This window comes from Aricia agestis, chromosome 21, assembly GCF_905147365.1.
Source record: "Aricia agestis chromosome 21, ilAriAges1.1, whole genome shotgun sequence".
Lineage (NCBI taxonomy): Eukaryota > Metazoa > Arthropoda > Insecta > Lepidoptera > Lycaenidae > Aricia > Aricia agestis.
In genome coordinates this window covers 7,594,131-7,666,219 of record NC_056426.1, presented here as the reverse complement: position 1 = coordinate 7,666,219, position 72,089 = coordinate 7,594,131, and the positions used below count along the sequence as shown (strand labels likewise).

General features: G+C 37.2%; 1 protein-coding gene across 1 annotated transcript; it reads left to right on the top strand.

Annotated features, from left to right (window-relative positions):
• Positions 1–18,411: 18,411 nt before the first annotated feature.
• On the top strand, positions 18,412–52,730 carry LOC121737627 (dopamine receptor 1). Its single transcript, XM_042129289.1, has 7 exons — positions 18,412–18,504; positions 26,343–26,421; positions 33,702–33,882; positions 36,506–36,634; positions 40,539–40,778; positions 42,498–42,745; positions 52,336–52,730. Exons 1-7 carry the CDS (start codon positions 18,475–18,477, stop codon positions 52,641–52,643), a joined length of 1,215 nt encoding a protein of 404 aa, XP_041985223.1. The 5' UTR covers positions 18,412–18,474; the 3' UTR covers positions 52,644–52,730.
• The last annotated feature ends 19,359 nt before the right edge of the window (positions 52,731–72,089 follow it).

Below are 72,089 nucleotides of genomic sequence, written 5' to 3'. Positions count from 1 at the left end.
TTGGGCTGAAATATGGTCTCCTAGTTGTTATTACATAATAAAATGTAAAAAGACGCAGCTACGTGTAATAATAAGGGAGTTACAATTTTTTATGAAAGTAAAGAACACGGATCATTTAACAAAAAACAATAGAATATGTCAAGTAGTTCCAGACAATTTAATTTAATTCAGTTGGAAGTTTTAAATTGTTACTGGGGACACTGGAAAAAGAGAGGGTTGATACATTATATCACCATAATAATTTCTTTCTTCTTTCTATTTGAATTAAGTTTTTAATTAACCAAAATAAAGTACCAATGGACAGGTTTTAATTAACCAAAATGAAGTACAAATGGTGCCGTAATACAAAATATGCCAAAATGTTAGTAATAATTAGTACTATAATAGTGTGTGAGGATATAACGGCCAACCATGCGATTCCAGAGATATTATGCTCATTTTTCATGTCGGCTCCATACTAAAATTTCTTAAAAAAATTATTACTTCCTTATTATTACACGTAGATGAGTCTTTTTACATTTTATTATGTAATAACAACTAGGAAAACATATTTGAGCCCAAAAACAGACATCTAGAAATTCAAGTTCCTATGTCTATGAAACTCGATTTTCGATCCACAGTGCGGCGCTCTGAAGGTAGCGCGCGGCCGCGAGCGGCCGCCCGCGGCGACGCGAGCCGCCTCTGCCGGCCTCGCCGCGCCTCTTCGCGCCGCTGCCGGCCGCTGCCGATCCGGTGTGAATTGGCCCTTATTGTCACTTATGGCTGGTTTACACGTATTAAGTAGTAACTAAATTCTAATTGTCATCTAGTTTAGTACTTGCTAAATTTTAACTTGCTACTTTTTGTGTTAACATGCAATTAACAACTTAAAATTAATTTAAAATTTAGTTAACCTCTGCTTATCAACTTAATACGTGTAAACCAGCCATTAGTATTCTGACAACCTTGTACTATTTGTGGCTTGTCTCACAATTTGGCTATAGCGTCCCCAATAGTTGAGTCAATATACCGGTACTACAATAACCTGGTCTTGACCCGGATATACAACGCCAACGTCCCTTCACATGGTATATAGGGAGACAAGGTTTGGAATGTGATTGATACGTTTATTAAATCTATATAAGCACATTACTGTCTCACTCGGAGGTTTAAATTTATGATTTTTCTTCTATTTAATGAAGAGTTTGACAGAAAATTTATGGGATTTCTGTCAAAGTCCATTCGTCTCCGAGCGCGGCAGTCGGAAAGATTAACACCAATATGTATAAAATTAAAAGTACTTAAAATGAAATTAATGAATATTTTGACTAGATTTTGACTCTTTGTGTCTAATCACACCATGCCGAAGTTCCGCGGTGGAAGTTCGGCATGATTACGTCAGCAATGTCAAATGCATACAATATAACGCGACGTAATTTCGGCATGGTGTGTCATCTGTAATTTAAAATACATTGCAGGGGAAATCATGTCGAACTTCCGCCGCGGAACTTCGGCATGGTGTGTTTAGACACAGACTCTGATAGATTTTTACTCTTCTTCACATTTTGTGTCAAAGTCTGCATTAGATTAAAGTGATCACTCATGTTTGTTTGTTTATAATCAATCAATGAATGGTGAATGCGACCGTTATACAGTTAATGTTAAAGAAGTGCGTCTCTCTTCTTGTATGTTTTTCTGTAATACCTCCATGGTTTAGTGGCATATAGCGTATTTCTTGGCACAGTTCGATTCCCGCATTGAAATTTGTTAACAAGTTCCCAAGATCATCTTGTCAAACATTCATCTGCCTCCATTGTTATGTCAATGCAGGCAGATGAACGTTTGACAAGATGATCGGATGGGCATGTAGAGTTGGGCCAGCACCTGATCTCTCGCCAGTCGCCTCGGTCAACTGTCCCACTAGATCACAGAAGTAAAGAGACGACGGCCTCACTGGATCACAACTCACAAGAGTAAAGAAGCAAGTGCTTTTGTTACTGCACACACTCATGCATTATATTACTCCTGCGTAGCTGTCCTCGTTTCAATGAAATTATTACTGAAACCAGTATGGATAATCTTCTTATATTATATAAAATTCTCGTGTCACAATTTTAGTCACCTTACTCCTCCGAAACGACTTTACTGATTTTAACCAAATTTTATATGCATATTCAGTGGCTCTGAGAATCGGCTACTGGGTACTTTTTATATTGATAAGTGCATTTGTTTAATAAATAATAGTAAATTATTACAACTCGAGACTGACGGCGACCATTGTTTGTACGACGGGATAGCGATGGACGTTGCCATAGTGACATACTTATTTAGTCACCTCAATAAAATAATACGGGTGAAATACTTTATATGGCAAAGAAACGTTTGCCGGGACAGCTAGTAATATTATAATATTATACTCGAAAATAATACCCTTCTGACGCATGAGGTAAGAACCTCCACAGCAGTTTCAAAACAAACAATAATATTTTCTCTTCATAAACATTCCTACGAATAATATTGTGTGTAACTAAAAACAATATGGCGTACCATAAAATATTTTGAATAGAATCTGAATAAAGGAAATATTTTCTTTCAAGCATAAAACAGTTGGCTTTGAATTCACTCACATTTTTCTTCCGTTTTCGCGAAGGGTTCCAACAAAGGGTGAATATTGTTGAATAGCATTGATACTTGCAATTGAACCAAAGCAAATATCAAAATATTACAGTGTGTTGCGCTACTTGGCAAGTGTATGAAATGAAACCTTAAAATGGTTGGAATATGGTTGATTTTGTGTTGGAGTGGTAAATGGGTTGATGAAAAATGTATTTCAAATTATGTAAGTATTTTGACATGAAAAATTCTTGTGTTAAATTAAATTTTTGAATGGCTTTCGTCATTTTATAAAAGCTGACAGTTCACCTTTTTATGACTCTTATGCTAAGTACTCACATACGATTTTGCTCGATAGTTTTACTCCAAATCGAGTAATAATTACTGTGTGGATCGCAAAACTGACAGAGCCACTCGAAGGCTCGCATCGAGCCAGCTTGATGAAATTAAATGTATCCATATAGAGCAATGCTGAATGTGTGGACGAAAGTCCGAGCCGCGGGTTTTGCTTGACGTTATTGCTTAATCGAGCAAAACCGTATGTGAGTACTTAGCATTAAAGAGCTAAGAACGACCAGCAACTATGGAGTTTCAACCGCGCTTACTTTAGGCGGTATCCAGTTCTGAAGGTCTACATAACCTTCGATAAAGTATAAAGTTCAATGTTTTATCTTGTTCTTATATAACTGTAGGAATCTCGCCTTCCGCTGCCAGACACCATTAAAATATTAAAAAGTATTAGGGCCTATTTTGCCACTTCCTGATAAGTGCCGAATAGGCTATTCACCACTTAACTTGACAGATCGAGTATGGAGAATCTGTCAAAAAAGTTGTGAATAGCCTATTCGGCACTTTATCAGAAAGTGATAAAACAGGCCCTTAGACTTGGTGTTAAACTTGTTGGTTAAAACTGGCATCAGATTTTTAGGCTGGCCGCATATACACGTTTTCCGTATTCGTTGTCCTGATATGAAATTACGATTTGGAATTCCATGACACTAGCACAAACGTTCGTAATTTTAGCGCGCGAACGCGTCGGCTTGCACTCGTGACGCACGCAGAATTCGTTCCGTTCGGAAAAAAGCGAACGTGTGCGCCAGTTAATATTATATTTTCTACTGATTTCATTCATATTTCCGTACAAGGAAAACGAAATCCAACACGGAAAGCGTATGCGGCCAGCCATAAAGTTTATTTTTATTTCTGTAAATCTGTAGTTGATATGAAATACATTCATCGTACCAAGGATTCCCACAGCGCTCCAGATTCCCATTTTAATATTACTTCGTCTAATTCCTTCACAAATATTTATCGTTTTCTTCCTCTGTGTATTCTTGTAAGGAATTACGTTGGGGCGTAGAGTGAAAAAATCAGTACGGTAGGAAAAGTATTTTTTTTAAGAAAACTTCTTTGGCGTTTTGCGTGTTTTAGGATGGATGAAAAATAGTAAAGTCAGGAAACGTGATTTCATCGACAATTCGTAAGACGGAGGGAGAGTGGACTGTCGAAGAGGAATAGGAGAAGAAGTAATATTCTCTTCTCCACTTTAACAAACTTGAATGCAGAGGGTGTTGGTAAAAGTAAAGACAAAATAGCAGAAAGCAGCAGCATTCTTTTCTCTCCTACGCCGCGCTTGCGGTGTATACTACCTACGTCTTACGAGTTTTCGATATGATTACGTGTCACAATGCCGCTTAAGTTTTAACTATAATACTGTCAAAATCAATATCTTTTTAAATTCACCGCTGTCGGGCACTTTTGCAATGCTATTGTTTTAATCCGACATTAATACAGATTCGATCTAGATATCTCATCATATGACAAAAAAGAGGGCGCGAAGCTCTTCGGAGCGATCTTCAAAACATAATCCTTCAAGAAGAAAGCGTATTCCCTCTCAAATGGCCGGCAACACAACTGCAACTCTTCTGATGTTGCAAATGTCTATGGGCGCCCTTATAAAATTCGAGACTTTAGAATCAGTGCCTTACTAACATTCAATACACGAGAGTCGGCGCCGTAGTAATATCTATTTGTTCAATTCCCGCGCCTTTGACAAGGTCCCTAATTAAGATGGCAGTTTCGAGAAACCATAATTGGTTGACTGATTATGTTTTATCAACTGACTGTCACTTTAAATTAGTTTTACTATTCATTAAAGTTGAGAACTAGACATGTTTCAAGTTATTTCAACAAAACTTGCATGTTATTTGTTACACATATTCTATAGTAACTTTATACTGTATGTGCTAGTAGCGATCCTCTGCTCCTTTGAGTGATGTTTTCTGTTATACGAAGTTTTGACGAAAAAGAGTTTTGCTGTGCCAATAGCTAGAAGCTGTATGAATAATAAATTAAAATAACATTCGGGTACCAAAGGACGAATAAAAATGTAGCATTGTCATTGTCATACAGAAGAGTAGCGTGCCTTGGCCCGTATAAAAAATATTTGAGGGCCGGTTTAGGAAGGATAAAAATTCCTTCACGAAAAATTCGTAAAATTAAAAGAAATATCAAATTATTTACACACACACACAAATACACTTTTTCATTTGGCCATTTGTAAAAAAAAATGAAAGTTTTAAATAATGTTTGCTTACGCATTTTCGGGGCCCTGGTGGCTCAGGGGTCCCGTATAATTGATACGGCAGATATTGCGGTAGTTACGCCCCTGTTGGCATACCACATTTCTAGTCTATGTCGACGTTTAAGTCGCCTCTTGTATATTTAACGGTAAATTGCTTGAGCGCCCCAATACATCGGGATCCCATGCAAATCCACTCACCACGAGTACACCGATATACAGATTTTGAGGGGACATTATTTATATTTACCTTAGTTATAGTATTTTGTCGAAAGTATCTAATACCATGTTATTCGTCCTAAATACTATTTGAAGCATTTTAATGGAATTAACAAATAATTTTGTACAAAAAAGAAAAAAGACACCGTAACACGAAAAACCACGTAATGGGTCATTACCCGATTATTCGTGGGGGGCGTCGATATCTAGTTTATTATATTATATACATAATGACATACACATGACAGACATACTTTCCTATCTATCTATATCTATACTAGTAATATTATAAAGCGGAAGAGTTTGTTAGTTTGTTTGTTTGTTTGAACCCGCTAATCTCAGGAACTACTGGTCCGATTTAAAAAATTCTTCCAGTGTTAGATAGCCCATTTATCGAGAAAGGCTAAAGGCTATATTTTATCATGCTTAAACAAATGGGAACGAAGAAATAGAGCAAAATGTGAAAAACATGGGGGAAATTATTTTAAAGGGCTTATTTGAACGCGCTAATCTTAGTAACTACTGGTCCGATTTGAAAAACTTTTTCAGTGTTAGATAGCCCATTTATCGAGAAAGGCTATAGGCTATATTTTATCACGCTGAGACTAATAGGAGCGAAGAAATAGAGGAAAACAAGGAAAAAAACGGGGGAAATTATTTGAAAGGGCTTATCTCACGAACTACTGGAGCAATTTTTCTGTTATTTGGTACAGATAAGAAGTAGACCACGTGAAGAATCATAGGCGCGATTCGCGAAATATTAATTAATTAATATTTGCAGCGTGTGTAACGTGGAGCACGACCGTTCGCTAGCTCGACACATTACACGATAATTTGAATATTTATATGTAGACGTGTTATCATCGGTCAGTCAAGGTTCTATTTAAAAACAAAACTGCCTTAAAGATTATTACCACGCGTAGAAACGACGCGAGCCCTCACAAAGCTCGGCTTTTAGCTAGTATTTTAGTCGCAGTTGCGTGCGTCGTTGAGTCGGCGTTCGTGTAAATAAACGCTAATTGTAAGCGGTTAACTAACGGCTACGGTATCACAAACCTTATCATTCAAAAATATATAGGCCGGGCGTTGGCTGAAGAATATTTCAGTCATTTGTGCGTACTCTTTTTTATGTAATTTTGTGTGTTCCATACATTTTTACATAATTAGTTCTTTCATAATGTTTAGTAAAGATACGTCATAACATAATATGTGATTGATTGCATATTCAAAATTAATGAAACATTCTTTTATTCCACTATTTTTTAACAATTTCAGCAAAATACGGGACCTGTTTTGATTAAAATCTACACCTGATGACGACTTAGTCGAAACCAGTCGTGTATTTTGCTAAACTTGTTATTAAACTAGTGAAAATAAAAGTAAAATTAAAGTAAAAATAGAGAGCAATTAAAATATTGAATTTCATCCTTACTTTCATAGTATAATTACTGGAGTCTCTATTGAGATTTGATACAAAATTTTGGTGGATTGGAAATTGAGATAAGCCCAAAATAAGTCTCAAAAGTTTATTAATATACGGAACTTCTTTATATTATGTATAGTGTATACTGTATAGGTATGCAACTCAATCCAAAAAGGCTATAATAAAATAATATTAGAATTTTCTCTCATTTGGACGTAAAGAAAAACATAATTCATTAAAATCCTTTAACATCACAAGCTAACAACGTAATCTAATTAACAACGTTTAAACGTTTAAAATAAAAACGAGAATTAGCCCGTTATTACGGTCGGCTCCTGGACTATTTCACAGCTGAAAGCGTCGGATGCCAGTCACGTATGGGCGTGTTTAGCGAATGAATTATTTATGCGGCGTAATTATAGCATTATAGTCGGCGAGCCGGCGTCGTTTATCGAAATAATATCTCAAATGTTTGCTCATTAGTGCCATTATCGCTTGTATCGATAGTGTTTTATACGGTTATTGTTAATGACTCAATACAGTAAGCCTTCTACGATAATATAACTAAATGACCCCCGCAACACCGTTACGACAAAATTCGACGACCTCTGTGGCACAATTGGTTAAGTGTGTGGCAGCTCAAGCCGGGGGTCCTGGGTTCGAATCCCGCCGACGAATAAAAAGTTTTCAATGTTCCCGGTTCATGTGTATTAAATATGTGTATGATATAATAAAAATCTTAAATGTATGTGTAGTAATTAGTATGAAAGTATGAAATATATTTCCGTTGTCTGGTACCTGTAACACAAGTCCTTCAGGTACTTAGCACGAGACCAGACTGACGTCGCGTGAAGCGTCCATAGATATTAAAATTCGTTTATCGGGCGAGAACTGACTACAACCGTACTTTTCGGGATAAAAAGTATCCTATTAGTACATATTACTAGTATAAGTAATATGTCCTTTCCCGGGACACAAGGTATATCCACACCTTTTAGCGTTTGCGTTTCAGTGGTTTGGGCGTGAAGAAGTAACAGACAGACGGACAGACGTGTAACGTGGGAGAGCCATGCTTCGGCACTAATGGACCGGCTCGACCGGAGAAATACCACGTTCTCACAGAAAACCGGCGTGAAACAGCGCTTGCGCTGTGTTTTGCCGAGTGAGTGAGTTTACCGGAGGCCCTAACCTAACCTACCCTATTCCCTTCCCTACCCTCGCGTATTCCCTTCCCTTCCCATCCCTATTTATTACCCTATTCCCTCTTAAAGGGCCAGCAACGCACCTGCAGCTCTTCTGATGCTGCGAGTGTCCATGGGCGACGGAAGTTGCTTTCCATCAGGTGATCCGTTTGCTCGTTTGCCCCCTTATTTCATAAACAAAAAAACAGACAGACACTTTATGATATTAGTATGGATTGTTAAATTGTATTTTTTCTGGAACGTAAGCTAATGTATGAAATGTATGAGAAGACAATAAATGCTGAAAATCAAAATGTTGAATTTAATTTACATTTTGTGCCAAACTCATCACTAATTCATTAATTATTTATTGTTGTCTCTGACTGCAGATACTTAATATAAGGTTACTGACGGCCGTTCCCAATATTTGATCTATCTCTGGTTTTGCCCTACTAGAGATAGGAATAACTCACATTAGACATTAGAGACATATATTTTATATCAATTATGAGCTATTCCTATCTCTAGTAGGGCAAAACCAGAGATAGATCAAATATTGGGAACGGCCGTAAGTGTACTTCCTACCTAAAATTTCGCTTTTTCATTTCAACGGAAGCGGTCTGAGACTTTTTGTTTTGATGAAAAGGGTTTTAATCTCCTCCGGTCTGAGCTTTCAAATTAAAATTTAAATGAAATCGTGGACGCTTCACACCACGATAATCCGGTGAATATGTAGAGGATTGGGAATGGTTCATGAAATGGTTGGTTTGTGCTCTTTGGTGCTTGAAACGGTTGGAATTGGCGGATTTTGTGCATTAGACTTTGAATCATAAATGGTTGGTTTGTGCTTTTTGTTGCTTAAAATGGTAGAAATTGGGCGGATTTTGTGAAGGATTCAGTGCAGATTAGAATAGTAGAGAATCGTGAAGATTTTTTCATTGCTGATAAAATATTAGCTTGGTGCTGGAAATGGTTGAAATTGGACGGATTTTGTGGCGAGTCCAGCGTGGGTCAGAATATTAGAGAATGGACTGAATGGTGAAGAAATTCTACTTTAAATTTTGAAATGGTTGATTTTGCGTATTATGCAAAATGGTAGAAATTGGCAGGTTTTGAGGCGAATTCTGCGTGGATTAGCGGAATTTCCGCGAAAATTAGTTTTGTTTTGCGCATTTTGGTGCTTGCGTGAAATAATAAAAATTGGCAGAATTCGCATTTTGCGTCAAGTACTAAAGTTAGTTTTGATTTTTCTATAATTTTAGGCGTTCATTTTAAATTTATAAAAGTATAATATGTACTATCAGAGAAGTCGATTCATAGACAGATGGCGGACCAACGTAAATTGGTCGCGTTGTGTCAAGCCCTTCCGACAGATCACAGCTATCATTGAATTGACATAATCCGATCAAACGTCGGAACTAGTATCAACTGTCTGAATCAGTCTCTTCGATGGTACCTACGAGGGCAGAACACTGCAGCTTGCAGGGTTCGGGTATATTATTACTAGCGACCCGCCCCGGCGTCACACGGGTATAATCTATAGCCTATGATCCTTCACGTGGTCTACTTCTTATCTGTGCCAAATAACATACAAATTGCTCCAGTAGTTCGCGAGATAAGCCCTCTCAAATAATTTTCCCCGTTTTCACCACATTCTCCTATTAGTCTTAGCATGATAAAATATAGTCTATAGCTTTCGTCAATAAATGGACTATCTAACACTGAAAGAATTTTTCAAATCGGACCAGTAACTACTGGTTACTGGTCCGATTTGAAAAATTCTACTCAGGAACTCCTGAGATTAGCGCGTTCAACTTTGCCCTTTCAAATAATTTTCCCCGTTTTTTCCACATTTTCCTCTATTTCTTCGCTTCTATTAGTCTTAGCGTGATAAAATATAACCTATAGCCTTCCTCGATAAATGAGCTATCTAACACTGAAAGAATCATCAAAATCCGTTGCGTAGTTTTAAAGATTAAAGAGAACAAAGGGACATGAGGGAAAAAAAAAGCGAGTTTGTTTTATAATATGTATAGATTATGTCTTTATCATCAAGTAGGTGAAGATCATGATCGTAGCTGAATCGAAATCTAATCAATTTTCCCTTAGGTCTTTTGGTAACTGATGATGGAACTACGAACACGCGATGTCAGCATGCCTTTCAGAACTTGGTACAAAGAGGCTTCCCACGTGGAAATTTGTGGTGTATTTAAATATACGCCAGTCATCCGCCCAATTATCTGAAGGGAGTGGTTTTGCACTCATTTAGGGGTTCATGGTAAAGGTTTTAGGAAAAGTTTGTTCTTTTTACCTTTTTATCGTATAAAGGAGACCACGAATTGAAAACGCTTGTAAAAATTGCGAGGGTAGACCTTTCGAAATAGCCTCAACAGTACTTTTAATGACAGTTACAATTCGCCTAAGCCGCTGAACCGATTTTCCTGAAATTTAGTATGGAAATACTTTGAGTCTCAGGAATGGACATATGACACTTTTTATCCCGGGAAAATGTACGGTTACGATCGACAACGACTGCAAAATGTGGTACGTGTGAATAGTCCAGTTCATTTACAGTACGAAATAATATACGCCCGACCACGTGGTCGGGCGTATATTATTTGGTTGTGGTGTGGTTGTGGTACGTGTGGGTTGGTCCTTATATGCTTGGCCGAGAGCACTGTCTCTACTCGTTACGTGTAATCAGGCCTTAAAAAAGTGTCCTTGTGTGTTGCGCACATACTTGGGCATTATTAAACGATTCCATATGCTTGCCATAGTACCGAAATCAGTGTGGGAGCTGTTATAAGTATTTTTCTATTGAACAGTCTGTAGCTTTAACTTAGAAGGCTTCATAATATTAACAAGTAATTCCATCTCAATATTCCAGCAAAGCAGTATTACTAATAATTCCTTTGAGAAGCTGAATAGGTATTGAGGGGACATAGTTTGGACTTAGAGGTTTAAGGGTTATGCTGTATTAGTAAGGTCAGGAAAAGCATTTTGTGAATAATAATTATTAAGGACAATCAATCTTTTTTTTCCTTGTAATTTAAACAAACCTTGTAACTTACTTCATTATCTGGCTAATATAGATGGCTATACTAAATTTAAAATTCTTTTACCCTTTCCATTTATGCAAAAAATGACTTTTTTTCAACAGTTAATAATTGCCGTTTAAAAAAAAAGGTAACTAACAGTACTTACCTGTTTCTTCCAGGCATGTCTTCAATTATTATGACATAATAATTATTATTTATAAAACCGCATAAAATCACTTGGATCGTACATTTTTCAAGTATACAATTTTGCCTATGTGTATGGCAAACACATTGGCAAAATTGCCTTTTGCAATGCCTACACTGTGTAAAATCAGTTAGACACACTTTTTTCCATACATTTTATCGGGATAAAAAGTATCCTATGCCCTTTCCCGGGACTCAAAGAATCTCTATACCCTTCAGCAAAATCTGATCAGCAATATACGTGGGAGAGCCATGCTTCGGCACGAATGGGCCGGCTCGACCGGATAAATACCACGTTCCCACAGAAAACCGGCGTGAAACAGCGCTTGCGCTGTGTTTCGCCGAGTGAGTGAGTTTACCGGAGGCCCAATCCCCTATTCCCTACCCTACCCTATTCCCTTCCCTTCCCATCCCTACCCTTCCCTATTCCCTCTTAAAAGGTCGGCAACGCACTTGCAGCTCTTCTGATGCTGCGAGTGTCCATGGGCAACGGAAGTTGCTTTCCATCAGGTGACCCGTTTGCTCGTTTGCCCCCTTATTTCATAAAAAAAAAGACGGAGAGACACTTTCGTTCAAATTAGTATGGATTATTAAATTTAACTTTTTCTGCTATCCGTACCAAGTTAAGCTTCAATGGGCCGACGCCCATCGAAGCGGTGTTGGAGACAAGCAATCAATATCTTCTGAAGTGTTCAGACACATTACATTCAAAGTGTTAGTTTATCACGTAAATATTAATTAGTTATAATATAGGTTTTATTAGGTACTAAATTTAAGTACAGTACTCCCAAATTAATAATGCGCATGGTAATCTTCGCTAATAGGCATGATGACTATTTTTTTTTCTTATCGGTAATTGAAAGACACTTAAAAAATAGAAACATCGTTGAAAGAATGACTCTGATAGCTTAAAAATTCACCAAGATATGACAATTCAAATATCTCATAAAAAAGAGAAACGCTCCATACAAAGTGCTACGAAAGTATGACGTCAGTCTTTCGTAGTTTGTACACATCGGGAGACAACTTTGTTCGACAGGTATATTAAATATTGCGTTTATGAAAGTGGTTTCATAACAAAAGTTGCTTATAATTGGATAAGTTATCGAATTGTATACAAATATTAAGAAATTTAATTGAAAAAAAATTCGACTTGAATATGCACCTTGCATAACAAAAAAAATACAAATGCTATCAAGCTGAAATTTTGGGAACACTTATTTTTTACCGTGATTTCTTTATTTTATTTACAAAATTCGCTAATCTTTGACCTTGTCATCATCCCTATTGTCGTAATCACGAAAACACCCGAATCTATGAAACTTGCATTTTGCACCTTGTTCAAAGGAAATAGAAATATCATAATATAGCCGGTTGCTGTCCACTGTCGCTAACTCACCGGAAAGCCATCGCGGCGTTACCATGGTAACGTCCAAGCAACGTTAGACGCCTCTACGTCGCTGCAAAGCGCTGTTTTTCTTATAGGTAAGTTTAAAATAGCGCTTGCAGCGACGTCTTCCGAGGCTCGGGAAATACGACTGTTGCCGAAAAATTACGAAATTTTCTATGCGCATTATCACTTTGGGAGCACTGTAAATTCTAGGTCTATAAATTTTTATTAAATATTTGTAAAACTAAGTAGCCTTTTGCTTTTATTATTGACTGTTTATGATATGAGAATTTTATATATAAGATTTACTAAATGACCCGGTGAACTTCGTATCACTTCTCTCCCACCAGAAACTCGAAAACAAAAAATTGAAAATTCTGCGCCAATGTACGTGTTTTTAAAGTGCATGTTTCTCAACATTCTTCATAATAACGTGTAAGTTTCGTTCATTAACTCTGGTACATTGTTCCCAGTGTTAATTTTGTAGCAAAATCTTAAGAATGCACCTGACCCTAACTTGACTACATACTTAAACCTAGATCTCAAAATCTGTAAGGTCTAGAAAACTGATTTTTTTACACAAGTAACCTTAGTTCATGAAGATTAAATGCTCAAGACGAAAGCACGATTACTGAAAAAATGCTCAATAGTTTCTTTTTTTACAAAAAACCTTGTTTTATCCACATTTTTGCTTGGAACTTCGAAGTTAGCTGTCTTTTCTTTAATATTTTTAATATCTAAAAAGGCATTGATAAAACCTGAATTTGCTCAAAACACTTTTTTCATAATCATTATAGTTCGTCTTATATTTAAGTAAAACTAACTTGGCGATGATTCCGCGCCGTCCTTTTCACCTGGCATATAAAAGACGGGCGTGAGTGTGAAGAGAGAAGGACGATGTTTGATTTTTTGGGTTAGGAGGGCTCTTAATAATTCTAATGTAAGCTAGAGTAATTAAACGAAAATCACAATATTAGTAGATCGATTGCAATGTTTGTTCGTATTACAGAATTAATTTTAAGTCACTTCAGATCTCAAGGCGTATCGACGCCGCTATTGTCTACCGACAACTCTAAGTTAAATCAATCTTGACATTTAATTAACATTTTCTGTAGACACAGATGAAAGTCTACAGAAATTCTTATAAAAGTAAAAATTTGTGAGTTTTGTAGGCTAGTAGAGTGCAATCTACGCGATCTTTTATCTTATATGAACAGCGCTGTTAAATCGTATGCAGTACACACTTGCTTACGTAGTCGATTGTAGTATACGACATACATTTTTTTATTATAGTGGTTCAACCATATTTGTAGTCGTAACAATACAAGCGTTTACTAATATGTAGATTGCCTATGTTGCTTTTTAGACTGGCAATCATGGTAATTCATCATGGTTTAACATGAAGAGAGGATTCAAGTTAGGAAATAACAAGTAAAAACAAGGTATTTAAATAAAAAATACCAAACTGTATTTTGATATTATACCCAGTGTTACTCTCAAAGTACGAATCTAACGACACCTTACACGCTAAAATCTTAGGGTCAATTCAGACCGCAACGCGACGAGGCGAGGTGCGGCGCGGCATTTTGTATGGATTTGACAGATTTCGATTACGTGAGGCGACATGCCAATCTGTCAATTCAGTACAAATTTAGAAATGCATCTACGCGTCGCGTTGCGGTCTGAATCAACCCTTAGGCCAGAGTAGACAGAATGATAGTGTATGCCGACTTAGAACTGATGTTGAAATTTTTAAATTTGACGTATTATGACGAAAATCGTCGCTAGGGTTGTTAAATTGTTACCTACGAATTTAAAAATATGACATATTCGATGGACGTGTTCCTCTTTGGTCGTATTGTTGTTTGTGTTTTGGCACATGCGATTAAAATTGTCAGAATCCAATTTTGAAATCTTTATTTTAAATATTTAAAAATAAATTATATCAGCCAGCGCGAGGCACATTCCATTTATAATCCTAGTGAAACCCGACGAATTTGACAGATATTGAAACCTGTCCGTTTCTTTTCAGTCGAACTACTGGTAGTTATGTCTATTGTGCTTAGGCTGTTCAGGCTGCAGAGCATTTTCTTTATGAAATAAGGAGGCAAACGAGCAACCGGGTAGGTGACCGATGGAAAGCAACTTCCGTCGCCCATGGACACTCGCAGCATCAGAAAAGCTGCAGGTGCGTTGCCGGCCTTTAAGAGGGAATAGGGTAATAGGGGATGGTAGGGATGGGAAGGGAAGGGAAAAGGGGAGGGGATTGGGCCTCCGGTAAACTCACTCACTCGGCGAAACACAGCGCAAGCGCTGTTTCACGCTGGTTTTCTGTGAGAACGTGGTATTTCTCCGGTCGAGCCGGCCCATTCGTGCCTAAGCATACCAAACATACCTACATACTCGCGAAAACATAACCGTCCTTTTTCAAGCGTAAAAAGCATTTTAATCCCTAGTTTTTCAGCGTCGTAAGCCTATTAAAACAAGAACAACATCCGTCTACCTTGAATAATATTTCGTCAATATTTAATTTCCATATTTATCCCGGGCGTGAGTGGGTGTCGGGAGAAAATATTATTGTCTTGACAATGGGGAAAATAGGAGTTATTATGGTAATATGAGATAGGGGTGATTTTTCATGTTATAAAGATATTTGGGGTGAATTACGTATACTGACTAGGGTTTCTTCGCCTGGGTTAATAATGAATGGAACCGAACATTTTTGCGAAAAAAGTAGCCTATGTCAATCCTCGTGGCCTAATTAATATCTGTGTCTACTTACATAAAAATCGGTCTATTAGTTCGTGGGATTGGCGCGTTCAAACCATAAAGTTAATATACCTAGCGGAATAGAGAAACAAAGGCCTGAGCAAGAGAGATGGCACTATCAGTAACACAACACTGCGCGATAAAAAGAGACGTCTGATACAATATGACAGCAGCACTCTTTTTTCACTCCAGTCGGCACGTGCCGCACGTTGACAATCTAATCTCAAAGAAATCATGTTCAATCATGCTTGTGTAAGTGTATACGTACACATATTTTTACACACAGATGAAACCAATTTCGGTTTCGTTTGACAGCTCGAGATTGTTGCTCTATTCCGCTAGGTATATTAACTTTAGGCTTATAATTAACTGATCACCAGAAATAGTAACATTTCAGAGACAAAAATAGTAAACGATCACCAAAATACAGACCACCATTTTAATGTAAAATGATAACCAAAGATTTTACATCTTAAACCCAAAAATAGTAAATGATCACCAACATTATACTAGCATTTTAATGTAAAATGATCACCAAAGATTTATTATCTCGCTATCCTATTTATGCAAAATTACTCCAAATAAATCATTGTTACTTAAACCAAAAGTAGTGTTACGTGCTAGGGTTCGAAGGATTAAACGATCACCAACATTATACGTTAGCATTTTAATGTAAAATTTTAACCAATTATAATATTTTTATTCAGCAAATATCCTATTATATTGGCAACCGGTAGGCACGTTGATATTTTCGCAAAGGCCTTAATTATATTACGTTAACTTCAATAATTAGGAAATAATAATAATAAAAAAAGAAGGAAGAGCTTCAAGTGCGTTGCTGTCCTTTTAAGAGGGAATAGGGTAATAGGGGAGGGTAGGGAAGTGAAGGGAATAGGGGAGGGTAGGGAAGGGAATAGGGTAGGGGTTAGGGGATTGGGCCTCCGGTAAACTCACTCACTCGGCGAAACACAGCGCAAGCGCTGTTTCACGCCGGTTTTCTGTGAGAACGTGGTATTTATCCGGTCGAGCCGGCCCATTCGTGCCGAAGCATGGCTCTCCCACGAAATTACTATATTTGGTGGTCATTTACTATATTTGGTGGTCATTTAATATATTTGGTGGTCATTTGCTTTATTTGGTGATCGTTTACTAGATTTGGTGTTCGATTACAATTTGAAGTGTTGTCGTGACTAAAATAGCTGGTAGTTTTTTGACTTAATTTTTTGGTGTTAATTATCTTTTTTTGGTAAACAAGTTTAGGGTATCAGTGCATTTTTTGGTGGTCATAATATTTGTTCCCTTAACTTTATGGTTCAAATAAACTGCCTAAGTAATCCAATTATTATACTACTCTAATCATTCTTCTCTAAATAAATTACGAACAAAAAAACGTAATTTTATTACGAATAAATTACGTTTTTTTTGTTTCTTTTCAAAGTTCTTCTATTGCTTTACCAATATATCTGTTCCGAAGAAGACATTTGCACTGAGCTCGCACTGCAAACATAGACTTTGGCCACCTGATTTGAGACACCTCGCACCGTATATCATCCGATATTGTCACGCGAGAAATGAATTCTGGCTAGTCCTGGCACACGGGTATTGCAATTCAGGAGTATACAATTCGATTTAGTAGCAATGATTTAACAGCTAAAGGATGGGCTATGTTGTAGCTTCGAATAAATTGATTCATAGGCAGTTGACGGACCTACGTCATTTACCTAGCGGAATAGAGAAACAAAGGCCTGAGCAAGCGAGATGTCACTATCAGTAACACTGCGTGGTAAAAAGACACATGTGATATACGACAGCAGAACCAATTTTTTTCATCTGTTTGACGTCCAGTCGGCACTTATCACAAGCATTTTTTTAGGAGATAAAATTGTCAACGCAATTTTATCTCCTAGAAAAATGCTTGTGTAAGTGTATACGTAAACAAATTTTAACACACAGACGTAAGTTAATTTCGGTTTCGTTTGACAGCTTGAGATTGTTGCTCTATTCCGCCAGGTATATTAACCTTATGGTCAATTCAATATTAGTCGTGGAATGACATAACGTGGCCAAATTACGTGAGTCCGCCATCTGGCTATGAATCAACTTCTCTGATAAGCTATGTGTGCACTTTCATCTTCAATTTTCGTCATCAACTTTCATATTGGCGCATTCAATAATTGAATGCGTCAAGGAACGCCACGCCAATATTGTCATTTTTGAAGTTTTGGATACGGTCAGAGGGCATGCATCGCGGGCATGCCTCACGTTCGCTGTTGACTGCGCTATAACGCATGCCCTTGACGAACAGAAAAAGGTACAGTGTGGACAAAGCTATAGTACATTTATAACGACTTAACAAAAACTAAGATGGTCCTTCGCAGACTTAAATTAAAACAAAAGTTTGTAGTTTGTCAGTTGTAATTCAGTCAAAAGGGATTTGGACTGAATTATAATGGTGTAACTTTGTACATTGTAGCAAACATTTAGCTATTACGTACCTGTGAAAAGATAGATAAGCAGCTTATACCAAGGAATTGTAAAGGGTTAATGTTAGCATGATAAATAAAAGATGCCTAAACATATTGAAGCCGGCCGTGTTTCACCGAGTGAGTGAGTTTACCGGAGGCCCAATCCCAACTACCTTATTCCCTTCCCTACCCTCCCCTATTACCCTATTCCCTCTTAAAAGGCCGGCAACACACCTGTTGCTCTTCTGATGCTGCGAGTGTCCATGGCGACGGAAGTTGCTTTTCATCAGGTGACCCGTTTGCTCGTTTCCCCCTTATTTCATAAAAAAATAGACAACTTGACGCTCCCGCTTCGTAGTCGCTTGGTCGCGTAGGTTTGAACAAAACAACGCGACAACAGCTCTAGAGCAGTCTGTCTCGAGCTCGACTGCAACTTTATTATTCTAAATGTTATTTATCATGATGATTATGTCGGTGCTGATAGTTTTGACGATGGTAATGATGATTATGATGATGATGATGACGTTGATGATGATTGTTTCAGCTATGTGATGCCGGAGCAAGATGGGCGCGCTGCACATCGCGTGGCGGCGGCCGCTACACTGAGCTAAGATGGAATACGACTATGTACCACCCACTAATGTAAGTACTATGAATCAACCACTAATGTAAGTACAATGTATCAACCTACATCTATCTCCTATTCTTCTTACTGATTAATTCTGATTAATTTCGTTGCGGGTCCCAAGGCAGATTTAGCATGTCCCTGGGGCACCCACCCTGAGATCGTAATAATGGGTTTTCACTTTTCGTGGTTGGTTACCACTGTTGATCCGTTGAGCGTCGTTGAGCGACACCGGAGTTACAGCAGTGAGAATGTATGGTGGGTCCAGTGCCCATTAAAAAATCAACCATCAATGTAAGCACTATGAATCAACCATTACTGTACTTGTACTATATGTCAACCACTAATTAAATGTTAGTACTAATATACTAAATATCAATCATAATTATTGTAAGAAATGTGTATCGACCACTAATGTGAAAATGTTTTAGACATATTTTAAAAACAATCCCCTAATCAAAACACTAATAAAATATGTCAGGAATAACATTCAACCGATAAAATCACTGGAAGTCACTTCCTGTCATGAGGTAAACCCACATTTTTTAGCACAACTGATGACGAACTATGACTAAGAACATTCTCGACCATGTCAGCTTTTAAATAAAACTATCGGCCAAGTGCGAGTTGAATTCGCGCACGAAGGGTTCCGCACCGTTATAGAACAAAAAACGGGCCAAATTGTTGCCGTTTAATTTTAATTTTATTTTAATTTTACAGCGTACATCTTTTAATCATTACTTAATTGGTAAGTAATAATATTTATGGGGCATGACTACTGATGCTACTAAAGATTTTAATTTTATTATTAATTATTAAATTACACGTATTATTAAAAAAAATTATGAAGTTTTGAAGTGTATGTCTATAGCCATTATCGATATAGAGCAAAAAAGGGCAAAAATATCACGTTTGTTGCATGGGAGCCCCCCATAAATATAAATTTTATTCTGTTTTAGTATTTGTTGTTGTAGCGGCAACAGATATAGGTACACAATCTGTGAAAATTTCAAAAGTCTAGCTATAGCTGCTTTTGAGACAAAGCCTGGAGACAGATAGACGGACAGACAGACGGACAGACAACGAAGTCTCAGTAATAGGGTCCCGTTTTTACCCTTTGGGTGCGGAACCCTAAAAACGGTCCACCCGTTTGGATGATAGATGGATACACACACAAACACACACATAGGCACGTCAAACATTCACACCCATTTATTTCGTCGGGGTTTAAAAATATAATTGTGGACAAATTACAGATATGAAAAATAATAAAAAATACATAATTTTGAAGTGAAATTTTCTGTTAAGAGAACCGTTGAGGCGTGTTCCATTAATATGCAAAATATTCCTCGTATTCGTTAAACCTTTGAACCACAATTTCCGCGCTTTTAAAACCATTTAAAAGGAAATTTTGAGTTTTAGCCTCATAAATGACTTTTTCTAGGAGTATTAGACTCATAAGGACTCTTTTCTAGAAGTTTTATGCTTTTTAGAAGTTCAGAAAATATTCGCTTCATCAGAGCTAGGCTTTGGTTTTATCTAAAAAAGTTAAGCGTTACTTTAACATTTTTTTCACTACTACTACCTACACTTTAATCACAAAAGAAAATAGTTAATGGAATCATCATACTTTGCGGAAATCCATAGTTTAAATTTAGTTTGTTATTATAACGTCTTAACGGACGTTGTTCGTAGAGTCCACATCCTAAGGATGCTCCGGTGTTGGGGCGAAACGCGCGTCGAGGTTTTCAACCTGCATGTTGGTGAGGGGCCTTGCACGGATTTGCCAACATTATCAACATTATTGCTTGTGTGGTGGTGGTGTTTGCAAGTTCTTGCATGCGAGTGTACGCATAGGCAATGTGGGAGGAGGGAGGTGCTGTACGCATGCCTATGCGTACACTCACTCATTTACTTAAAGGTGGAAGTTGTTTTCGCGGAATATTGCTAAAAATAATAACAAACAAAATTTACACAAAAGAAAAGCAAAAGGATGCATCCACATAAAAATATATTACATAATATGTGACAATAAAATAGTATGTATTCATAAGAATGTGACATAAGGAAGGAGGGGTAGAAAAAAAAATGTATGCCGTAATGTGTGGATGGCCCCTAAGCAAAACCCTCACCTCTTTTATTTACCATCCGAATTTAAACGGTCGTTTAGTTAACAAACATCCAAACATCGGTAATAAGGTCCAAAAATATCTCCAAAAGTTTGAGAAACTTTCAGAAACTTTCTCCGGAGTCTTCGTAAAAAGTGTCTGGAACTTTCCAAGCTTTGTTATATCTAATAATCTATTTAAGTCTTAATTCGGAGCTTTTGTAAGTTTTTATTTGTGTAAAAGCTCAATTTGTAACGGAGATTAGATTATATCTGCGACTTTTTTTAACCGAATTTCAAAATGGAGCAGGTTTCTCAATTCGACCATAGTATTTTATACGTTTTTTTAAATGTTTGTTTGCGGATAGCCTCGCCGTTTGTAAACCGATTTTGATAATTTTTTTTGTTGAAAAATCGCATCTCGCAGTGTAGCCGCCAAACCGCGCGTTTGCGCCGCCGCGGCTCGCGTAAATTAGATATTTCACAGATAAATTAGAGCACAAAAAATTCCTATAATCCTTCACGTCGTCTACTTCTCATCTGTGCCAAATAAGAGAAAACTTGCATCAGTAGTTCGTGAGCCCTTTCAAATAATTTTCCTCGTTTTTTCCACATTTTCTTCTGTTTCTTCGCTCCTATTAGTCTTAGCGTAATAAAATATAACCTATAGCTTTCCTCGATAAATGGGCTATCTAACACTGTAAGATTTTTTTTAATCGCACCAGTAATCTCAGGCATTAGCGTGTTCAAACAAACAAACAAACAAACTCTTCCGCTTAATAATATTAGTTTATAAATCCATCCTAAGTCAGTATGTCATATAAGTAGTATGTTATATCTATACTAATATTATAAAGCGGAAGAGTTTGTTAGTTTGTTTGTTTGTTTGAACGCGCTAATCTCAAGAATTACTGGTCCAATTTGAAAAAATCTTTCAGTGTTAGATAGCCCATTTGTCGAGGAAGGCTATAGGAGGCTATAGGCTATATTTTATCTATACTAATATTATAAAGCGGAAGAGTTTGTTAGTTTGTTTGAACGCGCTAATCTCAAGAATTACTGGTCCGATTTGAAAAAATCTTTCAGTGTTAGATAGCCCGTTTATCGAGGAAGGCTATAGGCTATATTTATCACGCTAATACTAATAGGAGCGAAGAAATAGAGGAAAGTATGGATAAAACGGGGGGAAATTATTTAAAAGGGCTTATTTGAACGAGCTAATCTCAGGAACTACTGGTCCGTTTGAAAAATTATTTCAGTGTTAGATAGCCCATTTGTTGAGGAAGGTTATAAGCTATATTTTATTACGCTAAGACTAATAGGAACGAAGAAATAGAGGAAAGTGTGGAAAAAACGGGGGAAATTATTTGAAAGGGCTTATTTGAACGCGCTAATCTCAGGAACTACTGGTCCAATTTAAAAAATTCTTTCAGTGTTAGATAGCACAGCTATCAAGGAAGGCTATTGGTTATATTTTATCACGCTAAGACTAATAAGAGCGAAGAAATAGAGGAAAATGTGGTAAAAACGGGGGAAATTATTTGAAAGGGAAATTATTTCTCACGAACTACTAGAGCATTTTTTCTGTTATTTGGATCAGATAAGAAGTAAACCACGTAAAGGATCATAGGCTTTTTTTGTGGAGTAATTTTTCCTGTGAAATATCTATTATACGCGGGCGAAGCCGCGCGGCACGTCTAGTGAAGTATACAATATAATAACCCTTGCAACTATTTTAACGGGAAACTTGAAGCATATTGCTGAATATGTATGAAGATTGCCTTATAGCACATATTGAGCTTTACTCATTTGTGTTAAGGTTTGAAATTAAATTCCTGATAACCTCTTAACCCCACAGTATTAAATTACTATATTTAATATGTAGCAAGGATTCATAAGGTTTAGTGAGAATGTCACTGTATGGATTATTATAGAATAGAACAATGATATTCTACTTATAGTTTTTTTATATATCATTGGAATAGAATTATTGGTGAAGTTACGAATGTATTAATTTATCTACTTTTTGTTCAAGTAGAAAATTGTTGTCATAGAAAAACTTTGATTTTGTTCAAGTAGGTATTCTGAAATGTCTTGAAACTAAATAAATATTTATCCTGTTTAAAAAATATTTTGTCTCACAAAGTTGGCTCTTCGTTTTGCGCGCCAACGCCAAATTTTTAACACCCGACAAAAAAGATGTTATATTTTTGACGTTTGTCTGTCTGTTTGTCCCTTTGTGTGTCTGTTCGAGGCACCGAAGCATCCAAACGGTTGGACCGATTTCGATTTAGACTAGTTTTTTTCTATTCGAAAGCTGACATTATCGAGAGTGTTCTTAGCTATAGTTCATCATCATCAGTCCACTCAGCACAGAACAATTTGGTTTCATCTACTTTAAATTTATGAAATAGTTTATTTCTTAATTTAAATTATACATTTTCATAGACACACAGTATTCTTACCTACCTTACCTTATCAAAAAATGTAAGCTACCAATAAGTATATTTAATCTTATCGCAAAATGAATATCTAAGTAGCTCGATAGATAATTAGATATTCATTCTACGATAAGATTAAATCAATCATAACGTTTTATGCACTTTGCCGTAAACTACATCGTAAAAAAAACAACTCGTCAAACGTCAAACATAAAGCCGCACGCTATTTCAAAGCTATATTAGGTTTCGAACCTTCGTTGAAAAGCGAGTTCGAAATTCGAATGCAAACGAAATTCCGTTGAAAAAAAAATCAATTTAACTTCTTTTTAGGAATGGCCGTTTACATTTTTTTATTCGCCCGCCAAGCAAAAAGCGCTGGATTTGTTGTGTGTTTTGGGTGATTTCAAATCATCAATCTTTCCTAACTTTTGACCCTCGTGTGAATGGGTCATGGTATTTGGTTAATGTTAATTCCCAAAAGTTTTATCTGTTTTTGTCCGTTTTAAATAATGATTCTAAAATGTGAGGGCAGAGTAGACGTGGTGAGGGTTAACTGAAGTTTTTAAATACTCAAATGACGGTTACCAAAATTAAAAATAACGTTATTAACAAAAATTTCATCTTCACTCAGAAGTCAAATGGTAAAAAACAGCACCAAGTTGGCTCATTTTTTGGGCACGATTTTAGCCTCAACATGCCAAATACTACATAGTAATTTTTACTTACCTGAGTATCTTTTCATTGAACCTTCTTTGGCGTTCTCCAGACCTTCTTCCATAGCCAATAAGAAGAGTATAATAGCTTCAAACTACTTTTTTTTATGAAATAAGGGAGCAAACGAGCAAACGGGTCACCTGGTGGAAAGCAACTTCCGTCGCCCATGGACACTCGCAGCATCAGAAGTGCTGCAAGTGCGTTGCCGGCCTTTTAAGAGGGAAAAGGGTAATAGGGGAGGGTAGGAAAGGGAATAGGGTAGGGGATTGGGCATCCGGTAAACTCACTCACTCAACGAAACACAGCGCAAGCGCTGTTTCACGCCGGCTTTCTGTGAGAACGTGGTATTTCTCCGGTCAAGCCGGCCCATTCGTGCCCAACGCTTAGCTCTCCCACGTATATATTAAATACTAGCTAAAAGCCGAGCTTTGTGAGGGCTCGCGTCGTCACACCTTAACTGACTGATGATAACACATCTACATATAAATAACTAGATGTCCCGCGCGGCTTCGCCCGCGTAAATTAGGAATTTTACGGAAACCGTACATTTTCCCATAAAAATAGCTCTTAATAGCTCCCTACTCCGTTCACTTGGTTTACTTTATATCTGTGTCAAATATTGCCATAAAAATTGCTCCAGTAGTTGGTAATTTCTAATATTTCCCCCGTTTTTCCCACATTATCCTGAGTTTCTTCGGTCGTATTAGTCTTAGCGTGATAATATATAGTCTATAGTCTTACTCGATAAGTTAGCTATCTAACACTGAAATAAGTTTTTAAATCGGACCAGTACCTAGTTCCTGAGATTAGCGCGTTCAAGCAAACATACTCTTCAGGTTTATAATATTAAGTATAGATTTTTTTCAATTATCGCTTGACAAACTCGAGTCTCGATCTAAAAGACTATGAAAAGTACCAATAACAGGGTCATTATAGGCTCATCATCAGACGATGTATGGTATAATATGGTAGTGATGATGATGATGATGATGATAAATGTAATTTGCATAGTAGCATATGCTTTCCGTTCTTAAAATAATATCTTGTATCTATAAATAATCAGGAGTTCTCTCAGCACCTTCCGAACCACGATATACCAGGTATACCTCGGTGCAAAATCTTACTTGTTGGTAGCATATGCTTAGAATACTGCTCACGAAACCGAAGTCACCACATATTTCCATATAAATTTTGAGGAGTTCCCTCGATTACTTATGGATCTCTTCATCAGGTCACCACTTTTATGAATAATATGGTACCAAATTGGAATGATACCTATACACCAAAAGAAAAATTTTGAAAATCGGTTCACAAAGTCGGTTAAAATTGTAGCCTATGTGTTATTCTGTGTAGTTTTTGTGTGAAAGAGTAACAAACATCCATACATCCACACATCCACACATCCATACATCCATACATCCAAACAAACTTTCGCCTTTATAATATTAGTAGGAAGATTACTATAGCACAAATCAATAGGCATGATAGTTTTCCGTAAAGTGTACCACAAAATGTAAAGATGGGATATACTAGGGCTCGCTTCGTTCGCCCTGATTATTTTCCTTATACTATGCCAAGAGTAAATTCAATATATAAACTTCCACTTTAGCGTTTTGCATTAAGAGGATTCCACACCGCCCTTTTTTCCATACAAACGTTGTCCCCTGTTTCCTCCCTGGATAATGCTAGTAGAGTTATAATTTTTTTCCTGAATATCTACGGCCACTAATACAATGTCCCTATGTTTTCTTTTTTTTCATAATTTAATTATTAAATAAGATATGAACGTTCAAAAACCCAAAAAAATGGCCAGATTTTCCACTGTGTTCAAACGTCCAGAAAACAGATTTGGCTAGATTATACAAAAAAAGCAAAACATAGGAACACTGCTCAAGCCTTTTTTTAATCTTAAATGAAAAAAGTACTTAAATCGGTTAAGTTTTGGAGAAGGAATCAGGGGTCAACGAATCGTTGATTTTCTGGATTTTCTGCAGTTGTCTCTATCGCGTTCTGCGGTATAGGCTTGAGGTAAGGGAGACAGCTATAGATATTACACGTACTTTTTTTTCATTTCTCTAGCCCCTGTTGTATCCTCTTAAGGTGACACCGCTTCGTTTTGGATATGTTTGAGATCGCTGTGAGAGACCGGCCCGGCCTTCATAGAAAACAAGAAGTGGAAGGGCAAGAAATGGAAAGGGTGTAAGCGACAAAATGGTTTTTGTCGCGTAATTTAAAAACCATAATTAATAATATATATTTTCATATATGCTATAAGCAAATTATATTGTATGCTGGAACTAATCTATGTACAAATTTTGGAATCACTCTCCTCTGTTGGCAAAATTAGAATCCCTGTTTTTATAGAGGTCTTTTTGATTAATTATTCTGTGTTATAAAAGTTCACCACTCGTGTTATGCTATGGGCAATTCAAAGACAAAGACATGATGAAGACTGACAACGAACTTTAATTTCTTAGCTTTAGTCATTGCTGAGAAAAATCGATATGGTTGCAGCCAAATTATCAAGGCGTCACCTTAAAGTACTTATTTTTGTTTGTGCTTGACCGATTTTGATAAAGTTTTTGCATTGCAGGTGGCGTACAACTACACGAGCGTGGTGTACGAGGATGAGGCGCCGGCGCCGGTTACGCCGCTCTCCATGCTGCTCGTCGGTAAGTAGCCTATGTCCTCTAAGTAGCCTAAGTGCTCGAGGAAGACTATGTCCTCTAAGTAGCCTATGTCCACTTAGTAGCCTATGTACCATCGAAGAAATTGATTCAATGGCTGTTGGCGGACCTACGTAACTCGGTAACATTTTGTCAAACCCAGTCAACAGATCACAGTTAACATTGAATTGAATTAAACTGATAAAATATGACTCAGGCCTGCCTATAATATGGCACATAGTAAATATTAGAGAAGTTGATTAATATTATGCATCTATACATATCTATATATATAAAACTCAAAGGTGACTGACTGATTGACATAGTGATCTATCAACGCACAGCCCAAACCACTGGACGGGTCGGGCTGAAATTTGGCATGCAGGTAGATATTATGACGTAGGCATCCGCTAAGAAAGGATTTTGATCAATTCTACCTCCAAGGGGTTAAAATAGGGGTTGAAAGTTCGTATATAATAATACTTCTTAACGCGAGCAAAGTCGCGGGCAAAAGCTCGTTATATATAAAACTCAAAGGTGACTGACTGACTGATTGACATAGTGATCTACCAACGTACAGCCCAAACCACTGTACGGATCGGGCTGGGCATGCAGGTAGATATTATGACGCAGGCATCAGCTAAGAAAGGATTTTAACAAATTCCAACCCCAAGGGGTTCAAATAGGGGATGAAAGTATATAATAATACTTATTAACGCGAGCGAAGCCGCGGGCAAAAGCTCGTAATATATAAAACTCAAAGATGACTGACTGACTGATTGACATAGTGATCTATCAACGCACAGCCCAAACCACTGGACCGATCGGGCTGAAATTCGGCATGCAGGTAGATATTATGACGTAGGCATCCGCTAACAAAGGATTTTGATAAATTCCAACCCCAAGGGGTTCAAATAGGGGATGAAAGTTTGTATATAATAATACTTCTTAACGCGTGCGAAGCCGCGGGCAAAAGCTCGTAATATATAAAACTCAAAGGTTACTGACTGACTGATTGACATAGTGATCTATCAACGCACAGCCCAAACCACTGGACCGATCGGGCTGAAATTCGGCATGCAGGTAGATATTATGACGTAAGCATCCGCTAAGAAAGGATTTTGATCAATTCTACCTCCAAGGGGTTAAAATAGGGGATGAAAGTTAGTATATAATAATACTTCTTAACGCGAGCGAAGCCGCGGGCAAAAGCTCGTTTATAATATGAATCAACTTCTCTGATAGGTCAATATCTGTGTAATATTATTGCGCTTATAGATCGCGCGTTAACCGTATATTTTTCATATGTCCTTTCCCGGGAATCGAAGTATTTCCATACTAAACTTCAGCAAAATCAGTTCAGCGTGAAGAGGTAACAGACAGACAGATAAGCACACTTTCGCATAAAGTATCCATTATAACTAGAGATCGCCCAATGGTCGAAATTCGACCTTAGTTTCAACGACATTAGGACTACTACCTATATTTTGTACAAAAATATTGACTTTATCATATTTTTTTCAACTCTTGTCTCTGGGACTCAGCTGATCTCAGACTGGTCGTGTAAGCATTGTCTAGTATCTAAGATTCAATAAAAAAAAACTATAATCTATTTTCAATCTGTCACCTTGTTGTCAACAGACTTCAACCATAAATAAAAGAGTATAATTCGTATGTTTAGGCTTGTCACTCAAAAATCTGTCATTTTTCCTAATGGGTGTGTTGTAGCGTGTGTAATGTTTTATTTGTTAAAAAATGTATGATAAAAGCATAATTTCAAAATAATATTAGTTCGATGCACTCCTTCACCATATTATAAACTATAACTGTGCAAAATTTCATGCACCTACGTTTCACCATTTTTCGTAAAAAGGGTTACAAAGTTTTTCGTTCGCGTATTAATATTATGATACTTTATACAAAGGTATAATTAATTCCCTTAATTAATATTTTTGCGCATATAAGGTATCCTGAAAATTCCACATTTAATTGAAAACTACCTTTTGCGATCACTTCAAAGGCAAGCTCGTAATATAATATGACTAGCCGGCTTCTGAACAGATTACTCTTTGATTACGAGTTTTTAGGGTTCCGTGAACCAGCACAGATAAAAACACTGCTGCTAAGGCTTTTCCGTATCTCTACTGGCACTTAGCTTGGCCATTATATATTGAATATATTGAAACGTTTATTAACGACCATGCACCATATTTATCTCACCTTTTATTACAATTTACAGGGCATTGTCGTATAATGATATAAGGTACTAATAAACGAAAATCTACTTATGCCTCGATTTAAGTTAAAATATTGCAAATGTTCCTAGGACGGCCAGTGGTTCCTTATAAGGCCCAACCAAAGATTTGTTGGCCTTGCTAGGGAACATGAACTTTACAAGGAACATCTAAAAATCATTAACATACAACTAGTTATTTTCTAGTAATAAAAGCGTACCGTAACATTACATAAAATGATTATTTAACTTATACACGCAAATGAACATTTTGGCCTTATAAAGAACGGGCCCATAAGAAGGCCATTTGAGATTAAAAAAATTTGATTGCATTATAAAACGCATTGGCAATTAGTTATAAGTGTATTTATTAAATTAAATAGTTTTAAGAGCGTAAAAAAGTTTAAGCTGCTCACTAAGCGACCATGCATTTCTGAGTTATTATTATTATTGGTCAAACTCCAAGCAAAGCCGTACTAATATTTATACAAGCTAAATTTCGACCACAGAGCGAACTCAAGTTAAGCAGTGACTTTCAAACTATCAGCAATAATATCTGTGTAACATTAGTAACAAATTAATCGGGCAACTTGCGGCAATATTCTCAAACTTGCTCAACTGTTCAAGTTATTGATCAAATATTGATTGATGCGATAAGTTTGTTCTGACGTTCATTCGTTACCTTTTAAGGGTTTCGTATCCAATCGCAAAATCGGCCAAGTGCGAGTTTGACTTACGCACGAAGGGTTCCGTACCATTGTAGTTTTTTGTTTTTAACAATTTAGTTGTTATAGCGACAACAGATGTGCACAATTTGTAAAAATTTCAAACACAATTTACAGCCTGGAGACAGAAGTACAAACAGACAGACGGACAAAAAGATAAATGGACAGATTGACGGACAAACATCGAAGTCGTAATAGGATCTCGTTTTTACATTTTGTGTACGGAACTCTAATGCCCAGTTTCAGAGTTTTTTTTTAATCGAAGTTTGTCTTTTTACTATTGCTTTCGATTAGCTAGTGTCAAAAAATTAACCAATCAATAACGCTAATGAAAAGGTAAACTAATGTCAAAAAAGCATTAAACACACATAATAATAATTAAAAATATCTATGGGCGCTTCACACCACGTCAGTCTGGTCCCGTGCTAAGTACCTGAAGGACTTGTGTTACGGGTACCAGACAACGGAAATATATTTAATACTTTTATACTACACATATGTTTAAGATTTTTATTATATTATACACATATTTAATACACATCCATGACCCAGGAACTTTGAAAACTTTTTGTTCCGTCAGCGGGATTCGAACCCGCGACCCGGCTTGAGCTACCAACAGGCAACAGCCCACCAACTGAGCCACAGAGGTCGTCAAGTTTTTTTTTTGTTTATGAAATAAGGGGGCAAACGAGCAAACGGGTCAACTGATGGAAAGCAACTTCCGTCGCCCATGGACACTCGCAGCATCAGAAGAGCTGCAGGTGCGTTGCCGGCCTTTTGAGAGGGAATAGGGTAAAAGGGGAGGGTAGGGAGGGGAATAGGGGAGGGTGGCGAAGGGAATAGGGGAGGGTGGGGAAGGGAATAGGGGAGGGTAGGGAAGGGAATAGGGTAGGCGATTGGGCCTCCGGTAAACTCACGCACTCGGCGAAACACAGCGCAAGCGCTGTTTTACGCCAGTTTTCTGTGAGAACGTGGTATTTTGTGCGGTCGAGCCGGCCCATTCGTGCCGAAGCATGGCTCTCCCACGTATATCAAGTGATGTATTCATGATGATACTACTAATCAGGCGTATACCTCATAGGCTTGTTTCGTGACTGTGCCTAATCTCTTTGAACCAACAGATAGCGTTCACATCAAATTATCCTAAAATTGAGCCGCCATTTTTTCGATATTTATTTTACGGTTATGATAGTCTTCCTTTTATGACGTGGAATAATTTGAAATATCAGAGATCTCGTTTAAAGATGATTAGATTTATAGGTCATCGCTATTTTATAATAAAACGAGCTTTTGCCCGCGGCTTCGCTCGCGTTAAGAAGTATTATTATACACAAACTTTCATCCCCTATTTTAACCCCTTGGAGATAGAATTGATCAAAATCCTTCTTTTCATTCTTAGCGGATGCTTACGTCATATCATCTACCTGCATGCCAAATTTCAGCCCGATCGGTCCAGAGGTTTGGGCTGTGCGTTGATAGATCACCATGTCAGTCAGTCACCTTTGAGTTTTATATTATATAGATAAAATCAATTATAAATGTTAAAGAATGACCTAGTTTTTAGCGCGTAGGCGCTTAAGATGAGGCCGCGTTTAATTAAACAATCGTTTTGAAAATGTTTTAGATCGCTTGTTTTCTATGAGAGGCTGGTCTCTCATAGAAAACAAGAAATGGAACAGCAATAAATGGAGAGAGCGTAAGCGAAAAAATGGATTTTGTCCTGTAATTTAAAAACCGTAAATATATTTCATATAAGCTATGGACAAATTATAGTGTATGCTTGAACTAATATATGTGTACTAGCTGTGCCCCGCGGTGTTACCCGCGGATTAAGTGATATATCATAAAAGACTGAAAATTACCAATAATAGGGTCAAAACGGGACGACACATGGTTCTATAACGGTTTATGGTAATGTCTAGTGATGATGATTAAGATGAAGGTAATTTGCATAGTAGCATATGCTTTCCTCTCTTAAAACAACGTCGAAACTCCCAAACTTGTATCTATAAAGGGTCAGGAGTTCTCTCCGCACCTTCCGAACCACGGTATACCTCCATGCAATCCATGACAGCGTTCCTCATGCAGTTGTAGCCATATCCCGGCACACTAACACCTGTGTCTATTACACTGACACTGATGGAGACGCTGTGGCAAGCTTCATAAAAAGAGCCACGGAGGTGTCAACCGAACACATAAGAGATTATAATATAAAAATGGCTATAAAAGACAGGAACGATAAAGTCCTAAGCCACATGGCGGGTAGATTCGACACAGAACGATGTCTTTTTAACAACCTAGAAACTCCACCCAGCTTGAGTGACCCCTCTCCACCAAGCCAATGTCACAACATCTAAAGGCAAAGGGTGGAGCAGCAAAAAATCTAAGGAAATCGGAAAATGTCGGATCTACTGGCCGCCACACCGACTGGGACCTCACCGTTCAAAACATTAATATTATTATTATGCAATTTATAAAACAATAAATGTATATATTTATTTATTATATGTATAACATATTATACTCTATTCTATTAAATATACATATACACATATATATATATATATATAAAAAAAAAAAAAAAAAAAGTGTCCATGGCGTGATGGACCACAATTAATTAAAATTCATAATATTATTTCAATTATCCTTGGTGCGAAAAATCAAAATAATAAAATAACAAAAAAAGGATATGGACGAACAGTCTATAGACGGCCCCAATTTTATAATAAAAAAAAAAAAAAAAAACCACGGTATACCTCGGTGCAAAATCTTACTTGTTGGTAGCATATGCTTAGAATACTGCTCTGCTTCTACGTGGGAGAGCCATGCTCCGGCACGAATGGGCCGGCTCAACCGGATAAATACCACGTTCTCACAGAAAACCGGCGTGAAACAGTGCCTGCGCTGTGTTTCGCCGAGTGAGTGAGTTTACCGGAGGCCCAATCCCTTACCCTATTCTCTTCCCTACCGTCCCCTATTCCTTTCCCTTCCCTACCTTCCCCTATTCCCTCTTAAAAGGCCGGCAACGCATCTGCAGCTGCTGCTGCTGCGAGTGTCCATGGGCGAGGGAAGTTGCTTTCCATCAGGTGACCCGTTTGCTCGTTTGCCCCCTTATTTCATTAAAAAAAAACCGATGTCACCACATATTTTCATATAAATTTTGAGGAGTTCCCTCGATTACTTATGGATCTCTTCATCAGGTCACCACTTTTATGAATAATATGGTACCAAATTGGAATGATAACCTATACACCAAAAGAAAAATTTTGAAAATCGGTTCACAAACGGCGGAGTAATCGTTAAAAATAAAACGAACATAACACCTCCTCCATTTCGAAAGTCGGTTAAAATTGTAGCCTATGTGTTATTCTGATGTATAAGATATATTATTGTAAAGTTTCATTAAAATCCGTTCAGTAGTTTTTGCGTGAAAGAGTAACAAACATCCATACATCCACACATCCATACATCCAAATAAACTTTCGCCTTTATAATATTAGTAGGACTATAGGATAGGATACATTTTGAATCTCACCGAGAGGACAAAAAGTTTTTTGGTGTTTATAAAAAGTTGACACTAGAGATCGCTAGTTTGAATCTCACCGAGAGGACAAAAAGTTTTTTGGTGTTTATAAAAAGTTGACACTAGAGATCGCTAGTTTGAATCTCACCGAGAGGACAAAAAGTTTTTTGGTGTTTATAAAAAGTTGACACTAGAGATCATGTAAACAATGTTTTGTCTTAATCTAATATGCTAAGAAAATCCTACAGAAAGTCATTTTATAGACAAGGGTATTGTGATTTGTACAATAGTATAGTTTTTGATAGTTGATATTTAAGAGGGCTACTGACCCAAAAAATCCTTCTCCCCTTCCTTCCTTCCCTTCTCACTTCACACTCACGCCCGTCTCTTAAATGCCAGGTGAAAAAGGACGGCGCGGAATCATTTCCAAGTTAGTTTTACTTGAATAAAATACTAACTATAATGACTATGAAAAAAGTATTTTGAGCAAATTTAGGTTCAATCAATGCCTTTTTAGATATTAAAAAATATTAAAGAAAAGACAACAAAATTCGAAGATGCAAGCAAAAATGTGTCTAAAACAAGGTTTTTTGTAAAAAAGAAACTATCGAGCATTTTTTCAGTAATCGTGTTTTCGTCTTGAGCATTTAATCTAAATCATGAACTGAAGTTACTTGTGTAAGAAAATCAGTTTTCTAGCCCTAACAGATTTAGAGATCTAGGTTTAAGTATGTAGTCAAGTTAGTGTCAGGTGCATCGTAATTAAGCACAGAGTACTGAGTACTGACGTGTCATTTTGTTTCAGCATCATTCCTCTCCCTCCTGATATTCGTGAGCGCGGCGGGCAACATCTTGGTCTGCATCGCGATATACACAGACAGGGGACTGAGGAGGATCGGCAACCTGTTCCTAGCGTCGCTGGCAATTGCTGACATGTTGGTTGCCGCTGCCGTGATGACGTTTGCCGGTGTCAATGATCTGTTAGGGTGAGTACCAGTGATAAACACACGGGCAGGGGACTGATGAATAGCAACCAGCGGGGCTAAAATGGTCACATTTACCAATTATTCTTCAATTAATTCAGCAAATAAATTGTCAAAACTGTCAATCTGACAAACGGCAAATTAGTACGAATTACTAGACATGAATTGCAAGCAAAGTGACCATTTTGCGATTTCAAAATTTTAATCATATTATTATGATTCATAATATGATTCTCCAAAGCGACCATTTTAGCCCCACTGTTCCTTGCTTTGTTGGCAATATTGCAGAATACACTGACAGGGGACTGAGGATTATTATTCTGTGCCTTGCTTGTAAAAACTGACAAACTTGTTGATACTTTTACTAAATCGTTTGTTTTATTTAGAATATTGTGTATTAGCAACATTTTTCTCTGTCCTTCCACTCTCGAGAAATATTGCCAAGTTGTTCCTTTTAGTTACTGTTGCCGCCTGCAATTTTGTAGGCAAATAAAATAACTTTAATTATAATAATATTTTATGTATTTTGTACTTTTGTTTTTTGTCACAAATATGACTTTTGTGTTTTTAGTAATTACCAAGTTCTTTTTCGTACCAACTAACTAGTTGGTTAGTTACATAAGTAAAAAAAAAATAACATAATATTATTAATACACATATTTTATGCATATAATCGACTCAGCTCATATAAAATGTTCACATCACTTTACCCGCATAATATCTTGTTCAAACGCATTTTCAACATAAACGGATTATTGCGGCATACAGGCTTTTAAATTTAATGGTGTTTTACCTACAGTCTACACTGAGCGTGCATTCTAATAATATGAAGGAGAGTGTGTCTGACTGTTGCCTCTTAGGGCACTGACAGAAATTTAATGTTTTTACCATATACTTACGACTATATTTTTTTTGGAAGATATTTGATAAAATTGAAGTTAAGTAATTAATAATTATTAATAACGTTACTTTAATTTTATCAATCAAATTGTAGTTAAGTAGAGAGAAAGTATCTCCATACTAAACTTCAGCAAAATCGGTTCAGCGGTTTGGACGAGAAGAGGTAACAGACAGACAGACTTTCGCATTTATAATTTTACTAGTATGAATGCTTCACATTATGCAATATCACTTGTATATAAAAAGGCTGATCACCTGATTGTCTGACAAGTGAGATGATCCATGCGTCGGATGGGCATGTAAAAAGTCGGTCCTGCGCCTGATCTCTCGCCAGTCGTGTCGGTCGTCCGTCCCACTGGGTTATGAGAGTAAAGGAATAGAGAGTGCTCTTGTGTACTGCGCACACACTTGGGCACTATAAATTACTCCTGCGTAGCTGGCCTGGTTTCAATGAAACCGGCCACCGTCACCGAAACCGGTGTGGGAGCTATTATTATTATTTAAAATTGTAGTTAAGTAGAGAGGAAAGTATCGGCATGCCAAATTTCAGCAAAATCGGTTCAGCGGTTTGGACGAGAAGAGGACAGAGGTACAAAACAGACAGACTTTCGTATTTATAATATTAGTATGGATGCTTCACATTTTGATGTTGTCATGCAAGGGTTAAATCTAGACACGCGGCGAGCAGCACCGTGTGTAATATTACATGAACCATTTGCAGCCACTTTTGACCCCCTCATAATTCAGAAACTATTTAACATAAACGTTTCAAATTTGGCTCATATAATGAGACTTGCGAGATAAATATTACTTTTTCGCAAATTGTGCTGAAACCTGCGTCATTTTGACGTGAAATGTCGCTCAAATAACGAGGTGAAAGTGCACTTGTGAGCCCACTTGTTGCTCGCGTCATGACGTACGACATTATTATTCTGTACAATTTCCATGTACGAATTGTTTTGCGACAGTTTTTTTACAGCATAAAATATAACAGTAAAATGTTAATGTGCGTTGTTATTACTTTGTATTGAAATTATATAATCTTTTTAAAGCTCAGGCTCAATTTACACCGCCGCGGAATGGAGTGGAAGAGTCTTTTTGCCATGAAACTGTACATAGCACAATGAAATTTATGTCAACAGTATAACCACAGAATAGATAATAGTACAAGTAGTATAACACACAAATTAAATACGATGCGATACGCGCGTCTTGTGAATTCTGCGGTAGGCGAATTTTTGGCTCGTATTTAATTTGTGTCTTATACCGTTGGCCTAAATTCATTGTGCTATGTAAAGTTTCATGGCAAAAAGACGCTTCCACTCCATTCCGCGGCGGTATAAATTGAGCCTTAGAATACTCTCGATCATGTCAGCTTTCTAAAAAAGAGGGTGCTACTACGCCACGGACAGTTACAAACACTGACAGACATACACGTTAGGCTCTATTTACTCCGCCACGGAATGGAGTGAAAGCGACTTTTTGCCACGAAACTGTACACAGCACAATGAACTCTCGAGAATTCCGCGTATCGCATCGTAATTAATTTATGTGTTTATTAACTGATGACATAAAGTTCATTGTGCTATGTAGGTACAGTTTCGTGGCAATAGTCGCTTCCATTCCATTCCGCGCCGGTACAAATTAAGTCTTAGACTAAGAACACACCTCTTTTCGTCGGATGTTTAAAAAACCCTTCCATGTTACTAATCCTTATCATCACCAGGTACTGGGTGTTCGGAGAGCAGTTTTGCGACACGTGGGTGGCGTGCGACGTGATGTGCTCCACCGCCTCCATCCTCAACCTGTGCGCCATCTCGCTCGACCGGTACATACACATCAAGGACCCGCTGAGGTGAGTTCCGCTCATCATCACCAGGTACTGGGTGTTCGGGGAGCAGTTCTGCGACACGTGGGTGGCGTGCGACGTGATGTGCTCCACCGCCTCTATCCTCAACCTGTGCGCTATCTCGCTCGACCGGTACATACACATCAAGGACCCGCTGAGGTGAGTTCCCCTCATCATCACCAGGTGCTGTGTATTCGGCGAGCAGTTCTGCGACACGATGCGGCATGTGACGATTCCGTCTGTCTGTCTCCAGGCTGTATCTCAAGAACGGTAATAGCTAGACAGCTGAAATTTTACGATTTCGGAATTCATTTTCTGCAGAGAACCAGTAGAAAATACATTAATTGGCGCACATGTTCGCTTCTTTCCTTTTTCCGAACGGAACGAATCCGCACGTATGTTTCAAGTGCAATCCGGCTCGTTCGCGCGTAAAGAAATGAACTCCAAATCGTAATTCCACATCAGGAAATCGAATACAGAAAACGTGTTAATGCGGCCAACCTAAACCGCACATCGCGGCACTAAAACTGCACGACACAAAACGTCAAACGCCTTTACTTTAAAGCTTTAACGCTTCCTTTGTATAAAAGCTAGATGCGAATGATTGCAATTTGCTAATGGCACACACAATGTCACCAAAATAGCTGCTGCGGTGACAATTAATGTGCAAAACAGATATTGCGCCAATATTGTATGTTTAAGGCCAAAGTTCGTGCGAATTCGCATCGCAATGTGATTTTTATTATGAGTTTTGTCGCAAATACTTTTGATTTATTTGCGATGTGACCCTAATTCGCAGTTTTGTGTTGGTGCCCTTAGGTTCACTTGCGCCTGATTGCTTTTGAGCAGATTCCCTAGAACGGAACCCTAACCAGCTGATTTTTGTATATTGATAGGTTATTTTAATTTTATTTAATTAATTATATTTATATAATTTAACAATAACATTATTTTGCAAATAGGACAATCGAAAATATAAATATTTAATCCTTTTTATCTCTGTTAGCTATCACTTTAGACAATTTCACAAATAAAATTGTTTTTTGTCTTATCAAAATGAAACTCACGAAAAATTTGCTTGATAGTAATCAGGTAAAAAAATTCTAGGGAACCTGTACTATCTCTCATGAGGCTATACTAATAGACAAAAAGAGAAAAATATTGTTTAATACTAGATGACCCGGTGAACTTCGTAATACTTCCCTGCCAATATAAAATTTCCCCACACTTCCACTAATATTTCCAGACTAAAATTCGTCAAATCGGTTCAGCCGTTTTCAAGTAGCAAGACTAAAAAAATCATATAAATTAACTTGACCTGACTCTTCACGGGCGTAAAATTTCATAAGAACCGGACATTTCTAATGTGACATATAGCCAATTTCCTTATGATCTTATGATTCATTTAATATGTATTATGAATTAACTGAGGCAACTTTGATGAAATTTGTGAGTCGTATTGTTCGTAAACGTGACGCACATGGCCAGTTTTTGTCCCTAAAATGTTTAACCATCCTGTTCACACCCTAATGTGTTTTTGAGTGTGTCAAAGGACTTAATTTTGAAAACCGGTGTAGAAATGGTGTCCCTTGAAATGAAATTATAAGGGTCACTTCGATTCCAAACCCTCAAAGCGAAATAAAGTTAGAATTAATGTGAGTGCCCTAATTTTGTTTTCGTATTTTTTTTCTTGAAGATTTCTAAGTAACTAAATTGAATTTTTATTCGAGAGTATCTTTAAGTCTATTATTAGCAAATTTAATTTTCGCATTTTTTAACAAAGAGGTAAAAGTTTACTTCTTTATATTTTTTGTGTTTCTGTCCAGTTTCATGGAAACCAGACAAGCTAGTAGTGATTTTATGATGTCCAAGTGGGTGCGCAGTACATAAAATCTCTTTTTTTATGGGACCATCTTTCTACATGGCCGACGCATGGATCATATTTCTTGTCAGGTGATGATCCTACATTATCCTAACCAAACTTGGAAACAATATTTTTCCAACATAGGAATCGAACCCACGGCTCAATAGTTTCTAACCACTGGACTATGGAGGTATTCTAAACTAGATGACGCCCGCAACTCCGATGCGCCGAAATTGCTTTATCGTGCGGAAACCGTACATATTTCCGGCATTAAAAGTCGATCGAGATCGAGAGTCAGTCGGGATCCTATGTTCTTTCCCGGGAACCAAAGTATATTTGCATACCTGTCAACAAAATCAGTTCAGTTGTTTAAGCGTGATGAGGTAACAGACAGACAGACTTTCGCAATAATAATATTAATTAAGAATAAGAATAAGAATAAGAATGGATTTATTTTTAGCATCACACAATACATCATAATATAAGTATACAGTTCGACTATAATATTATTATAAAATTAACTACTACAATGCTGTGTGACACCAAAAATTGGCCCCAGCTCAGTAAACGCAGCAAGCAAGCCCACTGCACTGATTTTCCTGAATTATGGATTCTACCAAAGTGCAAGATTGTAGATTCTAACAAAACATCTTAGCTGCAGACGCCATCTATGAAAAGATTACTACATAAGCCTATTACTCATACCATACCACTTACGTGAGCCTGTCTTACAAGAAATTGTGGTCTTGCTACAAAGCTTCTATTAGTTTCAACACGTATGATTAAAGTCGGTGCATTCTACGAAATAGATGCTTCTAGAAAAGGGAATTACTACACTGATAAATAGAGCAGTCAAGTTTTATTGTATTTTAAATATCTTATATCTTTAAACGAGCAATTCTTGTATATATATAATTGGAATCTCGGAATCGGCTCCAACGATTTTCATGAAATTTAGTATATAGGGGGTTTCGGGGGCGATAAATCGATCTAGCTAGGAATCATTTTCAGAAAATGTCTTTTTATTCGTGTTTTATCGATAATCGATAAACTGAAAAATACATAAACCTATTATGTCTATGGAAAAATATGACTCTTCCTGACATCTATTGGCGAATAATAATACTATTTTAAGAGCAACTAATTGTTTTAACGACCAGCAGATGGCGTTATTAAGTAACACGAAGTCAATGAGTGTTTGCTATACCGAGCGAAGCTCGGTCATCCAGGTACTTATGATATAAAAAAAACATAATAAGCTATATATTATAGAAGAAAATTTTACACTAATAAAAAGAGAAGGTAATTTTTACACTTTTCAAATAGTTAAATTTGCTTATTTTTACCCGAAACTAATAAGAAGTGGACAAAATACATATTAAACGTGGGAGAGAAATACCACGTTCTCACAGAAAAGTGAGTGAGTTTACCGGAGGCCCAATTCCCTTCCCTATCATCCCCAATTCCCTTCCCTTCCCATCCCTACCCTCCCCTATTACCCTATTCGCTCATAAAAGGCCGGCAACGCACCTGCAGCTCTTCTGATGCTGCGATTGTCCATGGGCGACGGATGTTGCTTTCCATCAGCTGACCCGTTTGCTCGTTTGCCCCCTTATTTCATAAAAAAAATATATATATACTAGGTATCTCGCAACTTCGTTGCGCCAAAGTTCGTTTATCGCGCGGGAACCGTACATTTTTCCGGGATAAAAAGTATCCTATGTCCTTTCCCGGGACTCAAAGTATCTCCATACCAAACAGCAAAATTGGTTTTTATTAATTCGTGGTTACCATAATATTATAATATGTCTCAACTCTGAGCTAACGCCCTAGACTTAGCCCAGACGGGCTAAGTCTAATATAATTTAATAAATTCTCGTGTCACGGTGTTTGTGCGCGAACTCCTTCAAAACGGCTTAACTGAATTTAACGGAATTTCGTATGGTTTTTATCTACTTTTCATATTGACACTAAAAATAATTTATATGGCAAAAAAATGTTTTGTCAGCTAGTTTCCATATAATTTTAATTTCCATTTCATTTCAGATACGGTCGTTGGGTGACTCGCAAAGTGGCCATCGTAACCATAGCTCTGATCTGGCTGCTGGCAGTCATGGTCAGCTTCCTGCCCATCTCCCTGGGCCTCCACCGGCCGCCAGAGGAGGAGATCATGAGGAAGACCAGATACCCCACCTGCGCGCTTGTCCTCACACCGACTTACGCGGTGGTCTCCAGTTGTATATCCTTCATTTTGCCGTGTATCGTCATGATCAGTATATATTGCAGGTGAGTCATCCTTTTACTTACTAATATTATGACCAATATGTCTTATCGCCCGAGAACCGTACATTTTTCCGGGATAAGAAAGTATGCTATGTCATTTTCCGGGATTTATTGTATCTCCATACAAGAGCAAAATCGGTTCAGCGGTTTAGGCGTGAAGAGATAACAAACTGACAAACTCTCGCCTTTATAATGTTAGCAAGGATGTGAAAGTTAAACCGTAAAAACGGTTTAGATGGTCTTGAAGATAAAGGGAATGGACATAGGATAGTTTTAATCACGACAAAATGAACGGTTCCAGAACAATAAGAGAAAAAGACAATGCTTAAAAGGACTTTCAGAACTGCTACTTTTACAGGGAACTCTCTATAAGGGACGCAATACACACATCCAAAATTATTATTTTCGCATAGTTTTGTAACACCCTGTATATCTTGCAGCAGAAACGCAACAGGAGTTGGACAGCAAATATTATGCAAAAGCCTGTTTCATTGCTATCGCAAAATACGTCACCCTACCCATTCCAAATAATACAGCCTAGCATAATGAATGCAAACAGAATCAGACGTCTAGTCTAATATCTAGATGCATAGTGCGTTAGGTAATAAATGTCCAGTGTGGATGCCTAATTATGAATTACGCGCCCCATAAATTGCTTCTATATCCGCCACTGACGCACAAACATTGTGTCAGATCTACAAGGATGTTGGCATGACATTGTCATTACAGTGTAGATTACAATGTAGGTGTTTGAAAATCTATTTGCCACCATCTTCTTCTTCTTTTTTATTAATGGCTCCTTTGTGAGTTGCCAGTATCAGAGTGTTTTGGCAAAGACTTTACTTTATGAGATGGCTTTATGAAGAAACAAGGTTACGGTATGATGAGACGCGTACGGTGACTGTTGAAAAATCTAGGGATTTGCCGCTATGTAGCTAGGGTCTATCGTGTCAAACTGCTGTCATATGTCACAATATAGCTGTCATGTCTCGCGATAATATGCCTATTTGACACAATAGACCCTAAGGCTACATAGCGGCATCTGTAGCCTTAGCATGGCCACCAGTAGAAATGCGAAAGTATAGACAAACTGTGGACTTAAACTTAAGGTGCCGTTCCGATCTTTACCGCGGCTAATCGCGACCGACAAAATTCTATTAAAATGCCACTTTATGACAGACTATGGTATAATTATGTCATAAAGTAGGATATTATTTCAATTTTTAGGGCTATAGTCTGTCATAAAGTGGCATAATATTAATTGAATTTTTCGGAACGAAAAAAGATCGGAACGGCACCTTAAGTTTATCTCCACAGTTTGTCTATACTTTCGCATTTCTACTGGCGGCCATGCTAGGGCCATGCTGCATGCATGGTGGTGGCAAATAGAATTTTGAACCCCCTCATTATAAGCGTTATTCTTTATTTCGGATACAGGCAAAATTATTCTTTTTACGAAATTGATAGACACTTTGATTCTTGGAAACAGTAAGTTATAGTGCCCAAGTGTGTATGCAGTACACAAGAGCACTCTCTTCCTTTACTCTCACAACCCAGTGGCACGGACGACCGATACGACTGGCGAGAGATCATGCGCAAGACTTGTCAGACAATCAGGTAATCACCCTGCATTGTCCTAGAAACTTCCACGATCTCCGAAGTCAAGCTCTTAACCACTGGACCACGAAGTCTTTACGATAATAATATCATCTTTGTTCACAGATTATACTGCTACGCACAAAAGCACGTCAAATCCATCCGCGCGGTGACCCGAACAGTCCAACTACCCGACAACAGGACTAAATCAGTCAGGACAAGGGTGCATACACACGTCCACTCGTCGCCGTACCACGTCAGCGATCATAAGGCCGCGATCACGGTGGGCATCATCATGGGCGTTTTCCTTCTTTGCTGGGTGCCGTTCTTCTGCGTGAATATTGTGGCGGCTTTCTGCAAGACTTGTATACCTGGTAAGACAGTATTTTTTTTATTTATTTGTAGGCTAAGGCCAAATCTTACCAGCGTCTGTTAGTGTTAACAGCTTATTAAAATGTCACATCTTCTCTTTCATTCATACGAAAAACTAGTGAGGGTAAAATGATATTAATACGATCGTTAACTTTAAAAGTCGTTGGTGAAATTGGGTTTAAGGTTGCGATCACGTTGCACCTTATAATTTATGCGCGTCGTGATCACAAACGATCATTAGATGTCTAATGATCGTTTGTGATCACGACGCGAAAGTGTCATAGTAATGTTACTATGACACTTTCTGCTGAATTTTTAATTACTGTAAGGGTTTCTGCAAGATTTTTATCTATACTTACTTATAATAAAATCGTAGAGGTAAAATTTTTGTACATTGAAAATAAACTTGAAAAAGTGAGTCACGGGCATAGTAGAAGAGTAATAGCACACATTTTAACTGTTTTTTAAATTTTTGTTTCTCTGTCTGTTTGTCTGTTTGTCGGTTTGTCTGTTTGTCTGTTTGTACAGGCTAATCTCTGAATCCGCTGGACCGATTTCAATGAAATTTGGCATGACCTTACATCCCTGGTCAACATCTTAGATACTTTTTTTTAACCGACTTTCAAAAAAGGAGGAGATAATGTTTACTTTGCTGTTTGTGGTCAGATTTTCAAAATTCTTTTTTTGTTGTATTGGTTGCCCGAATTTGATACCATGTTTACAGTAAAATCGGCCAAGTGCGAGTCGGACTCGCGCACGAAGGGTTCCGTACCGTTATAGAGAAAAAATAGGCCAAAAGTTGTGTTTTTGTATGGGAGCCCCCCTTAAATTTTATTTTTATTCTAATTATATTATTAATTATTAAAGTACACATATAATTAAGGATTCTGTGAAAATTTCAACTGCCTGCCTGTTGTCATTATTGATATCGAGCAAAAAATGCCAAAAAATCATGTTTGTTGTATGGGAGCCTCCATTAAATATTGATTTTATTTTGTTTTCAGTATTTGTTGTTATAGCGGCAACAGATATACATAATCTGTAAAAAAATCAGCTAATAATCTGTAAAAAACTCTAGCTATAACGGTTCTTGAGATTCAGCCTGGAGACAGACAGACGGACAGACAACAAAGTCTTAGTAATACGGTCCCGGTCGTTTTTACCCTTTGGGTATGGAACCCTAAAAACGGTGACTTGATAAGTAATGGAATTGAATAAACTCCTCGAAATTGTGGCTTAATTGTAGATTATGAGTCTCAGAATAAGAGGTAGGTTAAAGAGGAATAGATGCCTACATTAAATCCCGTCTTCTGTAGTCTATCCTCTATCTCCGTCACATGTTCCTTTCCCCTGTCCTGTGGCCCCCATCTCCTGTCCACGCCAAGCGGTCTTCGAAGAAAGGATTTTTCAAAACGATAAGTATCTGAGGCTCAAGTTTCCTGGGTCTTCGATGTAAATTCGTGATTAAAAAATTCGTGTATAATATAGATCCAAATAAAATATTCGTAGATGGATGTTCAATTTTCTAAATCTCGATTTTAATAACATACATTCACGCGGACGAAGTTGCGGACAACAGCTAGTATATGATAAGGCTTTATATAATAGAAACCCTTGATTGTATATAAAGACATTGTGATCACAAGCGATAACGCTCGGTATACCGATGGAAGTTTCTTGCAGTATATAGTGTCATTCTGCGTATCTACTATCTACGTGGTCATATACGTGGGAGAGGCATGCTTCTGCACGAATGGGCCGGCTCGACCGGAGAAATACCACGTTCTCACAGAAAACCGGCGTGAAACAGCGCTTGCGCTGTGTTTCGCCGAGTGAGTGAGTTTACCGGAGACCCAATTCCCTTCCCTATCCTCCCCTATTCCCTTCCCTTTCCATCCCTACCCTCCCCTATTACCCAGTTCCCTCTTAAAAGGCCGGCAACGCACCTGCAGCTCTTCTGATGCTACGAGCGTCCATGGGCGACGGAAGTTGCTTTCCATCAGGTGACCCGTTTGCTCGTTTGCCCCCTTCTTTCATAAAAAAAGTAAGAATGGACTTATCTTGTGCACACATCGTGATCATAGGAGTGCCCATCGTGATGTATTTTCTCGGTGGTAGCTAAAAATTATGTCTTAGCAAAGTTATAACGCCTCCGTAGTCTAGTGGTATAGAGCGCGGCTCTTGACTCGGAGGTCGTGGGTCCGATTCCCGCGTTGGTAACATGTTATTTCCAAGTTTGGTTAGGACAATGCAGGCTGATCACCTGATTGTCTGACAAGTAAGATGATCCATGCGTCGGATGGGCATGTAAAAAGTCGGTCCTGCGCCTGATCTCTCGCCAGTCGTGTCGGTCTTCCGTTCCACTGGGCTATGAGAGTAAAGGAATAGAGAGTTGTGTACTGCGCACACACTTGGGCACTATAAAATTACTCCTGCGTAGCTGGCCTGGTTTCAATGAAACCGGCCACCGTCACCGAAACCGGTGTGGGAGCTATTATTATAAATAAGCACAAAGAAATACAATATCGATATGGTAATAAAATAAAAAAAAAACCTTCCTTAAAACATTAACAAAGTAATTTAATGGCCATTCTTTGATTAACTTCTTGTGAAACGTCCATACAGCAATTAAAAAACTTAATTATAATTAATGATGTAATAGCATTTTCTGTGTTTCTCTTCTAATATCGACGAAATTTTATGGGCCATTAAAATTTATAATTGACAGTTCTGATTGACCGGGAAAGGTAAAGCAGTTTGATGAAATATAAGTACGCAGCAAATCCATATCTGTTTGCCTGTGTGTTGCCTCACGCCTAAACCACTTAACCGATTTAGCTAAAATTTGGTACGCAGAAACTCTAAGTCCCGGAAAAGGACATACAATACTTTGTACAATGATATTCTATGTTACTAACGTAACTAGATTGGAAGTTCACGGTAGCAACGCGTTGCCACTTCGAAGATGCCTGCAGGCATATCTCACATACATAATGACATAACGAATATATGACTTGACATTGTCTTTTGAACAAAAAAGTGGTTACGCATTTCTGAGAATCTTTTGTAAGACATTGCTACTCTAGTATTTTAGAAACTCATTGACTTTGTACCTCAAAAATAGTACGAGTACGGGACTCGCGCAAGAAACGTAAGTTTGGTGCAGTCATGCAGTGATACAAATAAATTGAAAAACTTAGGTCTCTTGAGTGAAAATGTTTTATAATACCACTAGATGATGCCCGCAAACCTGTTGCGTCAACATTTGTTGAACCGTACATTTTTCCGGGATAAAAACAATCCTATATCCATTCCCGGGACTCAAAGTATCTCCATGCCACAGAAAAACGTTTATACGTGGGAGAGCCATGCTTCGGCACGAATGGGCCGGCTCGACCGGAGAAATACCAGGTTCTCACAGAAAATCGGCGTGAAGCAGCGCTTGCGCTGTGTTTCGCCGAGTGAGTGAGTTTACCGGAGGCCCGATTATCCTACCTACCCTATTCCCTTCCCTACCCTCCCCTACCCTATACCCTCTTAAAAGGCCGGCAACGCACCTGCAGCTCTTCTGATACTGCGAGTGTCCATGGGCGACGGAAGTTGCTTTCCATCAGGTGACCCGTTTGCTCGTTTGCCCCCTTGTTTCATAAAAAAAAATCGGTTCAGCGGTTTGAGCGTAAAGAGGTAACAGACAGACAGATAGACGAACAGACGGACACACTTTCGCATTTATAATAATATTAAGTATGGATTTTGGCACAGTCGGGGCAATATTTCATAGTCAGGTCAAAATGTATTAGTTTTACACGACGCGACGGCCCATTTTTGATGAAAGTTTCACACAAAGCCAGTCTTACGTCGTAATACACTTTCACACCCCTCAGTAATCTCCGGGTTAGTTTGGACGATCCCTTATATCCCAAAGATCTACTACCGAAAGACCGTTGGGATTTAATGAAACTGTGTTTTTCTTAGTGCACGGAATGTCCATCTATCTATTTTTGACATCAGCGGCCATCCATTAATCACGTTATCTTTATTAGCATTTTTAGCGACTAAAACTTAAAAGCAATGTAAATAAACAAACTTGTAAAGCTCTTCCAGTGATTGGCGGTATAGATCTTTTGCGCGTAGGCGATAAAGACCGCTCATTTTTAGCTAAAATGGCTTTAACTGCGCTGAATAGTAAACGTATTTTATACCAAAAGTATTTTATACGATATGAATTCATACATACTAATAATTATTATACATGCGAAAGTGTATCAGTCCCGATAGCTGTTGCTCTTTCTTGTCTAAATTGCTGAATCGATTGTGATAATATGTATCAGTTCCGGAAAAGGGCATATAGTTTGTATATCAGCAGTATTTCCGGACCTATACCATAGTAAAAGGAGGGGAAGTAGGTTAACTCCGGCCCAATCCGCGACATAATTACCTACTGTCTTAGTGTCTAAGCACACTAAGCCAAAGTTACGCGGCGTAAATTCAGCATGATTACACCTGCAATGTATTTTAAATTACCGATGACACACTATTCGTATTAATTTGTATGCGGTGACGTAATCATGCGGAATTTACGCCGCGTAACTTCGGCCTAGTGTGCTTAGACACTTAGGGTCTGTTTCACCACTTCCCGATAGGGTGCCGGATAGGCTTATTTGACAGATTCTCCATACTCTATCTGTCAAGTTAAGTGGTGGATAGCCTTATCAGGAAGTGGTGAAACAGGCCTTTAGGGTTGTTAATTTTAGCCGGCGAGGCGACGCATTGATACTATGGCGCACACATACAAGCCGCGCGCGGTTCCTTTGTATGAAGATACTTACTTACTTACTTCCCCTTCTTTTACTATGCCTATACGACCTGCAAACCTTCAAGATCAGAGCGTATTCCCTCATAAAAGGCCCGCAAACTGCAGCTCTTCTGATGTTGCGAGTGTCCATGGGCGACGGAAGTTGCTTTCCATCAGGTGACCCGTTTGCTCGTTTGCGTTTGCTTATTTCATAAAAAAATATCCCAGGAAAAAAATATGGACCGTACATATCATAGGATACTGGACGATAAACTTTTGGTGCAACGGAGTTATGGGCATCATTTAGTTTTAAATATTTTATAGTAGGCAAAACGCTTCCGTGGTCTAGTGGTATAGAGCGCGGCTCTTAACTCGGAGGTCGTGGGTTCGATTCCCGCGTTGGAAACATGCTATTTCCAAGTTTGGTTAGGACAATGCAGGCTGATCACCTGATTGTCTGACAAGTAAGATGATCCATGCGTCGGATGGGCATGTAAAAAAGTCGGTCCTGCGCCTGATCTCTCGCCGATCGTGTCGGTCTTCCGTCCCACTGGGTTATGAGAGTAAAGGAATAGAGAGTGCTCTTGTGTACTGAGCACACACTTGGGCACTATAAAATTACTCCTGCGTAGCTGGTCTGGTTTCAATGAAACCGGCCACCGTCACCGAAACCGGTGTGGGAGCCATTATTATTATTATTAGTAGGCAAAACTGTGGGTAAAAACTTGTATGAAACATATTCAACAATTTCAATAAAATAACACACTCCATTACTTAACATAGGGTCAGAATATTTATTTACCAACTACAAATTTATTGGAAATCGTGTTCTGTAACATTGGCTTTCAATGAGTTTTTGTTACATTTGTTTTGTTTGGACTACTTTTTTGTGTTTGTTTTAAACAATACTTGTTCAATATATTCCACGTTCGAAAATATTTTTTTTGTGAATAAATACCTAAAGATCAGTTTATATTTTAACAATGGATGTTGTGGTTACTATGAGCATTTATTAATTAAAAATCGGCTAAGTGCGAATCGGACTCGCGCAGGAAGGGTTCCGTACCGTTATAGACCGGAAGTAGGCAAAAATTGTGTGATTTGTATGGCAATTATTGGCAAATTAAATATTTATTTTATTTTAATATTATTATGAATTATTAAAGTACAATTTTAATAATTAAGGATGCTGTGAAAATTCTAAGTGCCTAGTAGTTGCCATTATTAATCACGAGCAAAAAAGGCCAAAAAAATTATCGGCAATCGAAATACACAATTTTGTGTTGAAAAAAATTGTGAAAAAATTGTGATAGTTTCAGAAGTCTAGCTTGAGATACAGCCTGGAGACAGACAGACGGAAAGACAGACGGATAGACAGACGGACAGACGGACATACATCAAAGTCTCAGCAATAGAGTCCCGTTTTTAACCTTTGGGTACGGAACTCTAACTACCACCCAAACCCACGCATTAATTCCGTTGCGCTAGTTTATCGCGCGGAAACACTACATTTTTCTGGAAAGAAAAGTATCAAAGTATCTCTATACAAAATTTCAGCAAAATCAGTGGTTTTGGCGTGAAGAGGTAACAGTCAGATACACTTTTTTTATGGAATAAGGGGGCAAACGAGCAAACGGGTCACCTGATGGAAAGCAACTTCCGTCGCCCATAGTCACTCGCAACATAATAATGATAGGGTAATAGGGTAGGGAAGGAAACAGGAAAGGGTAGGGAAGGGAAAAGGGTAGGGGATTGGGCCTCCGGTTATTTCACTCACTTGGCGAAACACAGCGCAAGCGCTGTTTCACGCAGGTTTTCTGTGAGCCCGTGGTATTTCTCCGGTTGAGCCGGCTAATTGCCAGAGCATGGCTCTACCACGTGAAAAAACAAAATTAGTAGTGATTTGTCGATCACGGGCCCTGCCGCGAAGATCGGAAAGTCACTTACTTCAATTTTTCATCCTTGTAATACTAAATTGTATAAAATGTACACTTTTTATACTTGCAGCAGCAGACAACACATCGTCTCGTCTAGACAAAACTTCATTCTAGAAAATTGCATCAGCAATAAATGTAGTGAAAATCGCTCAAGTCGCTATATCAAATTACGATCTTCTGTACGATTTTAAGCTATGTAATGTATAATCTAGAAAATAATATAATATTTTATAAGATACGAAAACGAAATTACGATCTTACTAGGAATATCAATTGGGTAATCAATCAATGTCCAGTTTATTAAAGAAGTTGAATACAATTTCTGCCTGTAGGGAAAAATCATTCCAACGGCTTAAGAAATAAGAGGCATAAAGACAAACAGATTGACATACCATTGTTTTTTATATATAACATAAATAGAGCGTAAATGTAATCAGCTTACGATGATCAAATTGCTAAAAAAAGGCCTTTGCATTCATTGTGGATGATTTATACAATATTTTGAGAGCGAAGTAACCACTCTTCAATTAAGTTGACGCCGCGTTAAAGTAAAAAACCGTGTTGGATGTGTTTTAGATTGCTTGTTTTCTATGAGAGGCTGGCCCGGCCTCTCATAGAAAACAAGAAATGGAAACGGCGTAAGCGACAAAATGGCTTTTGTCGCGTAATTTAAAAACCAAAAATATATTTCATAATATAAGCTACGGGCAAATTAAAGTGTATGCTTGAACCAATCTATGTACAAATTTTGGAAGCTTAAATCACTCTCCTCTGTGAATCTTAGAATCCCTTTTTTTACAGAGGTCTCTACAATGATTGATTATTCTGTGTTATAAAAGTTGACCAATCGTGTTATGCTATGGGTAATTCAAAGACAGAGACATGATGAATACTGACAATGAACTTTAATTTCTTAGCTTTAGTCACTGCTGAGAAAAAACCGATATCGCTACAGCCAAATTATTAAGGCGTCGCCTTAATACTGTAGTGTTTGTCATTCTCACAATATAGTCGGTCTAGTCCAAAGGAATGAAATTGCTAAGAACATTCTCGATCTTTTCAGCTTTGAAATAAAAGAAGTAGTTCGATTTTGATCCAACCGTTTGATTGCCACGATGCCACCTACGAATAATAAAAACTTGAGAGGTGTCAAGGGACACCCGAACGGAACGAAGTTATTTCTTATGTTCAAAAAACCTGTATACATAATATTATTACACTCAAAAAAATGATTAAAAAGAAAACGCCATATAGTTGATTCAAAGGAATACTAACTATCAACGCCCTCTGCCCCTAACATGCAGGTACTAATATAAAAGTGTCGAGGTAAAATCAAGGTCAAATATCGTTCTGTCTAGCCTTCAGATTTACGTTACATACGCGATAAGGAACTTCGTTCCAAAACTCACTGACTGAAGGGACTGAGGAAAGAGTAACTGTGTCAAAAAAATTGTCCACGAGCCTACAAAATGTGACCCGAATACATGCATACTTTATGCATGTATTCGATACCTTGTGTAAATATACATATTTCGTGAGTGTTATGTATTGCCATATTTGAGATTTTTTTTTATGAAATAATGGGGCAAACGAGCAAACGGGTCACCTGATGGAAAGCAACTTCCGTCGTCCATCGACACTCGCAGCATCAGAAGAGCTGCAGGTGCGTTGCCGGCCTTTTAAGGGGTAACAGGGGAGGGTAGGGAAGGGAATTACAGGGGAGGGTGAGGAAGGAAATAGGGGAGGGTAGGGAAGAGAAAAGGGTAGGGGATTGGGCCTCCGGTAAACTCACTCACTCGGCGAAACACAGCGCAAGCGCTGTTTCACGCCGGTTTTCTGTGAGGACGTGGTATTTCTCCGGTCGAGCCGGCCCATTCGTGCCGAAGCATGGCTCTCCCACGTCACAAAAGTGTGCGAAAAGGAATCAAATTCAAAACGGTTGAAGTATGGGAGCTACGTTTCCTTAGTTTTTATTATTCATAGAATGCCGCGGACAGACATACACACAGACAGACACGTAAACTCATAACAGCCATCTAATAATTTCCATGTTAAAATTATAGAGAACTAGATGACGTCTGCAACTCCGAGATAAAAAGTATCCTATGTGCTTTCTTAGGACTCGAAGTATCCCCATAATAAATTTCCTCCTAAAAACGCCTCCGTGGTCTAGTGGTTAGAGCGTCGCTCTCGACTCCGGAGGTCGTGGGTTCGAATCCCGCGTTGGAAACATGTTATTTCCAAGTTTGGTTAGGACAATGCAGGCTGATCACCTGATTGTCTGACAAGTAAGATGATCCATGCGTCGGATGGGCATGTAAAAAGTCGGTCCTGCACCTGAACTCTCGCCAGTCGTGTCGGTCTTCCGTCCCACTGGGTTATGAGAGTAAAAGGAATAGAGAGTGCTCTTGTGTACTGCGCACACACTTGGCCACTATAAAATTACTCCTGCGTACCTGGCCTGGTTTCAATGAAACCGGCCACCGTCACCGACACCGGTGTGGGGAGTATTATTATAATAAATTTCATCAAAATCGGTTCACACCTTCGCATTTATCAGGGCGAGCAAGCGAAGCGAGCCCTAGTACATCTCACAACCAACATTTTGTGGTACACTTTACGGAAAAACTATCACGCCTATTGATTTGTACTTAAGCATAGTAATCTTTATTTATAAGTAGATGTGTTATCATTTTTTCTGTCAGTCAAGGTTTGGTTACTATTAAAATAAAAAAACTGCCTTAATGATTATTACCACGCAGAAAAACGACGCGAGCCCTCACAAAACTCGGCTTTTAGCTAGTAATATTAGTACCGAAGTATTTTTACTATCTCGATTTTGATAACATTAATTTTACAGATCTCGCCTTCAAGATTCTCACGTGGCTGGGCTACTCCAACTCGGCTTTCAACCCGATAATCTACTCCATCTTCAACACCGAATTCCGTGAAGCATTCAAGAAGATTCTGACCTCAAAATGCCCGCCATGCTGCGGCTACCAGACGGTAAGAGCGAACACTCCCACCAGAAATGACAATTTTGTAACCGACTACGGAACCAAGACGCTAGTTGTCAGAAGAAGCGGTTCCCTTGGTTTGTCAGCTGTTGACCCCACTCCCAGATCCTCAGCAGAATCCGTGAAGCCCCTGAAGGATTACCACATATGACAGGAGGACGGGAGTAGCAATAATGGGCTACTCGATAAAAGTGATGTAGTTTAATACAATGTTAATCCAGTTTTGTTCGTTGTTCGATCTTGTTCATCATTCGGTCGTTGTGAATTCAAGAAGAGAGCCTATTCCCTCTTAAAAGGAAACGTGTATCACTTCTGATGTTGTGAGTGTCCATGGGCGACGGTAGTTGCTTTACATTAGGTGACCCGTTTGCTCGTTTGCCCCTAATTTTTAAAAAAATCAAATCTATCAAAGTTAGAATAGTATTCAATGTGATAAGAATTAAGATACAAAAATTTCTGTACACTTTACAGATAATGACAAAAAATTGTGTAGCTTATTCATTATAGTAGTAAAAAATATAAATGTAAATAATAATTGTATGTAAATGTAAATCAGTTTGTTTGGCATATAAATATTATACTGCATAGCTGTTTGAAGGAACATTAGATCGAACAACAAACGAATATGCATTAATAATAAATAATGCAATACTTTTTAATGCAATAGCATTAAAACGTATTATCGGGGTACAGATTCAAATACTTTACGACCTTTTGGAGTTGGGTTAAGTGACTGTGATTTCATTCGTCAGTTATGTCACGTGGTTTCCAAATAGCGATGCTATTGGCTATTGACGTCATGTACCACTCTATTCCAAAAGGTCACATTCTAATAGCATTTGAATCAAATATATAATATAAAATAAGCGTAAAAAACACATTCTGTAAAAAATGTATGACGAGTAAATTTAGTATTATAGGTTTTAGTAAATACTAAATAATCATAAATTTTATCACAAATTAAAGATTTCATAAAAGTAATGTATAAAGACATAATATTATGAGTCGGATCGACAAAAGTAGTCATAGCTTAAGGCGTATGAGTTTTAGAAAAAAAGTATTTAAGGACAAGAAAAAAAAACATAAAAATCGCTCTGTATATTATTAATACATTTATGTTGAGCGATCGTAAAAGCATTTAATATTTTAACACATACTGTATATTATAAAGGATGTAATATTAAAATATTAAACGCTTTTATTACACCCTGTAAAATATATTGTTTATACAGAGTGTAATAAAAGCGTTTACGGAAATTAAGCCTCACCTGTGCCATAAAATGCATCATTAGGGTTTATCGGCGTTTACTACACCCTGTATAGAAATATTATCCGGAAACATTTTAAGCACATCCTGTGAAATATTATTACTTACCTGGGTGCTTAGTCAAAATGCATTCGCTGGTTACGGTAGCGAAGTTAGATGACGAAAAACAGAAAGTGCTGCGGGGCTAAAATGGTCGCTTTGGAGGATCATATTATGAATCATAATAATATGATTCATTTTTTTTAAATTGCAAAATGCAAGTCTACTTGCAATTCATGTCTAATAATTCGTACTCATTTGACATTTGTCATTTTGACAGTTTTGACAATTCATTTGCTGAATTGATTGAGAGGAATTGCTAAATGTGACCATTTTAGCCCCGCTGACCATTTAGCCAAAACTTATTCGTTATCGCTTCGTAATCGCCAACCAAAATTTATGCAATTGACATAAGCGTTCGTTAATATGACGTTGACGTTCGACTCGTCTTATGTCAATTTCATACATTTTGATCGGCGATTCTATAAAGAAGCGATAAAGAAAATATGTAATATAATGTAACCCCTGAAAGAGTAACTTTTTTTGTATGAGAAAATCACTCGCTTGCCCATACAAATCACAAAAAAAATCGCACTTTCAGCTGCTACTTTCACAGTGAACTGTAAAGGGACACATACACAGTACGCACCCTAAAGTATTTATATCACTTAGGGCCTGTTTCACTACTTCCTGATAAGTGCCGAATAGGCTATCCACCAATTAACTTGACAGATGATGTATGGAGAATCTGTCAAAAAAGCTGTGAATAGCCTATTCGGCACTTTATCAGAAAGTGGTGAAACAGGCCCTTAGTTTTGTTACATTGTTTTTTTTTTATGAAATAAGGGGGTAAACGAGCAAACGGGTCACCTGATGGAAAGCAACTTCCGTCGCCCATGGACACTCGCAGCATCAGAAGAGCTGCGGGTGCGTTGCCGGCCTTTTAAGAGGGAATAGGGTAATAGGGGAGGGGAGGGATGGGAAGGGGAGGGAATAGGGGAGGGTAGGGAAGGAAATAGGGTAGGGGATTGGGCCTCCGGTAAACTCACTCACTCGGCGAAACACAGCGCAAGCGCTGTTTCACCCCGGTTTTCTGTGAGAACGTGGTATTTCTCCGGTCGAACCGGCCCATTCGTGCCGAAGCATGGCTCTCCTACGTTAAGGAGACTATACATAATTATTGTCTTTTTTAGCTAAAACTCATAGCATATTAAAAATAGCAATACGAAATGATCTCGTTTGTATCAAATATTAATGTTTACATAGGTATTAGATATTCATAAGGCAATTATTGTAAATAATATTCTTACATATCATACATCAAAGACATAATATTTACTTTATTAGGTATAAGCTATTTCGATCGCGATTCGCGAAAAATTAATATATTTTTACTAGCGAATAAGTTTTTTCTTGTGATATTAACATTATTAAGTTTACGTGATTTTTTTTATTTTTATCCAATTTTCATTTTGTATACAATACATCGTATCTCCGAAAAATCACGTATCTTATTCCACTGCCATCCATATAAACAACAGCTATTCTCTGTAAGCAAATTAATTATTATTAATAAAGTATTTATTTAAACAAAAATCTGTACACAAAATATATTAAATACGAGTACAAAACAATATTTCCTTGAAAAGGAAATCAAATTTTAAAATCCAATGTAGTCATTCAGATAATTATTTTATTTTTAAAAACTTACTTCTATCATTAAAAACAAGCAAAGCAATAATTTATTAACTCGAAGAAATATTTTTTTTTAGAATATTGCCTAAAAAGTTTCGGTTCCATAAAAAAACAATCAATTTTTAAAATTAGAATTAAATAAAATACGCAAAATAGATTCCTCTTTTCCGAAACTCCAAGGAATTCTCATTACAAACCAAAGAATTCTAAACGTTTACCTCAAAAAAGGCGGCAAATTCTTGCCATATATTTTCTGAGCTTTTACAATGAAATTCTTTTAATATTATTTTGTCCACACATATTCTGCAATCTTCAAAACATAAAGAATCATACTGTGCAATTTTTATTAAAATCATGTTTGTAATATTTTGAATATCACTTCTTTTATTAATAATGAATACAATCCAAATACAAATTATTTACGCCATGTTTTCCAGTTTGTTACTTAGCACATAATATTGTCTTACTACCAAAAACATTTATTAGTATAGTTGTAGAGAATCGTAGCAGATTGTAGTGTAAAGTAACGAACCATGGTCAATCGTAGTGCACCTTAGTAGTTATTTTTAATACTCAAACCTTTACTACCTTTTACATTTAATTTCGTGTTCTTTAAAAACCTGCTGATTATTAAAATCCTGTGATACTTTTGTAAATAAACATATATTATTATTGTTAATGTAAATACTCTATTAACTTATAAAATCTAATAACCAAAAACATACCAAACATTTCAATCTCGACTCGCCTATGAGTGTAAATAAAGTTATTATTATTCATATCACGTTGTATTCCGTATGTGGTTATATATATGTGTAATATGCAACACATCTCATTTTTTTTCTTAAGTAATAATGACTACATGTACCTCTTTACGCCATTTTGGATGTAACACTTTATAATTTACCCTTAACTGCCCGGATTTACCCTCAATTCGGACATACCACAGAAATAAATCAAGATAGAACGGCGACGCGCGTGCGTTGCTAAGGAATCGATCGTGTCAATTTTTGCTTTGCTTTTAGTTAGAACAAATAACTTACCCGTGGAAAGAAATACCTCCTTTTGACCGATTCACTTTCGTACTTCTGTTTTTACAATTAGACGCTTCACAATGAGGCATTTTTGCACTACCGCTCCGGTGTAATCAAGTCGAGACGTGCGCGCTGACAAAATGAACGTTCAACAAATCTTGCTCACGTGTACTCCACCCGCTTAGCCGTTCTATCTTGATTTATTTCTGTGGGACATACCCTGATTTTACATCAGTGCAAGCATACTTTAAATCCTCATAATCGAATGTGCTAACGAGGCATTACCTGACCTCCACATCGCCATAAAATTAGAAACATTAATTACTTCCACCCCTGTTCAAGAGCGAAATTATGAAATTGGGGGACTCCCCTAATTACACGTTTTCCCTTTTCTCGATTCCGGATAATTTGCTAAAGTGATTAAATTGGAATTAAGCAATTTTGCAAATTCGTTTTCGAGGATTCGTTTATTTTTTTTACTTGTTTCCTTCTTTAGATTCTAATTTCAATTGGTCAATTGAAATTAAAAAGATTTTTATTAAAATTGTTTTATTATTAAAAAAAAAATTGGTCACTTTAATAATTTTGTAATAATTGTATTTATTAAAATAACTTTTATCGGTATCAGTATCGGCAAGGAAATAACAAATACCGTATGCGAAAATTTCTAATAGTTTATTTACTTCTTCCTATCATAGAACGTTTTATAATAGATGTAATACTGTAGAAAGGTAAGATATTTGTGTAAAAAAGATATAATTTTTAGTAAAATGAGCAATATAATGTATAGTTGTTGTCATAAGTAACTTAATTTACTTTTTAGCATAGATAATAATAGATATAATATATAGGAATGGCTGAATTATTTTTGCTATAATGGCTGTATTAAAAAATGGCATGTTAATAAATATAAAATTTATAAAATATTAGTGAAGAATTACAGCTCACATTTAGCGTCAAAATTTTAGTGTGGCGAAAAAAAAATAATTCAGCCATTTTTTTTTTGTCTCGTGTACCTTTAGCCTTTAGTTACATACAAATGCTTTATGTAAAAAAAGTCATGGGGAAAAGCGCTATTAAACTTTAATTATTATTAATAATGTATAGTAAATAATTGTATCATAGTATTAGCAATTATAAAAAATGTATGTTAAGGTAAGTTTTTGCGGGATCCAAATTTTAAAAAGATTTTTTTCTATCTCCGTAATATTTCTTTTATAGCAATACCATTTTGACAGTGACAGCTTAGGAAATATATTTTAAAACACAAAAATTTTAGGAGTAATTTTTTGACAAATTATGCACGGTTTTTGTTAACGAATTCGTGCTTTTTTTTCATTTTTGTTGACAAGTACGCGTTTTTGTTCACGAATTCACGTGCTTTTGGTTGACAAATTCGCGCGTTTTTGTATCTTGCATTGTTTCGTGTAATCTTTGTGGTAAATATAATATTTATTTTAAATATAGTGTATGACGTGCAATCAAATATAGTGTTATATTGAAATATAGTGTGCAATCAAAAGCATCAAATACCATAGTGTATATATAGTTAAGTAGAATTATAATATAATATTATCAGCAAAGAAATATATTGTTATCATCAGTATTATAAAATTTTAGACCATTTCATGTTATACTTAATAATTAGAAATATCTTGCTAAAAGAGAACATTATCATTAAATATGTCATAGGAGACAGTAACCATTTCACAAAATATTGTGTTATTTTAAAATCTGTGTGGTATTAATTTCGATAGAAGTTAATTCAAAGTGTAAACTTAAGTAAAAATTATTGAAAAATACGACGAAACGTTTCGAGAAAAGGTAGGTAGTGCCTTTGCGCGCTTCGCTTGGCTCATCTTGGCGGGGACACTCCCGTGCCCCAGATTTAAGACTTCCCATTTTTTATTTCTCTAATGAAAAAAGTAGGGAAATCTATTTCTTCGAAATAATTGAATTAATATTTCTTTTTCATGCATTTCTTGTGAGAAATTAAGCCTTCTCCTCTTCTCAAACAATTTTTTATACGCTGCCACGCACACTTCTGAGTAAAACATAATTTTACATTTTATTGTCATCGTACATATCGTGCGTATCTTTATGGGTTCAAATGAAAAATATATTCAGTAACAATACAGCGTAATAAAAAAAGATATAAAAACATATTACCCTTTTCGGCGTGTATTGAAATGTACTTTTTGAGTTAGCGATTTTATATTTGCTTTTTTGAAATGTGTAAAACCTTTTTTATTAAGCTATCGCAAAGCTTTTAACGCAGGCTTTGAGTTCAGCGACCGAATCAAGAAATGCCGTAACGAAAAAACCTAACACCCCCATTCCGACCGGTACAGCGGTGCGGCGTTGCCAGACTTCGGGACGGTGCTTGCGACTAGACGCATGCGAATGCGAATTATATTTTCAAAAGTTGATAATAAATGCTTTAGCCTTTACCGCAGCAGTAACCCGACTGCCACACGTATTTTTTGCGTCTTTTGCACAATAAAGCCTACCTGTTTTTAATAAAAGCCTCGCGATCGACAAAGATAGCGAACTTTGAATACTTTTCAATCGGGTGATCAGCTTGCTTTGTCCTGAACAAAATCCTGAAAAATATATTTTTTCTTCTTCGTAATCCCATTATATAAGCCAACGTTTCTTTTCGAATTTCTACAGCTCAATACGGCACTTTTAGGCATTTAGGCATTTTTTAAATTCCGATTGACGTCCGATTCCGATAGCAGACTAAGGAACAGACTTTCGAAAGACGAGCATTGCTCGTCGTTTGGGAACGCGATATGGCACGCGAAGTACATAATAATAATAATTTAATAATTATTATTTATTTATTCTCCCACCACAATAATAATATTACATTTATATCATAACAATAAAATAGTTCAGTATTTGTGGGGAGACTGGAGTCTCAAACTAAGCAGTGTCCTGCTTGTATTTTAAGACCCCAGGCCTCCATCCCTAGTGTATGAATACATAATATTAATATTCAATAAGTATATAAAATTTACATACACATGCGGTATCTATGTTTGTGGTCACTTGCAACATGTTTCATAATGCTGAGTAACGCATTAGTAAGCTTCCTCAATTTATAAAGGAGAAGAACGCGTTAGTACCTACGAGCTACGGCGCGCGCCGGCCGATATGACATACTACGTCAAATGTATAAATTTCGAGATCTCTTCCTGAGTCGGCCATAAAGTTAATATACCTAGCTGAATAGAGAAACAGAGGCCTGAGCAAGAGAGATGTCAGAGCTATCAGTAACACTGAGTGGTAAAAAGAGATACATGACAGAACAGCACAGATACATGACAGGTGTGATACATGACAGCAGCACTCTTTTTTTGACGTCCAGTTGGCACGGGCCGCACTTTGACATTTTAATCTCATAGAAATCATGTTCAATCATGCTTGTATAATTGTATACGTACACATATTATTTTTACACACAGATGAAGCCGAAATTGGCTTCGTTTGACAGCTCGAGATTGTTGCTCTATTCCGCTACGTATATTAGCTTTATGGAGTCGGCCTACTCGTTAGATTATGTTTACTCTGGTAAAATCATGCATATAGATAAAATAGTAATTTGAATGTCATAAGCTGAACATCAATCTTAATATCGTCGAGTTGTCGCAGCAAATATGGCCATTAGCTGACCACAGACATACAGAAAAGATTGATCGTTTATAAAATATTTTACAAATTAAGAAAAAAAACTCAAATCCAGCATTAACTGAGTTGAAAGTTATGAATTTATTTTGAAAAATATACTAGATTGAGATTTTTTACCCGTTTGGATGTTACGATTCGGACAAACATACACAGACAGACAGACACGTCACACGTCTTATAACACTCCTTTTTTAACAAATTTAAATGACGAACAAATATCTCTCGCGGGTTCCAAAAAGTCAACCGTCAAAAACACTTTGTAAGTGCCTCAATCACTAGTACGTAGTATTCATAAATTTTCGACTTACGGTAGAAGGAAAGTAGGATATTACTTTAATGTACTCGTATTATCTATTCTCCGCCTGTCGATTTTTCGATCACGTATTCTGACGGGAGTTTTTTATTACTCATCCCAAAAAAGGGCATTTAACGCCGCTGCAGAATTTTTTACTTAAAAAATAATTTCCAATTAAACAATTATTATTATTACTGCGGTGAGCTCAATCTATTCTGTATGTCTGTAATACAGGTGTGTTGGTGATCAATCACACAACAGTTTATCTATGACGCCGTCGTGTGCTAAGGGGGAAAATTACTTATAATATATTAGATATAACATCAGCATATTGTAATAAATGCCTAGCACATCGATTCCGGTAATGGTATGATGGTGGCCAGTTTCATTTAAAAGCAGACTAGCAGTGGAAATTTTATTATACATTTCAAGTAAAAAAAAACGAGAAAGAAGGAGATGCATATCGTACGGCGTACCAACCACTGCAGCACTTAAAGACATATGGTGGCAAATGAAAGGGCTTGAATATTTGAACATATTTTTATTGTATGATGAAAAAAGTCATAGGAGGAAAAAGTTAATGAGGGCAGAAAGGTAAAAACAACTTTTTAAATAATATGTATGGATAATGCATGTGCTATAGCTTGGGTACGGGTTCCATACAAAAATGTCCTTTGTCCTTATTAATAGTTAGAAAGCTACTTCAGCCACTTAAGTAGCGTCTTAAAAATATAATAATTTAGCATAAGTGAACAAGTTGGTTCTGAATAATATAGTACTCGTACAAGGTGTAACAAAACCAAGTAAGTAATAATAATTTAGGGTGAGTATGGTTCCCTCATATTATCGAGTTCACTGTAAAAATAGCAGCGCTGATAGACTATTTTTTTTGTGATTTGTATGAGCTGGCGCCTGTGTGCTATGGCTTTTCCCATACAAAAGTAAAAAAAATGGCCTTTCAGCGCTGCTACTTTCACAGTGAACTCTCTACAAGGAACGCATACACACCCTCAAGTAATTATCACTTAGTTTTGTTACACTTTGTATACGAGTATAAAACAGATACAGCAAAAGTATTTATTGGATGGAACCCTTCGTTTTTCAACCACATAATCTTTTAATTTTTCATATTTAATCCCAATTCATTCTGTAAATAATTAATCCGCTTTCATTAAATTAAAATTCATTACGTTGCCGTTTTTGAGAACGCGAGAAATATTAAAAGAAAATTGGCTATACCAAATTATTAATTTGGCATATTAAATATTAAGGTATACTTAACAACCACACAGATTTTATAATAAATTGTAAAATGTAAATACTTTAAGTACCGTAGTTACTGGGATTTAAAACTTTATATTTCGTTGTATATATTTCTATGTATGCTTTATCTTTTCAAAGAATGTGACGCCAAAGTTATAAACTTAACGTTTCTAGTCGAAAATAAAATTAAATCGAAAAAAAAAAGTTTTTTTTTAACCCATTTTTATAATATTTATTTGTTATTATTGCAGAGCCTCTGGCCAACACGTTTTTTTCATCTCTTCTTTATTCTATTATAGAATCGCCGAACAAAACATAGGGAATTTGACATAAGCGTTCGACAATATGAGTCGAATGCCGACTCCGTATTATAGGACGCTTAGGGAGATCGCAGACGACAGACTTTTTGTGCTATCGAGTCTGCGGCGCCCATACAGTCGGCATGGCGACGATGGCGCGACCATGCCGACTGTATGGGCGCTGCATGTGTGTGTAAAAGGGGTGATAGACGTGCGAGTAAGTACGCGGACTTACGGCTCGACGATCTTATTCGCCTGTGTGGTAGCCTGTGTGTCAGCAAAGAGCCGCGAGCCGCGAGCCTGGGAACATAGTATCTAATCTTTTTGCGAGTTTCTTACGCCGGTTCTTCTCGCCGGGTTAGTTCCCGAACCGGTGGTAGACATCATGTAGGACATTCTGAAAACATTTATTTTAAATTTATTCAGAAATAAAACAATTTTGATTTGATTTGATTCGAATCTAGTGTGAGCGATTCTCGTGTGTCACCGACGTCGAGCCGAGTAAGTTCGCGCGTGCTTTAAGGCTGCAGTCTTGTAAAATTCACTCGCTGCGAATTATTTGCGCATTTTTGTATATTTTTTTCTTGATAAACTAACACTAACTAATAAAATAACACTAAATATTATTATTGCGTATAATATAAGTAATAGCTAGTTATTTTTTTTAAGTTCATATATGTGGATAATGTTAGGTAAATCAAGCGTTAAAAACAGCTCTTCGTGCCCAATGTCATTTCAAGTTGTGTTTGTGCGCTTAGTTTATGGCAATAAATAATATAATTTAAAAATCTGTTCAGCGCATAATGAGCTCAACATTCTCATCTTCAAAATGCGCAGATTAGTTTTTTCTAATTATCTTTCATTTTCTTAATTAAGAGGCCACAATTTCATCAAAATTCCCTGTTTTTATCTCGTAATAAACGGGTTATTTCATAAAAACTATGCATCGTAAGTATGTAATAATTAGATTATTCTGATGCCAAGAGTTTAATAAAGCAATTAATATAAAAAAAATTACCTAAATCACCTTACTCCAACAATAATAATAATCTCAAAGACCTACACAAATTTCCCTTGCAATTCTTGTTTTTAAGCCCTTTTTTTGCAGGTGTTTTGAGATTATTATTATTGTTGGAGTAAGGTGATTTAGGTGATTTTTTCTGTATTAATTGCTTTATTATACTCTTGGCATCAAAATAATCTAATTATTACATACTTACGACGCATAGTTTTTATGAAATAACCCGTTTATTAAGAGATAAAAACAGAGAATTTTGATGAAACTGTCGTCACTTAATTAAGAAAATGAAACATAATTAGAAAAAACTAATCTGCACATTTTGAAGATGATAATGTTGAGCTCATTATGCGCTGAACAGATTTTTAAATTATATTATTTATTGCCATAAACTAAGCGCACAAACACAACTTGAAATGACATTGGGCACGAAGAGCTGTTTTTAATGCTTGATTTACCTAACATTATCCACATATATGAACTTAAAACTTCGATAATTAAACCTTTATTTAAGAAAGGCGATAAATGTCAATTAGAAAACTATAGACCAATCACACTTGTACCTATACTGTCCAAAATTTTTGAAAAATTAATGCATAAGCGGCTTACATCCTTTGTAAACAAACATAAAAAAATAAAAGAAGAACAGTTTGGCTTCCAAAAAAATAAAAGCACTGTCTCAGCAGCATCCGAATTAGTACGCAATATACTCAATAATATTAACTACAATAAATCAGCTATCTGCATATTCTTTGACATGTCCAGCATAGCTAGCACAAGCACGTAGACAAACGAAAGAAACTAAATTTTGACAGTTTTACCGGAAAAACACTGGAGAAAAAGTTTCTTTCGTATCTCGATATCTTCCGCTTTTGAAAATCTATAAGTCAAGCATGACGAACCGCTTATGACATTTAGTTTCTTGATTCTTTTTTTATTTTTATTATGGCACTCAGGCGCGGTCGCAGCCTGAAATTTTGGGGGGGTTTTTTATCTGCGCCCTCGGACGTTTCTGGGTTCACAGCAGCTGTCTAAGGTCGGACGAAGTGGTGGCTAGGGGATAGCTAGATATTTCCTTTTATTATTTAGCAAGATTTTGAGATTTTTCAATTTTACCTTAGATTTTGGGGGTGGTCATGTCCCCTGTGACCCCCCCCCCTTCGGACCGCGCCTGATGGCACTTGGCTATAAAACCATGGCTAGTGTCGAGTAAATGGCAGCAAATAAAAAAAAATCGATGTATAGCAACCCTGTCTATAGCCGGAATTATAGTTTTGATCTACAAACTACGAATAATAAAGTTACTTAGTTTTTATTTTTCGTATTTCGTAAATCAAAACTATAATTCCGGCTATAGACAGGGTTGCTGCACGTCGATTTTTTTAATTTGCCGCCATTTACTCGACACTGGCCATGGTTTTATAGCCGAGGTGCCATAATTAAAAAAAAAGAACCAAGACACTAAATGTCAAAAAAAAAAATGCCGTTGCTTTGATGGTTGCTATGGAAAGAGTTTCTTGCCCTGTCCACTGAAACTCAAGTCGAGGGGTGGTGCCATGCTCGGGAACAATGATATTCTATGTTACTAACGTAACTAGATTGGAAGTTTACGGTAGCAACGCGTTGCCACTTCGAAGATGCCTGCAGGCATATCTCACATACATAATGACATAACGAATATATGAATTGACATTGTCTTTTGAACAAAAAAGTGGTTACGCATTTCTGAGAATCTTTTGTAAGACATTGCTACTCTAGTATTTTAGAAACTCATTGCTCGGGAATAAGATATGTAGACATAGGAAAGAAACTGCCATTACTTTCTTCCGAAGAATCGACTGGGAAACCCCGTGCTAGCTACGCAGGGCTTTTGTCTTCGTGTCACATACGTTGTTACTAAGGAAATTGAATAATTTAGGCATTAGAGGTCCTGCCCTGAGTTGGCTTGAGACGTACTTATCTGAGCGAAACCAATACACAGAAATTATGTACATTCGTAACAAGAAGTTCTTAACGACCAAAAAATCCAAACTCAAAACGAATAGAGCAGGTGTTCCTCAGGGAAGCGTCCTTGGGCCACTTCTATTCCTACTCTACATAAATGATTTTTCAGAAATAACGAATTTTATATGTACACTTTTCGCGGATGACATATCTATTCTTCTGAATAATTGTAAGGACATCAAAAATGAAATTAATAAATTAATAAAAAAGGTAATAAATTGGATGAATAATAATAATCTTAATCTTAATCTGACAAAAACTAACTATATAGAATTTAAAAGTGACCGAACCAAATCAGTTAGCGAAGTTGATCCTATATTCAAAAATGAAAACATCAAAAGAACGACACACACAAAATTTCTAGGTTTACATATTGATGAAAATCTGACTTGGAAGGTTCATATCGAATATGTCTGTACCAGATTAAATAGGTTCGTTTTCGTTCTTAATAGGCTCAGACAAGTAGCGACTCTACAAACGGTACTGACGGCCTATCACGGCTATGTTGCTTCAGTTTTGAGGTACGGTTTATCGCTTTGGGGTAATTCTACGGACATAGACAAAGCCTTCATCGCTCAAAAAAAATGTATTAGAGCTATATGTGGTAAACAACCATATGAGTCCTGCAAACCACTATTCAAAAAACTAAAATTATGAACCTTACCGAGTTTGTATATATATATGAGTTAGTAAACTATACAAAGCTTAACTACCATAGTTTTAAAGAAGCTCGTGACATTTATCCCCGCAACACAAGAAATCCCTATCGACTAGTGTTAGATGTGATTCCCAAAACTTCTTTATACCAAAAACAATTTTATGCCATGTGCATAAAAACATACAATGCTATTCCATCGGCACTTAAATGTTTGCCATACAATAAATTTAAAAGGGAAATCATAAAATGGTTGTTAAGCAAAAATTTCTACTCTGTAAAAGAATTATTTAATAACAAGGCTGAATGAATTTTATAATCTTTTTGACATGTAACACAGTATGTAACACTTTAACCTATTTTACTTAATATTATGTATCTTAATTATTGACATTTACGTATTAATCTTTTAACAACCAATTTAATTATTTCTTGACATTGTTGTTTATTGTAATTGTAAAATTTTAAACTATTGTATTTTAAAATGTGATGTATTTATTAGTGACTGCTATTTTAATATTTATGGGATGATGTGACATTTTTCTAATATCTCACATAGCCTGGCCTTGTATTATTAGTTTAATGTATTAGTGATCAATATTTCAAAGTTGCTAGATTTTATGACTTCTTCAAATATTTGCATGCTATCTTTGATTGATTGATTGATTAAAAAAAATAACTAGCTATTACTTATATTACACGCAATAATAATATTTAGTGTTATTTCATTAGTTAGTGTTAGTATGTCCAAAAAATTTATACAAAAATGCGCAAATAATTCGCAGCGAGTGAATTTTGCAAGACTGCAGCCTTAAGTTCGTACGTTCGTACGGCGTTTGACGATTTTTTTAAATAGCGGCGCTGTCGCGCTGTCGTGTACATTTTGCTTTTCATTTTGCGGTCTAGCCGCCAAACCACGCGTTTGCGCTACATATAAATCCAGTAAGAAAAACGTGTTAGTTTAGCCCTGAGATATTTTTTCTCGACTGCATCTTCATATTCAAATAGTAACTAAAAATCTCGTTCAAAGGTAAGGGAAAAAATAATTAAAATTGAAGTCGTGCTTCCACTGGAGTTTTTATCTCCGCCATATTGAAAAAGGTTATTATGATTGAAGTTTTTACATTTTAAAAATGTTTTTAACATTTTTCAGCGCGGATTATTCTTGATGGAAGATCTGGAAGAGAATGTTTTGAGGTTATTTCTTGCTAACATTTTGCTAATATTAAATATTCTACGGTTTCTGAGGTCAAAAACCGTAGAAAACAGACTTAATAAAATATATTATGATGATGATGATTATATAGTGTTAGATCACATTAAAACATGATGTATTTTTACTATTCAAATTGGAAAGAGGCAGCCCGTAAACAAAATTATATCAATTCAATTTTTATCTCCTTGTGCTTAGTAACTCACCATAAAGTTAATATACCTAGCGGAATAGAGAAACAAAGGTCTGAGCAAGAGAGATGTCACTATTAGGAAATGCAATATCGTAGGCCGAGATCTCGCGAGAACGAGATCTCGCGAGATCTCGGCCTTTTTTAGCGAGATTGATCTCGGACGAAAAAAAGGCGAGATCTCGCGAGTTTCACGAGATTGCACTTGAGCATAAAAACGTCTTATTTGAAGCGCGGACTGACACGGACGGAGTTGCGATCATGGAGTCAAAACAAAGAGGAGCTGGCCTAAGCAACTGTGCACTGTGATTTTTAACTAGGTCCTGGATTTTGACTTCTCGTTGTTTTGTTATAAAAGAACTGTTTTATTACTAAAAGATTTGTGTTTGATAGTGCGCTTTTATGATTCTGGACGTCACGTTATCGTGGACGCCGGCTTCCACGATAAAACGTTGGGTACGTTAAATGCCCTTTTGAAGTGTAGACGTCATTATGTCCTATAACGTGCACGTTAAAAAGTTATCGTCGACGGAAAGTTAAAAGCATCTTCATATACCTAATAGTTCCATACATTTTACTTCCCTATGTTACCGTTTTACCGTGGACGTCCACTATTTTACCGCCACGTCCACATGCAAATTATAAAAGCGCACATTAGAAGAGAAGACTGGTTGTTTCTTTCATTTGTTATTAATTGATAGATAGTAGATACATACGTCAAAGTTTACTACTTAAAAATTATAGACAGATACGACAAACAATGTTTGATGCATAAAATTTTATTGAAAAATTCGTGAAAATGAATGTTAATCATAAAATACTTAAAATATTAATTACTTATTTTCGTAATTTATTCAAATATTGTGATCGTTTGCAAAAAAACCCACCAAACTGCTAATCTCGCGAGATCTCGCTTTAGCTCCAATCTCGTGAGATTTGCATTCCCTAGTCACTCTCAGTAACACTGCGTGGTAAAAAGAGACGTGTGATACATGACAGCAGCACTCTTTTTTTGTCGTCCAGTCGGCACGTGCCGCACGTTGACAATTTAATCTCATAGAATTCATGTTCAATCATGCTTGTGTAAGTGTATATTACGTACACATATTTTTCACACAGATGAAAATCAATTTCGGTTTCATTTGACAGCTCGAGATTGTTGCTCTATTCCGCTAGGTAGGTATATTAACTTTATGGTACTCACATACGGTTTTGCTCGATAGTTTTTCTCCGAAGTGTCCGAGTCGAATGAAATTACATATTTGACATATTTAATTCCATCGAGCCGGCTCGAAGCGCCTGCGAGCTTTTTTTTTTATGAAATAAGGGGGCAAACGAGCAAACGGGTCACCTGATGGAAAGCAACTTCCGTCGCCCATGGACACTCGCAGCATCAGAAGAGCTGCAGGTGCGTTGCCGGCCTTTTAAGAGGGAATAGGGTAATAGGGGAGGGTAGGGATGGGAAAGGAATTTGGGAGGGTAGGGAAGGGAATAGGGTAGGGGATTGGGCCACCGGTAAACTCACTCACTCGGCGAAACACAGCGCTAGCGCTGTTTCACGCCGGTTCTGTGAGAACGTGGTATTTCTCCGGTCGAGCCGGCCCATTCGTGCCGAAGCATGGCTCTCCCACGTATAGTCTGTCAGTTTTGCGGCCCACAAGGTGGTTATTGCTCGATTTGGAGTAAAACTATCGAGCAAAACCCTATGTCAGTACTTAGCATAAAATTAAGTTTAGTTTTGAATGACTCATTTATAGCATTGCCGTGTCACGTTGCTTTGTCAGCTGACCCTTAGCCCGGCCGCACATTGTACGACATTTCTGATACGAAACAGTTGGACGTCCGCGCTGTCTCTTACATTTTGTACTGAGCCGAGTGAGCTCGAACTCGCCGGAAGGATATTTCGGATAGTATGCGGGGTGGCGCGGGTGGTCCGGCGAAATTCAACTGTTTCTGATCAGAATTCGGACAATGTGCGGCCGGGCTTATAGCCAATAAGTATTATTTACAACTACATGACGCTAGCAACTACGTTGCGCCAAAATTAGTTTATCGCGCGGGAACCGTACATTTTTCCGGGATAAAAAGTTTCCTATATCCTTTCCCGGGACTCAAAGTATCTTCATGTAAACCAAAAGGTTTGGGCGTGAAGAGGTGGCAGACAGACAGATACACTTTCGCATTTATAATATTACTAGTATTAGTATACTAGTACTAGAATGGATATTGAAGTATGGATATGGATAGATGAAAACGGACTATTACATTGTATTTGTAATCTACATCTAAACAGGTGTTTAGTTCACAAATCCAATCAAGATAGAATCTGGAATCTAGACAGCAAATCTAGGCTGATCTGGATTCAATTTACCTACTGACAGCTCTGAGAATTGATGTAATATCAATCAGGAGTATTACTGTCTGTTCATCAAATGCAATTATTATATTATAACTAGCTGACCGTCCCAACGCTATAAAAAAAATGTTGGCGCAACTGCCCCCATAGACAAAGTATCTTTCGTTAAAAACGATAACGAAATTCGTTATCAAAATGTATGCGGTTTGACAAAAGTCATCGCTAAATGACATTTCGCTCGCGAAGACAACAAATCCCATACATTTTGATAACGAACTTCGTCATCGTTTTTAACGAAAGTCACTTTGGCTATGACCTCAGAGTTGCAGGCGTCATCTAGTAATATTATATCATAGTCCATTTGAAATAGTTTACTATCTACTTATAAACTAGAATCTAGATAAAGCCAAATTTCAATTCCTTAAAGCAAAGAAATTAAAACAAAACAGTCGAAATTAATCGATAGAAAACAGGCAAGTTCTCAAATTAACTCGAAACATTAGCAAGGGTAGGGCATTTAGGTGGCAACGGTGGGACCTGTTGGGGCCAAACTAACGTACTATGTTTGGATTGCGAGCTGTAAGCGACATAGATTGTGTACAATCTGATAATTTAATCCAACATCAATATGGCTTCGTTTGGGTTTTGATGCAGTCTTGGTAAATATAATTCATGGTATTTTTTCATTATTATGAATACTATTTTATAGGATCCGTACTGAATTGAGGCTATTATTAAAATAGTTCCAGTGAAAAGCCGTGGGTTGCAATTGAAGAGTGCCAGCCAAGTGATAGCAAAACGGCAGAAGCATAAGCAGAGAGAGCAGGTTTATTCTTCCATCTTATAATCGATTTGATATGCAGGCATAGCATATTCACCATGGAAGCGGATTTCTACGGAAGAACAGACAAAGTGACAGATTGACAAAGGTAATCCGCCATTTAGTCACTTAAATCTGTCAGTACGTCCATTCTCCGTTTCTAATATTATTATGCTAAGCTCGCAAGTCATCTGACACAAGATAAAAAGTGCATTTCGAAAATAAGTGCTCGACGCCATTAAAACTTGTCACTTTAAATAGGCTAATTACAAAATGCTATAAGGACTCATCCTTACGAATAAAATCATTGTGTAGAAGTAGAAACAAGGAACAAATTATGCAAACAGAGCCGGGGGATGCTGGGCGCGGTGTCACCAGACCTATTTGTGGGGTTGAGCAGACGAACGAACTTTTGTCGCGATGTCTTAAATCTGGTAGCCAAATAGGCTATCCACCACTCAACTTGACAGATAAAGTATGGAGAATCTGTCAAAAAAGTTGTGAATAGCCTATTCGGCACTTTATCAGAAAGTGGTGAAACAGGCCCTAAATCTAATAACTGTGCTAAAGGTTTATTAACTGAATAATTGTGCTCAATCTGTGATTGTGAACATTGTGGTGAATATTTTTGTGTCACTTATGGCTAAGGCAGAGCTTCCCAAACTTATTTGCACTGTGACGCCCTTGGGACTTTGCCATTTCTTTACGACGCCCCTCAATCCAGCCCCCAAAAATACTTTCTAATTTTAAAACCAGCCTACATAGATCATATAAACACTATTTGGATATTCATATTTTTATTAGGAAATAATGACTAAACCAAAACATAAGCATACAAATTAAAAGAGATATTAATGAAAGATATTAAAGCCAGCAAGGCTGGCTAATGTGAAGGCTGCGCTTGCTTTACTGAGCATAGCTTCCGAAACCGGGGACTTAGACTGCCCGGAAACCCGGGATGTATGATTGACATAATGCGCGCGGCGTTCACTCGATTTAGTTGTGTTGACATGTGACGCAACTGAGCGTCGCGACGCACAGTTTGGGAGTTTTGCTACGAAGCTCCGACGTTGGTGAATCCTTCAGTTTAAGGTGAGTGTTGTGTTTATTTTCTTACAATACATACTAATATTATAAATGCGAAAGTGTGTCTGTCTGTCTGTCTGTTACTTCTGCACGCCCAAACCGCTCAACCGATTTTCCCCGGTAAAGGACATAGGATACTTTTTGTCCCGGAATATGTACGGTTCCCGCGCGATAAACGAGTATTGGCGCAACGGAGTTGCAGGCGTCATCTAGTAATTAATATTATACAAAGGAGCAGAGAGCTCCACTAGCACATACAGTAAATAATCCGACTAAAATCCGATTGCACACGTCATATTATACGTGGGAGAGCCATGCTGCAGCACAAATGGGCCGGCTCGACCGGAGAAATACCACGTTCTCACAGAAAACCGGCGTGAAACAGCGCTTGCGCTGTGTTTCGCCGAGTGAGTGAGTTTACCGGAGGCCCAATTCCCTTCCCTATCCTCCCCTATTCCCTTCCCTTCCTATCCCTACCGTCCCCTATTACCCTATTCCCTCATAAAAGGCCGGCAACGCACCTGCAGCTTTTCTGGTGCTGCGAGTGTCCATGGGCGACGGAAGTTGCTTTTCTCGTTTGCCCCCTTCTTTCATAAAAAAAAATATCAGAATATTGACAGAAACATTGTCAAACGTCGAACAAAACTTTAGTTTACTATCTATGCTGGCG

Bases quoted from the DNA above. Each gene is read 5' to 3' on its own strand.
- LOC121737627 (XM_042129289.1), top strand. From the start codon at position 18,475: ATGGAATACGACTATGTACCACCCACTAAT. The intron at 18,505-26,342 runs GTAAGTACTATG...TTTGCATTGCAG, and splicing joins ACTATGTACCACCCACTAAT to GTGGCGTACAACTACACGAG. The intron at 33,883-36,505 runs GTGAGTACCAGT...TATCATCACCAG, and splicing joins GGTGTCAATGATCTGTTAGG to GTACTGGGTGTTCGGAGAGC.